General features: G+C 39.0%; 4 protein-coding genes across 5 annotated transcripts; all 4 read right to left on the bottom strand.

Annotated features, from left to right (window-relative positions):
- Window positions 1-21,263: 21,263 nt before the first annotated feature.
- Window positions 21,264-29,844, bottom strand: LOC126693137 (NADH--cytochrome b5 reductase 1). The gene is made up of 9 exons (XM_050389012.1): window positions 29,523-29,844; window positions 26,248-26,389; window positions 25,999-26,089; window positions 25,804-25,881; window positions 25,596-25,676; window positions 25,388-25,477; window positions 22,524-22,589; window positions 21,773-21,859; window positions 21,264-21,627 (listed from the first exon to the last, which is right to left on the bottom strand). Exons 1-9 carry the CDS (start codon window positions 29,629-29,631, stop codon window positions 21,535-21,537), a joined length of 837 nt encoding a protein of 278 aa, XP_050244969.1. The 5' UTR covers window positions 29,632-29,844; the 3' UTR covers window positions 21,264-21,534.
- Window positions 29,845-45,629: 15,785 nt separating this feature from the next.
- LOC126691277 (secreted RxLR effector protein 78-like) lies at window positions 45,630-46,112 on the bottom strand. The gene has a single exon (XM_050386333.1). The coding sequence runs from the start codon at window positions 46,110-46,112 to the stop codon at window positions 45,630-45,632; it is 483 nt and encodes a 160-aa protein (XP_050242290.1).
- Window positions 46,113-49,725: 3,613 nt separating this feature from the next.
- LOC126693136 (probable lysophospholipase BODYGUARD 4) lies at window positions 49,726-52,807 on the bottom strand. Of its 2 annotated transcripts, none has more exons than XM_050389010.1 (4): window positions 52,182-52,807; window positions 50,878-51,242; window positions 50,376-50,569; window positions 49,726-50,255 (listed from the first exon to the last, which is right to left on the bottom strand). In XM_050389010.1, the coding sequence occupies exons 1-4, from the start codon at window positions 52,588-52,590 to the stop codon at window positions 49,949-49,951; spliced, it is 1,275 nt and encodes a 424-aa protein (XP_050244967.1). In that variant the 5' UTR covers window positions 52,591-52,807; the 3' UTR covers window positions 49,726-49,948. The 2 variants fall into 2 exon arrangements, with proteins under 2 accessions (XP_050244967.1, XP_050244968.1); XM_050389011.1 differs by having other exon boundaries at window positions 50,878-51,227; window positions 52,182-52,802.
- A 1,103-nt stretch (window positions 52,808-53,910) lies between these two features.
- Window positions 53,911-59,486, bottom strand: LOC126693135 (zinc finger protein VAR3, chloroplastic). Its single transcript, XM_050389009.1, has 5 exons — window positions 58,920-59,486; window positions 58,736-58,841; window positions 56,105-56,388; window positions 55,833-55,931; window positions 53,911-55,745 (listed from the first exon to the last, which is right to left on the bottom strand). The coding sequence occupies exons 1-5, from the start codon at window positions 59,324-59,326 to the stop codon at window positions 54,047-54,049; spliced, it is 2,595 nt and encodes an 864-aa protein (XP_050244966.1). The 5' UTR covers window positions 59,327-59,486; the 3' UTR covers window positions 53,911-54,046.
- Window positions 59,487-71,899: the final 12,413 nt, after the last annotated feature.

The following is a 71,899-nucleotide window of genomic DNA, read 5'->3' as shown; positions in this document are numbered from 1 at the left end:
TGCCCCTGCTCATTCAATAAGTTTGAATTATGCTTCCTACCCCGGGTGACGACCCCCTCCTTGGCGACACAACGGTCCTGAAGTGCCTTAGCACGCACCAAGGCCTGAAGAAAAGTATAATCGCCAGTATAAAAAAAAAAAAAACAAAAAACACAAAAACAAAAAAACAAAACAAAAAAAAAAAAAAAAAAAAAAAAAAACAAAACAAACAAACTAACAAAAGACATGATAAAATCAACCAAGGAAGAGGACTTACTCGGTTAAGGTCAAAAAGGGCTGACTCCCCCAGCTCCTCTATGCCTAGCTCAACACAAGAATCCACATTCGTCGACTTTATAAGCGTCTTCACTTCCTCGACGGCATAGTCCTTGTAAGTAAGAAGGCAATGAGGTCCCTCAATAACGAGACCAACTGAAGTCATCATCCCCTTACCCGCACCAGGACTTGACTTGGGAGGAGACTTCTTGGGGTACGCATCTCCAGGAGTGACAGCTACTTTTTTAAGCGGACGGTCATTATCCCCGTCAGTCTTCCTCTTGGCCGAACCCTTAAAGACGGCCTTGGGGACTGACGAGGATGTCCCCTCTTTTCCCTTAGCCTTTTTCTCTTCTTCTTTTTTACGAGCAACAGTGGCCCTCACCCTTTGCTTTGCTGCATCCATTTCTGCAAAAGATAAATGACCTACATTACGAAGGTAGACGGTAAGAACAATAACTGACGAGAATGATAGAAAATCTACTCACGACGGCAGCTGAGTTCGTCCAATCTGCGAGCCTCTAGCGTCGGCTCCGGGCCCCCACAGTACAAATAAAGAGTGTTAAGGGTGATTAAGTCCTTATACTTTCGCTGCGTAAAAGGAATATCAAGAACCCGATGAATGAATTCTTCCTACTCGTCAGTTATGTGAGGACGAGTACTAGCTGAAAACAATGGAATAGACGGTGTTAGAAGCATTAAAACAAAACAAAGGAAGAGGAGCAAACGGAATTAACCTAAATCCCTGATGAAAGCCCAAGTGTTATCAAAATAACCACGGGGCATCGTCTCCCATTCTTCCTGACAGCACGGCCAATCCGGCCTTTTGACAAAGAAATATCTACTTTTCCAATTCTTGTTAAAGTCTGGCATATCAGACACTAGTCTCAAGTCCCTTTCTTGGACGACAAAATGATACGTCTCCTTAGAAGACACGATGTGCTGAGATCTGTAGTAGTAAAAGAACTCGTCTAGGGAAAGCTGACAGTTCCCTCCGCTCAGACGACCCCATAAAACCTCAGAACTTATAAAGATCCTCCAAACATTCGGGGCAATTTGGCTGACGGATAAACCCAAAAATTCAGCCAGCTGATGGTGCAAAGCAGTCAGTGGTAATCTAAGCCCTGCAGCAAACATGGCATCATACATGCCGACGTCCGCGGTCCTCCCTGAATAGCACATTTCATTTTCCCTAGGGAGACGAATTGGGATATGGTCTAGGATCTAGTAACGAGGATGCAACTCCTTAAAAACCCTACTACTCATCATAGGTAGAAATTTGTTGACGACCCAATCCTCAGGGAGGATGAAGGGACGGTTATCTCCAGGACCCCCTAAGGTCCCTTCACAGAATTCCTCGTCACCTTCATCTTCATCCCCGTCACTTCCACTCTCTTTTTCTCCCCCTTCTACCTCATCCTCTCCTTCATCCACTACCTCCTCACTTTCCCCAGTATAACTCTCGACATCATCGTCAGGAGATTGGGTTGACGTTTCCCTCTCTGACGAACATGAGAAGCCCTCGGACTCATCACCTGAACCAAAGACTTCATCGTAGCCCACTCCATCGCAGACTGACAACTGTTCACTCTTCTCGTCACTCAACATCTAACTACCTATAAATGACAGATCAATTCTAAGAACCTAAGATGATGACCTCGCTAGGAAGTTAATCAGTTGGAATGAAATACAAAGTAGAAAGAGAACTTACAATTATGTCTTCTGAGCAGGAGATGATTCCGAAAGTGATGGCAACAGCACAGGCAACAGAGTCAGTAAATCAACGAGGTAAAAGTGATGGGCTCTCTTTCCAGAAATCAACAAGGATGAAAAAGGAGAAATGAGGGGAGGAGGAGAGTTATATATAAGGGGGAAACGCACGGAAGACGAAGCGACACCCTCATCCAGAAGCGGAGCCAACCGGGATGCAACACATGTTCAAGCATTTAATGATGGCTGCTCGAGGAATCGCCCATAAATGACTTCCGCCCCCCTAACCAAAAGACAATTAACAAATAAAAAACTGAACTCCATAATCCGTCAGTTAAAAGCGACGACGATATGGAGTAAAGGGCAGCTGATATGGACAAAAATAGTTCTTAAGGCGTGAGCAGGCAAAACCGCCAGCTTCCATTGCAAGTTGACAGCAAGAAGAGATCTGATAGGGGTAGTGAAGGGAGTCGGCAGACAGTACCAAATGGCTAACGACATCAATAAGCTGACACCTATAAAACTGAAGGGAGCGCGATAAGCTGACGGTTCTAATAGCGGTTTGCTTGCTGCCCACGATTGCATATATAATGAAAAGTCTTGCCCTCCACATTTGGTGCTACTCAAAGGGATTCTTATAAGGAAAGGATTTCGCCAAATACGCTCAAAGAGACTCCTATAAGAAAAAGACTTCTACAACAAGAAAAAGATGTCAACCCTCTACTACTATAAAAGCCCCAATACCCTCACTAGCCAAGGTATGCATAATTTACCCGCTCTAGCACTCTAGAGTACTGAGAAGTTCTAATTTAAGCTTCAGAGGGTATTTGGCCGGCACCACCCCGGTGCTCTCTATAAGGTTTTCTCTTTTTGTGTTGTGCAGATGCTGTTGCGAGCACATGAGGGTCGTGTAACTCACTGGTGGTTTTTTGGCATCATCAAATACATATGTGGTGAATGATATTGAGAGGAGAGACAGAAGAAGTGAGAAAGAGAGAAGCTGATCTCCAACCCCTGACTACCAAGTTTGAGTCTTGGGATTTGTATTCCTCCATTTTCGACAACACTAGAACTGGAGATTCAATGAAAAAATTTCTGGGAGTAGGGACCATTCCTCTTTTTCCCACTATCAAAATTATGTCTTGCTCCTAATAGATATTCAAGTGACAGTAAGTGCAGATTTTTTTATTTTGTAGTCGGGTTTTCAAAACTTGCTTGTAGGGTTTAGTTAAAATTTTAAAAATTATGTATAAAATTGTGAGAGCAACAAAGTGAATCAATATACTATGAAGTCAACAAAAAGTCAAAGACTTTGGTTTTATAGTATATATAGATGAATCATTTTCTTTTTTAAATTGATATCATTTTCATGAGAAATATAAAAATTTGTTAAAAATATTATTTGCCTTTTTCTATTGTCATAAAATATTTCTAAAAATATTTCCTAAATCAATACTATTTTTAGGATATCCATTAACCTTTCCCTTGATAAGAATACAGACTGCAAAGGAGAGAGAGAGAACCAAAAATAATAGAATGGAAATGCAAAAGTTAGAAAGTCAAGCACATATGAGTCGAGACAAGAGGATTAGTTTATAAAGCATCAGCGGGATCACCAACCGGTTCCTCAAAACAGTTTTTAATCAATTGATGATGATTTTTTTTTTTTTTTTTTTGGATGTATCATGTATATATTCGATGTTCTAGATAATTATTGAGAAATTGAAGAGTACTGTGATAAAAATAAATAAATAAATAAATAAATCACACAAAGAAAGAATAGCATCAAACTCTTTTCTTTAGTGCTGGTTTTCCAAAACGCTACACTGTTCAACAAGTCTGGAGATTATCATAATGTTTTGTAAAACCTTGTCCTCTATTTTTTTTTTAATTCAAACTTTCTCTCTATCGTTTCTCACTATAGTTTGAAAAAGAATTTATACTGAATACATATGGATGTATAAAAAAATGAAGAGTGGGATGCTGGATGTGTCTAAAAAGGGGTAGCTATAATAGAATATAATAACCTGTTTTACTTTAAAATTGGCTAAAGTTTGCAAAATCGGTTGTGAATGCTCATTAACATCCGGCTTTTCAAAACATTTTGCTTACCTCAATTGAAGAGCATTGTAACCAAGAATCACAAAAATAATTAACAATAAATAAATAATGAATAACCTCACATTTGACTCTCCAACTCTATTAAAATTTTTACAAAAATGTTACAATGCTCAACACGTTTGGAGAGATTGTAGCATTTTGTAAAACTTGTTTTCTTTTTGTTTTGTTGTGTCATGTATGTATAATGTATTTGATTATGATATGCTTGGTTTTTTTTTTTTTTTGTTGTAATTTCTTGAGTACTTATATTAGTTATATATATATATATATATATATAAATATTTCCAACTTATGGTTTTCTTTTCTTGTTTCTAGTATTTTGTTCAAGACAAAAAATATTATAGCATCCCATGGGTAGTACGCAGTTTATGCAACAATGACTCACAATGGTGTAGTTTAATGCATTCCAAATACATGAAAATATTAATCAAGGTCTCAACTTAGACCAATTTATCTATTCTCAAAAAAAAAAAAAAAAAAAAAAAAAAAACTTAGCCCAATTTATAAAATAAAATCCCATTCCCAATGTGCCCAATCCGGTCCCTGTCACTCACTCGAACCCATGTATGTCCTCTCGTTGCTATCAACTGAACTGAACTCTCTTCTCAAAAAAAAAAAAAAAAAACTGAACTGAACTCTCTCGCCCAAACGCTAAGTTCAATTTCTATTATTTCACATCCAAAAACCAAAGATATTGTAACTGCAATGCAATACATTAATAATTTACAAATAAATAAAATACAAGTAAACTGATCACATATACACAAAATTTGGTCACAGGATAAGCTAATAAATAAAACTTGTTATATTATATATGACTAGGTATGGTATAACTGGACAGGCCCTAACCCTCACGAAAATGGATAAGCACAATGTTAGTTAGCTTTATACCATTTCTTTATTGACTTCTTGTTTGCTACCCTTCAAAAACAATATTAGATTTGGTTTTGATTTCCGTGAGCCCGCAATCCCACATATCATCACATATGCCATTGCATATTGCATCTATTATCTACGCTCTACAATGCCGTATAGTTGCAATACCCTAAAATTGCTTGAATAAATTTCTGTAAGATTATAATGCATAATAATGAATGACAGGAAACTATATATTGCTAGTTTAACAGTTGATACGATTCGGAGATGCAGATGTGTACTTGGCACTAAACTTTAATCATTAGGCCAAACTGACTAGAGAACCCAAACCCATTGAATATCGGATATTAATTTGATCTGTTTTTAATGCAATGCAATGCAATACAATTGAATAGTCTAGGCAGCATTATTGAGAAGTTAAAAGAGTCTAGGTCTACACTACATACATGGGTTGGACTTGGATCATTGATTCCCGAATAAGAGGGGAAGGCACCTGAAAACTTATTAGACCGATAATATGATAGAATAAACCTAAAACCTTCAAATTTATGTCATGTTTCATACCAATAAACTCATCGCTTATGTACATCTTTGGGGTCATAATTGTTAGGATAGAAACATCTAAGCCATGCCTAGTAAAGTTACACTTTTTTACTGTTTATTGGCATGGCCTGAGAACGTGATATTTTGTGTGCAATATCTCACTCCTTTAGTCCTAGTGGGGGGTTGCTTTAAGCCTGACACCTAAGATCAAGCTATGCAATCATCTTGTTCGGCTCAACCACAGATCTGCGAATTCCTTTCCCCAATTGGTCAACAATAACAGTCGTCCTTGAAAGTAGTGTTCTCGAGCTCCTTTCATAACAGTATTTGTTGTGCCCCACAATTGACCATAACAATTTTAATGTCGTTGTGTAACGTCCCCTTTGTTTGTTTGTAAATTTGACACACGTCCCCTCAGCCAACCTGAGGGGACAATTACCTAACAAGTCTTAATCGACTCCTCACTCACCTATAAAGACTCCTCTATTCAATATAGTAAGGTATGCAATCCTTAGCACTGTTACTATTCCATTTTCATTTCTCTCACTCTCCCATTGGTTTTACTGACATTACCGTCAAAGCCTCCTTGGTCAACATCTAGGTTGGTGAGGCCCAAACTTAGTTTTCTCTTTCTTAGCAGTGTCTTCCAAGTCGTAAGGATATTCGTCAATGTTTGGTCACCGTCGAAAATCTTGTTGCCGTTCCACCCTTTTTTTTTTTTTCATTTCTAAAGAGTATATTAAGTCATATATATATATATATATATAGAGAGAGAGAGAGAGAGAGAAGAGTGTTGTAATTGTATAAATATGTTACATAAGACTTTTTTTTTTAAATAAGAGGGGATAAGTACTGTTAGGTAAAACCTCTCCTGGAAAGGGAGGATCAAACCTCATGCTACTATTTTATGTTTATGTGAAATTATAATTTACAACCATGAGTTTTATTATTATTATTATTATTATGATTATTATTATTATTATCAAAACAAATGAGTCTTATTAATTAATTTATGTTTTTATTTAATTTTTTTTTAAATCAAAAGTCGTAGTTTAACTGATATTTTTTAGTGTTTTTAATGAAAGTATCGAGAGTTTAAATCATTCATCCCATAAAAGAGAAACAAATAACTTTTTTAATAAACTTTTGTAGTAGATTTTTTTTGTTTTGTTTTTTGTTTTTGTTTTTGTTTTTTTTTTTTTTTTTTTTTTTTTTTGCTTCAAATAAATTTATATAGATGTTGTTTACACGTCTAATGTAACAAATGTCACTCAACAAGTGGCAAGAAGCATCCGGTGAAGATTGTTTGGCCAGCATGGTTTCTTTTTTTTTTTTATACAAGATAAAATTTTTACTCTAACCTAATCTAAGTGTATGTGTGTGTGAAGTTTCCTCTTGAAAACTTGAACACCGGCCCTTACCCCCCACACCCCACAAGCATTTATACTTATGGAGTGATCACCGCACCAACAATGCGTGATTGTAGCCGGCATGGTTTCTAATAGATCTTGAACGTTGAAAGCTCTTCCTATCCATTTCCATTTCCATTTTCTGATTTAATGTTACTAATAATGACCAGAATCTACCACACGTTGCACTTGCTAAAGGATTTCATTACTAGGATTGTGTTGTGCCCTGACGGAGTCCTTATTTCCCTTATTTTTGCGCCTTTTAAAAATCTAATCGTTGAATTATATGTTATTTATGCTTTTAATACACATGTCAAATTTTGTGTCAATTGAATATTATTTACTGTATGATTAATAAACTTATATTTTATGCATAATTTTAAATTATGACAAAATTTAGTTACAAAATTGGTTGTAGCTTTAGGCTATAACCTTACTCAATAAAATAAATATTATTACATATTTTGAAAACCTAACCGTTGAATTGCATGTTCTTTATACTCTTAATACACATGTCAAATTTTGTGTCAATCAGATATTATTTCCTATATGATCTATAAGTTTATATTTTATGTATAATTTTAAACTACAAAAACTTGCAATTTAAACAATTTATTGATGACATAGCTATTGATATTTGAATTTCTATAAATTTTGTAAACATAAAGGATATAAGAAGAAGATGTAATCCAATTGTGGATTTGTCAAAATTCACCTTTAGTAAAAAAATATTAAATAAGGTTGTAACTTTATGCTACAACCAATTTTGTAACTAAATTTTGTCCTTTAAACTACAAAAACTTGCAATTTAAACAATTTGTTGGTGATATAGTTATTGATCTTTAATTTTCTAAAAATTTTGCAAGCACGAAGGATATAAGAAAAAGATGTAATCCAATGGTGAATTTGTCAAAATTCACTTCCAATAAAAAAATATTAAATAAAGTTATAACCTACAACCAATTTTGTAGCTAAACTTTGTCCATAAAAAAATGTCACTCAATGCTTTTTATTAGGGTATATTACTTTATTGATCACATCCTAAATTGTGGATTGGCAGCATACGTTCTTTTCTTTTCTTTCTTTCTTTATATATATATATATATATATGATAGAATTGTAACTTATAGCATCCAGTCCATTATAATTGATTTATCTGATTATTGTCATCAAGTTAAGATACCAATCGGTTTTTTTGTATAGACAAGATTTGAACCTTAGATTTTTTATTTAATGACAAGAAATTTTATCAGTTGAATTAAGTGAAATCCACCATCTCACAAACTTTCGAGCAAACATCAGCATGACTGCATGACCATGGATGGGAAGTTCTATAACATTCCTCAAAAGAACTTCAGTGGAAAACAAAAATCAACTTTCAAACAAAATGTCATACGTTTCAGTTTCAGTTTTCCTGTTTCTTTTTCCTTTTTCCTTTTGTGGGTAAAAAACGAATAGGCTAATCCCAACTATTTGGTAATAGCGAACAAAAGTGACTCAAAGAAACCCCAATATGAAATGGATGAATACTGACAAAATTGGGAGGGAAAGCAAGAAAAAAAAAAAAAATCAGGCCCGCGGTTTCAAAATGTGATTTAATGTGTTTAATAAATTTACAAATCAATTTTTTTTTTTTTGGTTCAATAACGTGACTTTTTTTTTTTGTTTGCATCTTTGCATTGAAACAGGTGAGTAACAAAAACAAATAGTTGAACCAAACTCATACATGTGATAACATGCCAAGAAGTTGTTTAATAGTCTCAATAATTTCTCTATTTGAGTTTTGATTGGACAAGGTGTCCGCCAAGTTTACCAATCACCGTTTCTGAATTAGTTCTTAAGTTCTAACAACACCACCCAGTATCCACCTTCCTATAAGTAATCTTTTTGAAAGTTCAAAAACGTGTACAAAACACCTTTAAACGTTTAGACCCCTAAAATACAACTTAACCAACTCAAGCAATATGTCAAACAACTAGTGTGCGGAAACTTAACACATGCTATAATATGAAATTGGTTATAAACTATCTAAGCCATAACAAAATAAAACCACAGCAGATAATGTAAAGGCAAAGATAGAGAGGAAGGAAGATGCAAACACAAAGACAACACGCGATGTGTTATCGAAGAGGAAACCGAAGTCCTCGACGAAAAACCTCCACCGCCCTCCAAGCGGTAATCAATCCACTAGAAAATACAGTTGGGATACAAGGACAGCAATAGACCCTCCAAGCCTAATCTACCCAGTGCACCTAAGCCCTCCAAGCTTCTTGCTCCAACGAGGTTGCGCCGAACCTTTTTCTTTTCTAGTTTCCCGGATTCCGCTACTAGACCGTAGCATCAACCAATGAAGATTGGCTCCTTCCTAACTGCTTCCCAGAACTCCAAACAACTGACTCACAGAGATGATAATGGTGAGAACCAGGTTTGGTATAATGCCTCTCAAGGATTTGACAATGGAGAGGAAGAGAGTAAGGGAATTTGAAGAGACTCTAAAGTATAGATTATGGGTGAAACAATCTGGTTTTTCTTTAGGGTTTCTCTCTCAAAATTCTCTCTGGAAGCTCTCTTTCAATCGTGGGTTAAAGGGGTATTTATACTGGAGTGGGAGAGGAATGTGAAACGTCAGGTTTTTACAAAACAGGGGTGGCTCGCGGCTTGACCAAGTCGCGAGATCCAGTCGCGAGTTAACCGTATGGCCAGTTGTCCTGTTTTGTCCTGTAGTGCTCCAGCTAGCATGACTGTTCATCTTCTAGCATGCTTGGCACGTGTGCAGCTTCTGGAGGCTTGCAGCCGCGAGTCCACCCGCGAGTCCCAGCCGCGAGTCTCTGTTTTCTTGCACACTCTTAAGCAAACTTCACTCTATCTCACTCACTACCCTTACAACAAACCCACCTAAATACAGGGTAACTAAATGCTGAATTACAAGCAAATTTGGCACGGAATAAAGCCAATTAGATGGTTGAATAAATTCAACCTTACAATCTCCCCCTTTGGCTATTCCGTGACAAAACCCTAAAACAGACTCTAGACTTAACATGTGAGTTGGGAACAGTTGAACAAAACTCACTCACACCTAACTCTAGAAGCTGTGAAACACTTGAATCATATGAACATAATACTCCTGAAACACAACAATACACCATGATCATTGTAAGCAGAAAATTATAAATGCATATGAAACAGGCAATATGTGATCAAGCAAAGATGAAGTTAATAAACAAACCATGGCTTGATCAACCAAGTGAACACCACAAGGTAGTGATCACAGTGCTCATTCACACTTAGAATGAACACAAGGACATACAAGTGAACAAAACTCACTCACACCTAACTCTAGAAGCTGTGAAGCACTTGAATCATATGAACATAATACTCCTGAAACACAACAATACACCATGATCATTGTAAGCAGAAAATTATAAATGCATATGAAACAGGCAATATTTGATCAAGCAAAGATGAAGTTAATAAACAAACCATGGCTTGATCAACCAAGTGAACACCACAAGGTAGTGATCACAGTGCTCATTCACACTTGGAATGAACACAAGGACATACAAGTTAACAAGCACAAGGCAAGACACTTGTATGCTCAACACTCAACCAATGCACAGCACACAAGGCATACGCATCTAGGAACAATCCTACAAGGGCACAAGAGTGACAGTACATAAACCAAAATGCAGAACATTTAGATTAAAGTATTGATTTCAACAAAGCATAAAGGCTGCACTAAGCAAGGTACATACCATAAAGCCTACAAACTATGCATAAAACAATAACCCTAAAAGCTTACAAAAGCACATGGATACAAAACAAAAACATCCTGAAAAACATCATCAACATATATTAAAGTTTAAACCAAGAGTATAAGTTAAGAGTTAGGAACATCTATACACCAAAACACAGTGTATCAAAACCATAAAAACACTAAAAGTACCCAACAAACATAAACCTAAAACCATAAGTTTAGAAGATAAGACTAAAAACAAAAGTATGACAAAAGTATGTGTGTACTCCCCCTATCACTATGCACACTTCCCTTTGAACTTTTCTCCCCCTTACTGAATGCTCTCCCCCTTTTTGTCACGAATAGCTAAAGACTCTCGTCCAACTTTCGTTGAATCTCATCTAGCTGATTCTCCATAGTCTCGAGGCGCATTTGGACATGGTTGTTTGTGGAGTAGAGAAGTGCCACAAGCTCATCAACGCATCTCTGAATATGCTCAAGTACACTGCCGACTCTGTCAGTATGAGGAGCAGTTTGTGCTTGCGGAATACCAACCGGTGAAGCTTCAGGAACAGCACGTGATGCAGATGTGGTATATGCAGGTGTCTCTGAGTCAGGGGCAGATGGAGTAACCGGAGAGATGTGAGCACTTCTTGGTGATTTAGAGGAGTGACTTCTGCTCGCTTGAAGAGTGAACAAGGAAATGGGACGTTGACGAGTCAACATTTTACCATCTGCAGGAGGAATAATGCCTGCACGAAGAATGAGCTTCATGACGAGACTGCAAAATGGAATAATTCCTCGAGCTGCAGATCGACACGCGGTCTTCCTCAAGGTGTAGTAGATGTAAGCACATATATCAATGGGGGCTCCTGTAATGAGGTCACACAGAAATAGAGCTCTCCCAAGATTGATGAATGTAGTGTTGGACAGTGGGTAGAGATTGGTGAACATGATCAACTTCAGTGTGGTCAGCTCAGGTGCAAACTTTGCGGTGCTGATGGATGTTCCTGCACTGGATACTTCATGATCGTGTCCTAGGATTTGTAAGATTTCTCCAACCTCTGGATTTCGTTCATCATAAGGAGTTAAATTCACATTCTGAGGTCTGGTGATGCTGAGAAGATCTGCGATGGAGTCTGGGGTAACACTAAACTCTGTTCCTCTGACCCAGAAAATGAGTTGAGGTCCAAGATCAGTTGCATTGGAGAAGCATTCTTTGACCAGCTCATCCATTGGATCATCAAAGTTCCCGAACAAGTTTGCCTAATCTCGATTCTCAAAGATTCGAGGGATGAAAGTGGTCCCTAAAGTGTTGAACTCTACCACCCGTTCCACTATAGTGGTTGACTTGTCAAACACATTTGAGTAGGCGTGTGAGTTAAGCGGAAGTCTGAACCTATCCTCATTGGGATCTTGAGATGCCTGAGATGATAGACGAGTCCTTTTAGCAACTGGTGTTGCTGGTTCGTCAGCAACAATGTCTTTACCCCTGGAAGATCGACTAGACATCTGCAAGAGAACAGGCCAACAGAAAAGAACCAAACAACAATACCCCACAAGATGATTGTCAACAAGATTCAGTGTAAACAATATTTCAATATATAAACACAAACTGAAGAAAGTGCAGACCCAACCAAAACTTCCAACAAAACACAGAAGCACAAACTAACACGTGCATCAAAATTGGTGATAGTGCACCAAGACATAGATTGACAGCACAACTGACAAAACTGTCATTGAGACAGGTTAACATGACCATGATATGCAATTAGATACAGCGTTTGAACATTTAGAGCAGATAACATAATTCACTCCATCAGAGACATGAACAAGGGGAAAATATTTCAACATGAAGAAACCAAACATCCACACTAGAGCACGTGGTTGAGAGACATACATTATGTTATCATAACAACTCAGTAACCAAAACCAAACACCAACATCAAAACTCAAGCAAGTGTAATGAGTAAGTCAAATAGACACCAAACCCATTTCAGAAAAGATTCTCAGATTCAATAATAGGCAAAAATCATAACAATGAAAAACACATTGTGACTGCTCAGCATGAAAACAGGTGAGAACAATATCAAACAAGACACTCCATACCCATTACACAAAGAGATAAGTATAACGAATACAATACCAGTCCAAACAGTAACAGAAATATGCAGGAAAAAGGAAATGAGATTGAGAAAGCAAAACCCATACCTTTTCTTGATGATTTGGATAAGAAATGAAGCACCAATGAGGTTCGAAAAATGGATTCACGAAGTGTTTGGAAGGGAAAACAGTTTAAAGAGAAGATGAACAGTTACAAAAGTTCGAGGGAAAACTGAAAGAGGTTTAAAAACTACTCCTGTATCTGCCAAACACGCGATTTTCGCGACTTGATTAAGTCGCCACACAGTCGCCAGCTTAAGCCACCAAAGCACTCAAGAACAAAATTTTGAAAAAATTTTCTAAGTGTTTTTCGCGACTGGAAGGTCTACCCGCGAGTGAGTCGCGAGCTGAGCCGCGAAAATCTCTGAGTGAACCTCGCGACTGGACCTTCCACTCGCGAACAAGTCGCCAAAAATGACCAGCGAAGATGCGACTGAGGCTCGCGACTTGACATACCCGCGACTGAGCCGCCAAAACAGGGCAAAACAGTATTTTTGAAATTTTCAGATTTTTCAAGCAAAATACTTTCCAAAAACACCTAAAACACTCAAAAATCTTTTTGTGCTTGAATTAACAAAGATTGAGCATGCGAAAACACATTTCATCAAGTACAATCACACAAATGAATATGGCATTTATTGAACATAAACTTGTGTGTTGTGTGTGGATATCAACAATGAGATAGTCCTTTGTCTAATGTCAAGCTTTAATGATCAATTCAACCAAGGCATACACAATTAGCACTAGATCATGTGACCTATCTCAATTATAGAAATATGTATATATGACCTCCCACACAACTTGATAACATAACTTGGAGCTTTACATTTTACTCCACTTGTAGTCATAACATTTGATCTTTTTGATCTTTTTGAGGCAATCATCTCTCATTGTGAGAGTGATATATAACATTTCTCTTTGAAGAACAGGCCTTTGGCCTTTTTGAATGAACATTCACTTTTAATATAAGGTCGCTTACCCTTTTTCCTAGTCAAATACTAGAATGTGCGACAGGCTTTTGCAGCTCAATATCTCTTTTCATTTGGAGATTTACATTTGGTGAGCTCTTTTTAGCAAAACAAAAATAAAAAGTGGGAAGATATATAGACACAAGTCTATGCATGTCTCAAGATCAACATAACCATTCACCAATCATTCATGACAAGTTTGAAGATCTATTTACAACAATCACATAGATTTCAAGATTTTTCCCACAGTGATATGAGTGCACGTAAACAAGCAATGCCCGAAAATGCACAAAGCCATTAGCACAAAGGTACAAGGCAAAACAAGTTTTGAAACAAAACTCAACAAAGTCAATCAAGCTTTTTGATTTTCTAATTTTTATGTGATTTTTGGATTTTTGACACAAGAAACAAAAAGATTGATAAAACAAAATTAAAAATATTCACAAGTAAACAAGCAAACAACCAAAATAAAAAACAGCAAGCTTTCCAAACAAACATAGTCACAAAGCATAGGAAGTATTAATGCATGGACATGTTGTAATGCTTATGCATGAGTACCCTTTTTCACCCACACGTCACTTGCGTTTGGGGTGATTTCCTTATAGGATTGGGTACGAGAGTTAGGGCTTTCAAACTTTCGTGAGAAGCTTTCCAAGCAGTTGGTGAATGCACCAATCATCTTCATCACGTTCATCATTCCTGGATCTCCATTTTGATCTCTAGATTGATCACCTGCCCAAATTCTCATATCATTTCTGGGTCCTCCTGACCTTTGAGGAGTTGCACTGTTCTTTGCTCTCAGCTTTTGGCAATTTGGTCGAGTATGCCCTTGAAGTCCGCAATAATGGCACACATAAGTTCCTCTAGGACCTCTTTGTGGTCGTGGACGTGACTTGGCACGAGTTTCCGACCTGCCCACAGACTGATTATGGGGATTCAGCATCCGTTAGTTCACCACGTTCTTCTTCTCCTCCACCTCGAGCTTCACACCAGTAAGGTCAGCTACAACTGGATCTTTGGCCTTTACAAACTTCACTTCTTTAGTGACATTACCAGATGAACTACTTCCTCCGGTATATCCCAGTCCAGATTTGTCTGAAAAGCTCTTTTGAGATGATATAACATCATCTAGCTTCTTGGTGGTGACTCTCTCTATTTTAGCATTTGCTTGCACAACCTCATTCTCAAGAAATCTCACTTTTGTGTAAGCTTCGGACAACTCACCATTCAGTGTTTCTATCTCACATTTGGCCTCCCTATATCGAATTAGGAGACTTTTGTAGTCCTCCTCAGCCTTCTTCATTTTTCTTACAGCAGCCTTGGCCACCCTTGTGTACTCACCCGATTTCTCCAAGAGTGAGTTATAATTCTCTTGAAGATTTGCTGTGCTTTCTTCTTCTTCAGTTTCTGATTCTTCAACAATTCCTAGTGATTCATCATCACTATGTTCTCCAAGGTCTCGTACAAGCAGATTCAACTCATCCGAAGACTCAACATGAGCAATAGTCATGAAAGCTGAATAGTTCCCCTCTCCATCACAGCTCTCTTCAGATTCTGAGTCAGACGAGTCTGAGTCACTCAAGGTCGTGGCATACACTTTGCCTTTCGATTTCAAATAATTCGGACATTCCTTCTTAAAGTGTCCATGCCCGTTACATTCAAAACAAGTGACACCTTGTGTGGGTTGGGATTCTTTTCCATCTTTCTTTTTGAAATCCCTTTTCTCCCTTCCAGAACTTTGGAATTTTCTTTTATCATCAAATTTGCCATTATTTTTTAATTTCAAAAACTTTCTGAAATTTTTGACAAGATAGGCTACATCTTTGTCAACCACATCTTCTCCCGATGAGTCTTGATCTTCCACCTTCTCATTAATGGTCTTTAGAGCAAGGGATTTACTCTTCCATTGATTGGGCAGCGACATCTCATAAGTCTGCAGAGACCCAACCAGCTCCTGTACTTTGATGTCGTCAAGATCCTTGCTCTCTTCAATGGCTGTCACTTTAGCACGAAAACTTTCCGGCAATGATCGAAGGATCTTCCTCACAATTTTTGAGTCCTCCGTTTTCTCCTCCAAGTTGAACTTACTGACAACCACCTCATTTAGCTTCCCATAGAAAGAGTCAAAAGACTCATTCTCACTCATTTTAAGCTCCTCAAACCGAGTGGTCAGCATTTGTAACTTGGTGTCTTTCACTTTCTTCGTGCCTTCATAAGTTGTTTCCAGAATCTCCCATGCATCTTTGGCAATGGTAATGTGAGAAATCCTGTGAAATTCATCTGGAGACACACCACAGAAAATAGCATTGAGTGCTTTACTGTTAGCATTAGATGCAGCAAGTGCTGCCTTATCCCATATGGATTTGGCTGCCTCAGATTTGGTCCAACCAATCTCAACAGCATCCCAAACGGATTCATCAATAGAACAGAGAAAAGCTCTCATACGAACCTTCCAAAAAGCATAATTACTACCATCAAAATATGGAGGTGCATTTAGGGATTGAGACCTATCCATCTCAAACGGGAGTCAAGGATCACACAATGGTAATGAAACCAACAGCAGTGTACCCGCTCTAATACCAATTGAAAGTTCAAAAACGTGTACAAAACACCTTTGAACGTTTAGACCCCCAAAATACAACTTAACCAACTCAAGCAATATGTCAAACAACTAGTGTGCGGAAACTTAACACATGCTATAATATGAAATTGGTTATAAACTATCTAAGCCATAACAAAATAAAACCACAGCAGATAATGTAAAGGCAAAGATAGAGAGGAAGGAAGATGCAAACACAAAGACAACACGCGATGTGTTATCGAAGAGGAAACCGAAGTCCTCGGCGAAAAACCTCTCCGCCGCCCTCCAAGCGGTAATCAATCCACTAGAAAATACAGTTGGGATACAAGGACAGCAATAGACCCTCCAAGCCTAATCTACCCAGTGCACCTAAGCCCTCCAAGCTTCTTGCTCCAACGAGGTTGCGCCGAACCTTTTTCTTTTCTAGCTTCCCGGATTCCGCTACTAGACCGTAGCATCAACCAATGAAGATTGGCTCCTTCCTAACTGCTTCCCAGAACTCCAAACAACTGACTCACAGAGATGATAATGGTGAGAACCAGGTTTGGTATAATGCCTCTCAAGGATTTGACAATGGAGAGGAAGAGAGTAAGGGAATTTGAAGAGACTCTAAGGTATAGATTGTGGGTGAAACAATCTGGTTTTTCTTTAAGGTTTCTCTCTCAAAATTCTCTCTGGAAGCTCTCTTTCAATCGTGGGTTAAAGGGGTATTTATACTGGAGTGGGAGAGGAATGTGAAACGTCAGGTTTTTACAAAACAGGGGTGGCTCGCGGCTTGACCTCGCGGCTTGACCAAGTTGCGAGATCCAGTCGCGAGTTAACCGTATGGCCAGTTGTCCTGTTTTGTCCTGTAGTGCTCTAGCTAGCATGACTGTTCATCTTCCAGCATGCTTGGCACGTGTGCAGCTTCTGGCGGCTTGCAACCGCGAGTCCACCCGCGAGTCCCAGCCGTGAGTCTCTGTTTTCTTGCACACTCTTGAGCAAACTTCACTCTATCTCACTCACTACCCTTACAACAAACCCACCTAAATACAGGGTAACTAAATGCTGAATTACAAGCAAATTTGGCACGGAATAAAGCCAATTAGATGGTTGAATAAATTCAACCTTACACTTTTAACCCCTGGTATGTGCTCCTCCATAATTCGGCCACAAAGAGCTTTAGAGATACCAATCCAATCTGAAATATAGAGCTCATAACCAACGTCCTTAATCATTCTCTAGACGTAAGTGAGGACCTCTAGACAATAGATATAAACTATCAATCCTTCACCTAACCAGACATTTTAATTAGGCTAAAATCCTTAAAACACTATTATACCCTCTTCATATGTTTGGATGGCAAGATTTTTTAGGTACATGAATTTAGATTTGGGTGATTAAAATTCGAATTCAAACCCAAATCCAAATTCAAGTATCCAAACGCAACATCTAAGATATAGAATCTAGATTGCTTCTAAGTAGGAACAAAGCCAGAGCTTTGAGTTAAGGGGGCAGTTTTACTGTTGGTTGTGTGCAGTGGTTTCAACCTTTGACTTTGTTACTACTTAGCTGCTAAGATTTTTTATTTTTCTATTTATTTAATTTTTTTGTGTCAATAAGAACAAAATTATTTTTGTTTAGAATTTTTTAAATGACATGGTTGTTTATTATAAATATAATTGGTTAATTGAGCTTAATTTTTTTTAAAGTTTTACTATTGGTAATTTTTGTTGTTTAGCTATTTTTTGGGGCCTTGTATACTTTGTTTTAGATTTTAGATCTATAATTTTTTTTATAGTTACTAAAATGAGGAAAATACTAGCGCTACAAACTTTTTTTATAAATTATTGATGTAATAAGTAGTTACTAGTAAGTAAGAAAATGATGTAAGTGGTGGGTCCATGTGCAAACCAATACGAATTTGCTATCAAAACAGTTTGTAAAAATGTTGTAAAAAAGTTTGTGAATATAATATTATTATTAAAAGAATTAATGATATTGTTTAAGGGAAAAAAAAATGTAATTTTACAGAACAAAATTGCTAAAATTAGTGCACACATACGTGTGTGCGTTTGTGTATACAAAGCTAGCTACGTCCCTGCTTCTAAATCAATTCCTTAAATATGAAAACTTGTAGTTTACATCCTCAAATATTACAAAAATATCAATGCGCCCCTTCCACAATGTCGGGTAGAATATTACCATTAACCTTCACAAAAACATTGTTTTAAATAATTAAAAAAAAAAAAGAAAAAAAGAAAACGGTATTATTGTTAGATGGTTCAAAGGCAAAAATATAACATACCACAACGAAAAAGACATTGACATTATTGCAATTGTAATAGTTGAAGGTATAAATTGAAGGACCAATTTAAAACCCCAAACTTAAGAGTACGTAACATACATTTTAGCCTTTTCAATCATTGAGAAAGATTTTAACCGGTTGGGGTGCAATTGGCTAGAGGCTTGAGATGACCTGCAAACCTAGACATCCTGAGTTCAATCAGCACTAGGAGTTCCTCTTAATTACCTGATACTTAGTTATGGCAGGTGGGATCATGTATCCGTGGTTTACTCCACATGAGTCAGTGCAAAGCGCCTTGCCTTGATGAGGTTCCATGCCACGAAAAAATATATATTTGAAAGAGATTCCCTTGGTTGAAGCACTAGAAATCTATGTCCAATCCCATTATGAAGCCGTAATTACATATAGAAAATGAAATAAGATTTTCCAGAAACTCCTACACAAGCAAAGTAGTGCAACAACAAATGAACTCCAACTAATTTTTTCAATATCGCCGGTCATGGGTGTCCTGTCCCCACCCCCACCCCCATCTCCTCTTTAAAATGAGAACAAGACAAATCAGATTTGGGATGGATTAGAGATGTTTTACTATTTTAATAAGAGTGATGAGGTAAAGATGAAACAAAAAGGAAAATGGCGATTATGAGAGCTAATAAGAGATAGTGAGATACAAGTATTTTGGAAACCATAATAGAATATGTATTAAAAAAAAATTATAACTAAAATATGCATAGAAATGATTAAATTCTATGAATAAATAATTCAAATAATATATTTATATATACATTTGGGAAAAGGCAAGTCAAGATGAGCGACCTGAGAGTGCTAAGAGAGAATGAGATACAAGCAATTTGGAAATAGTAGTAGAATATGTATAAATAATTTTTTTTTAAAACACAAGATAACATAAAAAAGATTAAATTATATGTATACATATGTAAACACAAATTTTTCCAATTGTAGAAAATTAAACAATTGAAAAGAAATATGGTTTGCAAATAATAATTTGTGTTGATGAATAATGAGTACAATCTCTATTCCAATTCTTTTACAAAAGAATACCCTCTGATTCTATCTTCATTAAACTTGACTCGAACAAGGAATCTCCTTGACTTTAGTTGGAAGATGGATTGAATGGTCTCCACAACAAATCTCTAGCTTTGAACTTATTAGAGATTTATTGTTCTTCAAGTCTTTGAATGTGAAGGTTTTTAGGTTGAAGTTTTTCGAGGCTTTAGAGGCTTGATCCATTGAGCTTCAAGGATTTGAGGTTTGTTGAAGTTTATGGAGGCTTTTTCAGCTTAATTCCAATAGAACTTCAGGTTTGTTGAAGTTTATAGAGGCTTTTTCAGCTTAATTCCAATAGAACTTCAAAGAACTTATTTGAATGTTCTTTGTGTGTTCTTGAGGTAAAATTTCTCCAGAACTTCGACCTCTTCAAAAATTCTCTTTGAGGTAGAATTTCAACAGAGCTTCAACGTCTTCGAAAAATCCTCTAAATGAGAGGAGGTATGCCCTCTATTTATACTTTATAGTGGTTTCAAAGGATAAGTCCCACTTGGGATTGACTTCCTTGTAGATAATTATCTCTATTTTTATTTATTTATTTATTTTAATAGAGATAATGACTAACTATTATCATTCCAATTTAATTGAGATATTTATCTCTATTTAATTAGAATAATTATCATCAAGATATTTATCTCTATTTAATTAGAATAAATATCATCTTAAGTGACATATGTCAACACTTGATTTATCTAATTTAATGACATATTAATTTAAATTTTGTCACTAAATTTTGATTTGGCAATTTATGATTGGCTTAAAATTTTGCCTCCTACAACATAATTTAAATATTTTTTAAATAATATATATACACACACATACGTACATTTAGAACCAGTGAGTGCCCCATCACCTCTTCGAGATGGGATGGGAAAAATCGGCTTGAGGAGGCAAAACGGACCGGGCAAGTTAAGTGGTGTGGAACATTTTTACCATCCCTAGTATAAAACGGACAGTTTGCGGTATAGTTGACCTAAGAATTAGCCTACCATCAAATGAAAATTGTCTTTTCTTATAAAAAATAAAATAAAATAGGTATGTGTGACAATGTTTGCATGACTCACAAACACATCACAATTTTTGCTAGTGTTTGGTGTAAATAAATTCGTGTCAAAGTGAAACGACATGCTTTAACATGATTAATAAATGAGTCGGTTCCATGTTTAACCCGCAACAACCTTAAATGACCTGATACATATAGATAAAGGTATTTTTTATCTAATATAAATTTGAATTCTAAATATAACTAAGTAATTAAAAGAATTTTAATAGTTATACTAATAAATTATACATTGAAACCCTAAAACCATAACCCTTTGCTTATGTAATAAATGGGTTGAAATGTGTTGTGTCATGTCACCAACTTAATAAAAGAAGTTGTCTTAGAGTTGAGAGATTTTGACAAGTTTATTAAATGAGTTGGGTTAGGATTGAATACCCTTGGCCTTGACACAAAATGAACATAACCCACTAACACAAATCAAAGGCCCCTATAAACAAAGTATCCTGAGGTAACTAGTAAGTAGAACCCATGTATGCACTTTTCCACTTCAAAAATTATCATTGAATATCTCTCTTAAGTTAAAAGCAAGAAAGTTACAAGTCCCTCTAATTATGCTTAACAATACCATTTAGACTTTAGAACAAGACATTAAATTCCTAGGATATAATGTCTGTTCTTCAATACTTGAAAGTAATAAAAGCCAGTCCAAATCAAGGTTAAACTTTAAAGACCTTGCAAAAGAGATTCAGAAGTGGAATTGCATATCAGATGTATATTCAAAGGCAATCATCAAGGCTAAAGACCTTGCAAAAGAAATTCAGAATTGGAACTGCATCTCAGATGTATACTCAAGGGCCTCGAGGTGTGCAGCCATGGCCTTGTTCATGGGAGGTGGACCACACCTCAGAATCTGCATATTAAAGTATAAAAATAACTTATTATCCACAGTTACATAATCTGGTACCTTCTTTTCCATCACAAATGTAACTGTCCAGATATATAATATGCTAAATAGATTACAGATAGAAACAAATGTAAATAGTCAAGTTTTTTACCCGAATATCAGGGGCCGGTGCAGGGCAGTGAGTTTGAATCATCTCCTTTGATACAAAGCCAAGACCACCACGCCACTCTTCAGGAGGCTGAGGAAGTAACATTATCCACGCAGTTAGATCCAATGGAGAAAAATATAAGTCATTAAGTCATGACATACAATATCAAGATAGACAGCAGCTGGCCTGCTTGAGTTATGAGAGTGCACATGCATTACAGCAGAATTGTACAGGACTTGGACCTACCAAACATGTTGTGCTGTTTCCACTCTAACGCATGAGCAAGCTTACCCACACGTTAGGATTACTTTTTTTGCAGAACATGAAAAATCAAAAGCAAAATTTATAAATTATGACATTAGTCCATCAGGCAGACCATTGTGAATAAAGAAAATGTCAATTGGACAATCTCAAGCAGTATAAGTGACACGTGAGATACAGCATTGAGCACGCAAAATAAAAGAAAGTAAAAAGGATTTTGGAAGATATGCTGGACAAGGAGCCTTTTTATGTCAAGACACCATCTCTGTTTTAAAGACCAATTGTGATAGCGGGAGGGAAGAGCATAAAGTATTATGCATCACAAGTTCATTGTATGGCAAAGTTTATGTATTAGTGGCTATCACACAAGATTAAAAAAAAATACTTAAAAGATTAATTTAAAGCTTTTCAAAACCACTCTTGTAAATTCAATTTTAACCAAGAGGGGAAAGATAAATAATTTAGAGACAAGCTGTATAATGAAAAATCTAACCTGATTCAAGACATAGTAGACTTTGAAGCGATCAGGATAGTTACTAGCAAGACCATCCAGTTCTTCCTGCATGTATTTAAGATGGGATTAATTGGATTTGCATATATGGCAAATTAGATAAACAGAGATCTTGCATTTCTTAGATCTATCTAGTCTAATTGTCAACATAAACTTCAACCTCAGAAATTCAGACCCGTAATTGTATGCAAAATCAGATATACATTAAAGAGAAAACGACAAAGTTTAGCTACAAAATTGATTATAGCTTTAGATTACAACATTACTCAATATATTTTTATTTGTGGTGAATTTTAACAAATCCACCATTGGATTACATCTTCTTCTTATATCCTTCATGCTTACAAAATTTCTAGAAAATTAAAAATCAATAGCTATGTCATCAATAAATTGTTTAAATTGCAAGTTTTTGTAGTTTAAAATTATGCATAAAATATATGCTTATAGATTATATAGTAAATAATATCCGATTAACACAAAATTTGACGTGTATTAAGTGCATAAAGAACATGCAATTCAACAATTAGACTTCAAAATATATAGTAATGTTTATTTTATTGAGTAAAGTTGTAACCTTAGGTTACAATCAATTTTGTAGCTAAACTTTGATCAAGAGAAAATATATCACTACTATAGCATATAACAAGAAAACTGACACTAATTCTCTCCTCAAGGAGAAAGAAAAGTCATATCTATAATAAAAAACCAATGAAATTATTGAAAGAGAAGAGTTAACGTAGATATGTCAAATAGACCATTTTTTTTTTTTTTTTTTTTCTGATAAGTAACTTAGATAAATGTCAACTGAACCACCAGCCTGCAATTGTTCAGGAGCATTCATAAAGCTCAGCTAAAACAAAATCAAAACTTGATCCCATGAACTGACAGAAGGCACTCTTTGGGAGATGAAAAAGACAACATTTACTCCCTCCATCTATATTGTTGATCCTCTATTCTATTTTAAGATGTTCAAAAATATGATCCTCTTTGAAAAGTCAATAAAAAATAAATCACCTTTTACAATAGTTTAGTTCATATTAAAGAGGGTAGTTTTGGAGACATATGCATAAATACATATATATATATATATATATATATGAGAAAGACAGTGCATTAAAGGATGGTTACTTAAAATATGAAAAGAGGGAGTGCTTAGGATGCAACTTAAAGGACTCCCGAGAATGGTGAAACTTTAGAGTAATTATATGGCAGACATAAAACACACTATATTGTGTGAGATGAGTATGTGTGCATGTTCATAATGTTCATTCCACCATCTAGACACCTGAATCTTAAGAGTTTACCAGGAGGTATCCATATTATTTTAAAGGGAAAGCTTTTCTTTACTCTGAGAAAAGATTTTTTTTGTTCCTTTTTCTTTTTTATTGGCCACCGGTGCCCCCGGGGGGTGGGGTGGGGGGGGGGGGGGGTACATTTTGGTACAGTTTTTTAATATTTATTTTGATTGATAAGTTACACATGCACCCAATAGGTTTGGAACCCACACAAAATTACAAGGGGAGAAGGTGCTAGTTGAGATAGAGAATATTTGGGGAGGGGAGCATGACACAAATTTACAATTCTTTAATATCAGTGTCCACAAACTAAAATGGCATAGCACTATTAAAATGATAAATTGAACATCTAGAAAGCATGAACACTTCATTTGGGGTGCAGTACCCATGTCAAACACTTGATATGCCTAGGACACTTTTGCATGCATGTCCCAACCGTGTCCTTTTTAGAAAGAAAAAAAATGCAAGACACAAGAACAAGAGGAATCAAATACCCTTTCACAAAACAAAGAGCATTCATGATTTGAAAAGTAATAGTGCATTTGAAAATTAATAAATATCTTTATTCTTGGGTTGAATTCTAATTTCTAAACATCCTTTAATAGTCATGGATTTGCTTTATTATCCATTATTACTCTTAATTTGAAATACATTTAACATCATATGAAAAAAAAAATGCTTAATAATATATAGAAAATATAAATAAAAATATGTTTAATAATTTGTTTTTGATAGGTAAAATATATTTTATAATTATTTAATAAACAGTCCCGCCATACCCGTACCCGTATCCTATTTTTTTCAAAAATTGCCGTGTCGCCATGTTGTACCAGTACCCATGTCTGTGCTTCTTAGTAGAACATTGCCATAATGGTGTTTATTTACTCTACTGTCATAATAAAACAGGCAGCAAAATAGAAAAGATCTGAATGATGATATTCCTACCCTAACACTCATAGATAACAAAAAGTAAATCATGAAACTACTAAAACAAAATAGAAAAAAGGACTCAAATCATAAAAGAAGACTTACGGGCCTCTGATAAAAGCCAATTCTAGAAAACCTAGAAATTATTATTACCCCGAATTTAATAAAACTTAATTAATACTGAACTAGCAATTTTCTATCCTAAAGAAACTTAATACCAACACCTAGAACTCACCTCCTTGCCATTTCCACATGCATAATTGATGTCAATTTTTTGTCATCCTCAAATTCATAATGCTTATGTGTGTGTGCGTGTGGGTAGATACACATATATTTAGTCTTTCCTACTCCCAGTCCCAAAATGAATAGTCTATGTCATCTACATGATTTAGGAAAGATTAATTCACTAAACTTTGCATTCCTCTATAAAATAAGCATTATGTGCTAATTCACCAGCATCCATTAATTGGAAAATCCACTGATGGACCAAGCATGCCTACCATAACAAACATATATTATGGGACATCATTATTTGGCCCAAGTGGAATTTATTTAAGTGTTAAAAGCTCAAATGCTTCATTATAAAGTAAAAGACACAAGGATCCACAGAGTAACAAAAATTACCTTCAAAAGAATGTCCTCATATGTAACATTGGCATAAATAAGGTGCACCTTTGTCTTGTCTTTGGGGTTTTCTAATATGGCTCGAGCAACCTGAAGCATGGGCAAGAACAAAGCAACATATGTTATTAACAACAAAACCTTCAGAAAAACAATAGTACGATACCATAAAATTACCAAATATGCAACAAAAATTTATTTCTATACATACTTGGAACATGGGAGTAATTCCAGAGCCTCCAGCAATCATGCCAAATGCTCTAACTTGGCCAGGTTGGTACTTGAAACGGCCCTGGTAGCAGTATCATTTTGCAAACCAATTTTCAGATTTAGAAACAAGAAACCCACCTCCCCGAGAGGATGAACGAAAAGATTCAGCCAAAGGCATTTTGTTCATTAACACCACAAGGAAAGCGTACCTTGGGTCCCTTTACGGCAAGATAATCTCCAACCTGCATCTCACGAAAATGGTGTGACATCCTTCCTTGTGGATACATCTAATTCCAGTAAAAATCAAAGCGGAAGACCAGTTCAAAAGGGTCAAAATTAATAACTATTTAGCATAATTTAACTGAATAAAGTCAAATCCACCAATAAAAAATTTGAAATATAACCTTTATAACTAGTTCAAAATGTCCAACATCAGAATCCAATGTCGTTGGAGTATATGGTTTGATCACTTCTTCACCTTGGCTATCCTTGCCCCTGTTCTAGAAAGCAGCTAGTAAAAATAGCCAAAAACATTGATAGAGGATGGTAAAAATGAAGAAAATTTCCATCCTATTGATCGATATCATCGACAACTATTTGCTAAAACAAGTAACCCTTTAATTTATTATGTCTACAGGGCTACAAAACCAAACCTGCAACTTATATGTTGTCCGATTGGAAGACCCAAAACTGAAGTTGGTGTACGAAGTTCAAATCTGAACTTAGCCACATTATGGCTCAATTGTGTGCGCTTTACAAGTTTAAACTGCTTGAAATTCTCAGGATCTAAGCAGCCTGTAAGTGCATACCATGACATTAGACAGTTGGCAAAGAACACAAATAAATATAATTACCGCACAACAAAATGATTCACCTCACATAGAAGCAGGGCCAAATTAGTATTTCCAAAAGAGAAGAAAGAAAGAAGGGTACAACAAAGATTGTATATGAATAAAAAGATCCATGCATACATCAGTAGCACCCAAGTGATCCAAGTATCATATAGCTTGCAAAATATGGTTTTTAAAGAATGTGAGGAATGTTGGCTATGCTTAGCGTTTACAGCATGGAGAATGCTTTATACATTTATGAAGGTAATTAACCAGATATAGATCATCAAATGGTTAACTGCCCTATTAGTGATTTTAGAAAGACAAGATAATAAAAACATAAGATCAATGAAAGGTAGAGGATACAGGAAACTAGGGATATAACAAAGTCAGCCAAGCCAATCATTTTCTGTTCTCTTCTTTTTTCCTTTCTTATTAAGATAAATAGCCTGCCAAGGCAAGGATTGAGCAGATCTAGCTGGATTGACTGAAACTGGGCTGAGATTAAGACTTAACTCAAGCTTGAGCTTGAGCAGATCTCAACATCAAACACATATCTCTCTGCCATCACATATAGGTGATTGCTACAAAGTTCATTCCTTTCTTTTTTATAAATCACTTTTAAGTATTTCAACAAGGGTAAAAGTTACATCAAGCGTGGCATTTTTTTTTTTTTTTTTTTTTTGTTTGGACAGAAGCAATGGATAATATCCTTACAACATACAATTTATTTAGAAGGGGTATAATGATAATGGATTGGTGTAGTACGTGTAAAGTGGATGGGTGAATCATTTACTTCTACACTATAACTTTGCTCATGATTTATGGAACTTGGTGTTCTGCTTGTTTGGGGTTTGTCTGGGTGATGCTGCAAAGGGTAATTGGTCTCTTAGAGTGATAGAAAGGAAGATTCGGTAAACAAAAAAGATTTGATTTGGAAGGACATTCCCCTACACATAATGTGGTGGATTTGGATAGAAAGGAATGAGTAAACATTGGAGGGATGGGAGACTTCAGTAGGGAGACTGAAGAATACATTCTTAAGCACTCTTCACAAATGGAACAAGGCAATGAATCTTTCTTTCCCCTTTAGTTTTCTTGATTTTTTAGAGATGCTAAATTTTAGAATTTAACTCTTTCGTTTTTGTAATATTGAGTTTACTCTAGTATACATCATGTGTACTAGGGCATATAAAAATTTACTTGCAGGTTTTGTGATATCTCATTAGCTTCCTGTTACCATAACCCTGTTCACATTATTGTTATTTAAGAAAAATAAAATTAAAGTTAAAAAAAATAAAAATTAAAAAAAAACTAAGGTGCTACTCCTTGTTCATTTTCTTCATTAATGAAACTGCTTATTACGTACCAAAAAAAAAAGGTATTTCCACTAGGTGTGTATGTATGTATGTGTGTAATTGTGTGCGAGTGTGTGAGTGTATTGCACTCTATCAAGACATATATTTCTGCAGAACACCACCATGAACAATCAAAAGCATAACCTAAAGAAATTTAAAAGCGCTCAAGGTAGAATTGGGCAACAATCAAGCCTTAAGCTTAATCCCAGCTTGTATTATTGACAAAAGGACCAGTAGGACAGTAGGAGCCTCTTAACAAGCCAAAACCAGGTTGCTCACATGCAGCTTACTTGTTTAGTCATCTCTCAAGATTTCTTTTGTTTTTGATAAGTTAGTCATCTTTCAAGACATCCATGACAATATCATGTATGAGTCAGTCCACAATTCAGTTTCTTTTGGAAACTGAGGCTTTAATAGGGTAGAAGTTATTTCTCTCCAAGTAATTAGATATTCATAGGATTTCAAATATAAAAGATCACTATATATAATTAAGTTTTGGCTCCAAAGGGAGAGTGAACAGGAGATTCGAAATAGTGTCATCCACTTCATGAGGCATGGGCACCAACCGATTGGGGTTAGCATCACCATAATGGTTCATTTATATAGAAGTATGTGAAAAGAAGGATTTGGATCTTAGCTTTTAATTTAAATGACATGAATAAAATATGAAAGACAAATTTATTGATGGACGGATATAAGCTTTATTGATATGTGGATTTGAAATGATTAAGTGAAAATATTATTTCAGATATATAATAACATCACAACTGCTTTTGTTGGGGCAAAATTCTCAAAACTCAAATCCATCATGTGCTATTAAAATTCAAATCAAACAATTTATGGTAGTAATTATTCTTCAGACTCCTGCATTTTAAATTGCTAAATCCAAGTGAAATTTCCAAATCACCAAAATAAGAATACAATTTACTTTTAATGGAAAGCACTAGAGTTAAATTTCTTAAAATCATATATTTTTCAATCTTTCAAGAATCAAGATCCAAATGATTAACTTCTTAGAAGGCAAGAATTAAGCATTGCAAAGACATAAAGATGTAGCTAGCGGATAGAGTAGAAAAAAATGCTAATTAAAAATTCAAATGAACAGAAAATTAAAAATAATTTAAATGGAAAGAAGAATGCAATCAATTTGTTGATCCAAATACCAAATATATCAAATACAAACAAGACTGTTGTTGTAATACATTCAAACGTTTTTTATACTATAATACATATGCTGCATACCATTGTCTAGACATAAAAAAAAAAGGTTTATATAAGCACACTCTAGGAACAAACAGCCATTTGACAATATATATAGATATATATATCCTTTTTTCAAAAGCGTAATTTCATCTTGTTAGCCTTTTCTACAACTGGACATTGGCAACCTGATTAGAATGTCAATATGTCGGAAAAATGAATGATTCTTAGTTCCTCCAAACAAGAAACATAAAACAAAAGATACGGTCTTTACTTAAAAAGTTAGCAAGTCAAAACGTGCAAGATATTCATTTTGACTTCACAATCTTTGTAAGGTACAAAACAAGCAAAATTTAACATCCAGGATATATTTCATCTCAAAGTCCTTATTGACCCAATAGAAATAACTACCTTAAACTGCATAGAATAAAAGGATTTAAAAGACCCAGAAGTCAAAAATTGAAGATTCTGTGAAACAATGAATCAGGTAGGCTAAGAAGAATTAAAAGTAATGTAAAAGCAAGCAGAAGCAGGTCAAACCTTTGGGTTTGTTGGAGGAAAAGATATAGAAAGCAGCAGCAACAATGGCTACAAGAGCCACTGCTGCACCCACAAGAATCTGAGTATCTACTGTCTCTAAGAAATCCATGATATGAATATGATGATCCTCGAGAGAAAGAGCAAAGAGATATATGTCACAGACACAGACACTGTGTTTGTTTTCTTTTATAAAAACAGACTTATTTGGTGGTGAAAACGACACGACAGTGAAGAAAACAACAGAGATATTTGGTAGCGGTAGCGGTAGGTGAGAAAATGTGTTTGGATTGTAGAAAAGGGGATCTTCTGGTGCACCTACCCCTACCCCTACCACTACCCACACCACCCTCTCTCTAATCTCTATTGGTTTTTTTTATGTTTTTTTTTTTTTCATGTCATAAGTCATAACAAACATTGTTTTGTTCTGGAGCTTTTTTTTTTTTTTTTTTTAATAATAATAATATTATTAAGAGCTTTGTTTGTAACTAAATGTCATGAATATTTATTTAGAATATTAAAAGTGTAAACTTAGTTTCTAATCTTTTCAATATATTTTTATTTAGTTCTTAACCTTTCAATTGTGTTAATTTGGTCCCTAACTTTTTAGTATCATGTCAATTTAGTCTCTTCCATTATATATTGGATGAAAATTGCTTACATAGCAAACGACTAAAATAAAATTTTAGTTTATTTTCACATCAACAAAAGCTAATTTTTTGTTTTGCCTATTAGATACGTTATCAATTTCCATCCAAAAGATAACTGTAGAGACTAAATTGACACGGTACTAAAAGGTTAGAAACCAAATTGACACAATTAAAAAATTAGGGATCATATTGAAAAATGGTTTACCTATATTAAAATCATGAAGTCATCGCAAAGGCTGCAAAATTAAAAACAAAAAGGACTAGAACCCTATAAAAAAAGTGAAGGAAAAAAAAAAAAAACCTTTTAATTTTTGTTAGTGATTATCTTATAATTTCTTGTTAAGAGCATTGTGTTGTTGCTTGGTTGTATATTTTATCGTCTTCTTTATGAGAAAAAAAATTAATATTTGAATTCCCTTTCCTAGTTGTATCAATTGAATTATAATGTATATTCTCAAAAAAAAAAAAATTGAATTATAATGTTTTAGAAAATTAAACAAATTATGACAATTAATTTTAGCTGTTCACATTTTTTTCCCTTAAAGCTAACTTTATAAAGCTAAATATAGAAAATAAATTGTCCATTTTTCATCAAAATAAGATGATAGCCATTGTCCAAGGGCATTTTTTTCATTAATAATGGTCAAATTTATTAATTCTTTACTTCTAACTGAGTTTACATAATGTCTTAAAAAATTATTTTTTACATTTATTGTTGTCTTATATAATTATAAATATAAAAATTAAGTATCTACATAAATACAACTTTCCAAAATTTATTTATTTTTTCTTATTTTAAACACTCAAGAATCTATAACTTTCAAGATTTAAAATTCTCATCAATTGAAAATTCATGTTAATTCAAAAAAAATATTGAAATTCTTAGTAAGATTATTTGAATTTTATGATCACAATTAATGCAATAAAATTTAAACATAAAAAAATAGCTGCAATTGGAACTCATTTGATAGATTTTTCAAAATTAATTCTGTTATTCTACTTTTTAATTTTATTTTCAATGTTCATTTTACAACTACAATATGTTCCCTAGTAATTAATAGCATGGCTTGCAGTTAGGAGGATCGAAAAATATTATTTTTCTCAATGGGTGTAAGATTACAAAAAGAATTGTTGCCGAAGGACAGTTGAGTAATTTCAAATAATTTGACCCAACTGCCCAGGTTCATAAAACAGTGTAGCCAACAGTTTTGTATCAAGTGCACTTGGTTTGTATAAAACAGGGGATTGAGATAAGGTTAACTAGGTTTATTCCACCGTCCAATAGCAAATTAAAGGCTAAGGGTCTGTTTAAATACCGTTTATTTTATTGAAAACTAAAAACACTGTAGTAAAATAATTTTTAAATGTGTAAATAGTGTTATGGGACCTATTTTTAATAAAAAAGTTGCTGAATAAAGAGATTTGTAGATCTCTTGAACAGTATACAGAACCCACTGACATACCACTTTCCAGTTGAAACGCACTTCTCAATGCTCAAAAAAAAAAAAAAAAAAAAAACACAAACACAAACGCATCTTATTTCATCAGTACCCAAACGCCACCTAAGATTAAAACTTTCAAAAGTTACTTTTATCTTGGTTCTTGAATAAAAATATTTTATAATTTTCAATTTTATACTATTTTACTTTTGCACTTTATTTTTTAATTTCTCTTCCACATCTAATAGTTTTTTTTATTATTTTATTTTATAGTATAACACACCCAATAGTTAGCTACAAGTTGCAATAGTATATTGCTATTACACCGGATCTCAATCCTAAAACAAGCACTCCTTCAATAAAAATAGGACAAAGTTTAGTTATAAAATTGGTTGTAATTTAAGATTACAACCTTACTCAATATTTTTTTATTAGATGTGAATTTTGACAAATTTGCCATTAGATTACATCTTTTTCTTATATCCTTCATACTTGCAAAATTTCTAGAAAAATAAAGATCAATAGTTATGTCATCAATAAATTGTTTAAATTGCAAGTTTTTGTAGTTTAAAATTATGCATAAATTATAATCTTATAGATCATATAGTAAATATGTCACAAAATTTTACATATGTATTAAGAGCGTAAAGAACATGCAATTCAACGGTTAGATTTTCAAAATATGTAGTAATGTTAATGATATTGAGTAAGATTATAACCTTAGATTACAACTAATTTTGTAGTTAAACTTTGTTCATAAAAACAAATGCATTAAAAACATTTCTGTAGACATTGTTAATTTGGTTTTGAAAAATAAAGACTTTGGTGAATTATATTTAATTCAATTGGTAAATTTTTCGGTTGTCAAACAAAAAATCTGAAGTTCAAACTCATGTCTACACCAAAAACTAATTAATGTCTTGGTCTGATAATAAAGAGTATTTATTATGGAGCATATGTCATAAGTTGAAATTATAGCATATCTATTATAATAATAATAAAGAGTAATTATACTCATCTCCCTTGATGTTTGGAGGAATGACACTCTTTTCCAAACCTAAGGGTGTGTTTGTTTGGAGGTGAAATAAAGTGGATTGAAAACTTTGGAAAAAAAAAAAAAAAAAAAAAAAAAAAAAAAAAAAAACCTTTTTTAGAGTGTGTTGATTAGATGGGGATAAAGGAAAATAAATGGTGAGTCCTAGGTGTTTTCTCCCTAAACCCGCCAAAAAGTTTATTCCAAAGAAGAAAGAAAACTAAAGGGAGAAAATGAGGCTGCTTAATGGATAAAAATGATTTTGTGCACTTGCACATAGGCTTTGTCTGTACATGGCTCTTCTTCACCCTTTTATATATATATATATATATATATATATATTTTTTTTTTCCTCTTGGACATTGCTTCCTTTTTTTTTCCCTTCCTCCTAAACGTTGCCTCCTCTTCTCCTTTTTATTTTTTATTTTTTATTTTTTTATTCTTCCCTCGTTGCCTCTTCCTTCCTTTTTTTTTTTCTTTTTTCTTTTGATTTAAGTGTGCATTGCTTATATTATTATTATTTTTCTTTTCTTTTGCTTTCTTTTGTGTTTTTTTTTTGTCACTTTTTTTTTTTTTATCTTAATTGGACATCATTTTTAACAAGGGTACATGAGTAAATTTATACAAACTCACTATTTTCATCCCTCCATTGTTTCACTCCCACTCAAACAAAAATGAGGGAAATTAAAATCTTTTTTATCCTCTCACTTTTCCATCCTCCCATCATTTTCTACTCTCCCACTTTTCCACTCCTCCAACCAAACAGACCTTAAAGGAAAAAACACCCCTTCCCTTGAGGTTTGAAGAAATTAAGGTTACGTTTGGTAATAGTTTTTATTTTCTATTTTAAAAAACTTGTTTTTGGGAATATATTGAAAAAAAAAAAAATTTCTTGTATTTTTGAAATCAAAAATATGTTTGGTTAGTTGAAATTAAAAATATAGTTTTTTGAAAAAAAATAGAAAATACTAAAATATGTCGTTACTAGGATTTGAACTCTAATACTAACTCATTAAGTGAGACAGATTTACTAAATTAAATGCGTATTTTCATTAAATGTGTGTTTTCAGTTTCTTTCACAAATTGAATTTTGAGAACAATTTTTGTTTTCTATCCATTTTGAGTTGCCAAACAAGTTTTTTAATCTCAAATATAGAAAATTGTTTTTGGAAACAGAAAAAAAAAAAAAAAAAGGGAAAAATAGTTACCAAACATACCCTAACACTCTCTGCCTTTTGTTTATATTAGTAATTAAATATTCTAATTTTTTATAAAAATCTCTTTACAAAAGTTTAACCATAGTTAGTAAAAAAAAAAAAAAAAACTGATAAGTTTAGCATAAAATGCAAAATCTATCAAGAACCAAAATGCTTGTAATGACAAATTTCTTTGTAATCCATTGAAAAAAGAAAAAAGAAAAAAATGTGTAAAATTCACACTTAATATTTTAACTTAAGTAAATTTTTAAAATAATGAATTTTAACTATGAAATAAGATAGTTTTAAAAATCTGCCCTTAAGTAAAGGACATGTTAGTACACAACATTTTTAATATTAATTTAACAAAATTTGGTCAATCAGATGTCAAGGGGGAAAGTGTTTTGTCCCTTCAAGTTTGAGATGGAGTGTCATTTCCAATCTCATGGGAGAGAAGTATAATTAGCCCTAATAATAATAATAATAATAATAATAATAATAATTGTAAGAACCAAGTGCAAGACTTCTGGACCTTAGGTCACTTGGGCTCACAATTTATTTGTAGTGGGCTTAAGTATTTCCTACAATGGGTCGTTCTCGGCAGAGAGACTCAAAGTGACACCCAGTTAGTACCCTCTCCTTGACTGTTTTCTCTCAATTTTTCTGAACCCCTTCTTCTCTAACTTTCTTCTATTTATAGCCAAGGTTAGTGGGAAGATCATGATTACAGTCACCGTTAGTGCTATTGAAGGTCCAGTATTATCTGGTTAAAGTGGTTGTTCAGGTGAAAGGGCGGTGCAGCATTTATGATCTTGGAACTTGGTTCCATTTTCACCTATTATGTTCGGCAACTCATGTTCCCGTGCATATCATGACCTTCCCGGATATGACTCATGCGCTCTACCGGGAAAGATTAACCGGTCAACTCTGGGAACTTAATACCCAAAACTTGTTTTTACTCTAAGGCAGTTTCAAGAAGAGCATAAGGTAACTGGAACTTTCTGCTGGGCCTGCGCCCAAGGCCAGTATGGGCTTGGGCCCGGGGCCTAGATGGGTCTGGGCCCAAGGCCAATATGGGCTTTGGAAGCTCGGTGCCGTACAATAGCCCCCCCTTGATTCATACTCGGTCGCCGAGGAGGATCAAGGAGCTGCCTGGGCCTTTTGACCTCGGGGATCTTCTAGCCTGGGACTTCTGGCTGTCACTTCTCATTAATATTCATCTCAAAAGACGCGCCGTTTCGCGGCACCAAGCGCAGTCGTCATTATTGCCTGACGGTTCGTGAACCGAAGCGGCGCGCAAATCGGTTACGCCTGGCGTTCGTTGGGTCGCTCGTGGGCTGTGCCCATTTATTGCTTGATTAAGCGTTTCTTCTTCCCCCATTTCTTTTGGCTCTATAAATAGTCCTTCTCCAAACACCATTCCATTTTTCCTTCGCCTCTGATCTTTAGTGCCTACTCTCTGCCGACCACATTTCTGTGCGCTTGCTTGCTCAGCGTTCTTTTCCTCCTTAGAACCCAAAGTAAGTCTTTCTTCCCCTTCCTGTTCCTTCAGCTTTGTTTCTTTGAGTTCATACTTGTAGTTTTAGGCTTTATAGATGGGTTATTCTTACCTTCTAGATACCCCGGCTGCTTTGGCCACCTTTAGGAGTAAATTTAGTATTCCCAATGACGTGGACGTGGCTTACTGCCATGAGAGTGATATGGAACTCCACCGAGGGCAGGGTACAGCCTTCTTTCCTTTGATGTCCATTTTAGAAGGTGGGGTTAGGTTCCCGGTAGATCCCCTCCTGATAAGCACACTCACCTACTATGGGCTGTGCCCCGACCAGCTTCCCCCCAATTTTTACCGGGTAGTTAGTTGTGTCAGCCAGTTGAATCATACCTTTAGTTTACAATTAGACCACCATGATATTAACCAAATGTACAGCCTCTGTGGGAGCAAATCCACCAATTATTACTTAAAGACGAGGGATACTCGGGTACGGCTGATATCGTGCCTACCCGATTCGAACAGGAACTCCGCCGGGGAGTTCGTCAGGGTGCGCGGCAATTGGTTTGCCGGGGAGATCCCTTGCCCCCTCACACGGCGTGAAGTGGGTTCGTACCATCCCCTTCTTATAATTGTTTGAGTAAAAAAAATTTTTTATTGTTAAAAACTAATGCGTCACCTGTTCTTTTGCAGACGGCAAAGTGTTTGTTTAGGACCTCAGAGCCGTCCACACCAGGGACTTAAACTTCGTCCTTCGTTCCGAGATCTACGTGCATTGGGACGGGTAGCTCCGGGCCTCACACCTGATCCTCGGCGTGGAACTGGTTTACTCTACTTGGCAGCCTTTCAAGCAGGCACTGATAGTTGACAGCCCCCTGCTATCGTACATAGACGTCCGGTACGTGAATTTCTTGCCGCCGAAGCTTACAACCGGGGAAGCGAGGGAATTTGGTCGGCGGTTCACTGCCGCGGACGAACTAGTTCCCCTGCGAGACGATTTCGCGAAACGGGTATCTCAGCGCCTTAGAGAGAGAGCTCACGAAGCCATACAACAAGGGGACCAAGCCCAAGAGCAGCCCCATCCCGAGGATCCACCCGCCGAGCCTCAACAGCAAGTGACAGAAGCGGCTAACTTGCTAGCTGAAGCAATCCAGCCCGGTGCAAGAATGGTGGCAAGGAGAGTCATGACCCTTGATCGGTTCGTGCCTGGTGCCCGGCCGACCAACCAGCCCCCGCCTACTCAGGGTCGGGGTCTAGTGTCTCAGCCTCCTCCCCCTCCGCAGTCCGGACGGGCCCGTAAGAAGCAGAAAGTAACTGAGCAACCTTCAACGGGCCCGGGGGATGCCGCTGTCCAGACTCCTCCCCGACCAACAGGGGGAATTGTTATCCGCGAGCCGCCAACCGAAGCTGGCACGGGGGGCGCATCCTCCTCCCAAGTGGCTCCAGCGTGGGAGCCAAAGTTTCTTCTGGACGGCAAGCCATTGCCCTCAACCGCCTCTGTTCGGATGTGGGATAAGGGCGAGGGCGGCCGTATTGCCCAAACCTTGGCCGGAGCTATCCAACTTCCCGAGGACGTGCACGCCTTTGATGATGGGTCCGAGGAGTCCGTGGGGCGCCGGTTAGAGTGGCACGCCATTGCGGTAATTCTTTTGTCTATTTACTCCATGTAGATTTCCTTTTGTCTCTTTGCTAACCTTCGTGCTTGCTAGGCCGCTCAACTGGCTCACATTGTGGCTGCCCGGGTAAGGGAGCTTGATGAGGAAAATGAGCGCGAGAAGGGAGCGCGGGAGTCAGCAGTAAAAACGGCTAAGGAAAAGGTGAAGATTGCTGAGGCTGCTGAGAAGAAGGCTGCTGCCGCAGAGAAGTTCCGGGCATTGGCCGAAAAAAGGAATGCAGAGCTCCTGGCCAAGCAAAATGAGACGGAACTCAAACTAGCCGAAGCCCTCAGCCTCAACACTTCCCATGTCGACGAGATAGCCGATCTCAGGGCAGGCTTGGCGGCCGCGGAGCAAAAGTGGTATGACGTAGGCTTTGCCGACGCCGAGAACTCCGCAGAGCCGGTGGTGGCTCGGGCTCGGCATATGGGTTTCGAGGCCGGGTGGTTTGCCGCTCTTCAGGCAATAAGAGTTCCTGAAGATTCGCTGTTGAGAGACCTCGGCCAGATTCCATTTCCGAACCCTGTACCTGCCGTCTAGAACGCCCCGGCTGCTTTTGACGAGGAGGAGACGGCCAGTATGAGGGAGTTGGTTGAGCAAATCGATTCTCATGCCGAGCCCGAGGACATGGAGGCCACGAGCATACCTACCGTGCAGGAGCTTCTTGATGAGGGCCAGCCTTTTCCCCTGACCGTCCAGCAGGAAGTGCCACCACCGACTCAACCTCCCAGCTGATTTTATTTTTACCTGTTAGCTTATTTTTATTTTACTTTTATTTGCCCATGTCACCGGGATGTGGTGATTAAACAATTGCTTTAACTTGTCGGTTTTATTAGCCCATGTCACCGGGATGTGGTGATTGAACAATTGCTTTTATCTGTTTAATTAGTAGTCCGTTTTCTTTTTCCGTTTCAATTTGTTGAATGAAATTATCTCTGTTTGTGTTTTGCTTGAATTATACCAGTGCTATGGCCGCTTAATAGAATGGTACCCCCGAAACCCTGTTGTACGGCGCTGTGGGTAATTTGAGAGTGCTATTGGACTTAGTTTTTGCAAAAGGGTTAGGTTTTTATCAGGTTTTGGTTTAACCGAGAATTGTGTTTTCGTTCTTATAGATTTGATTGTAAGGTTCTCACCTGCTCGGCGATATTGATCGAGCCGAGGGTCAGGTTTCTGTCCTTAGGATTTATTCGTAAGGTTTTCACCTGCTCGGCGATATTGACCGAGCCGAGGGTCAGGTTTCTGTCCTTAAGATTTATTTGTAAGGTTTTCACCTGCTCGGCGATATTGATCGAGCCGAGGGTCAGGTTTCTGTCCTTAAGATTTACTCGTAAGGTTTTCACCTGCTCGGCGATATTGATCGAGCCGAGGGTTAGGTTTCTGTCCTTAGGATTTATTTGTAAGGTTTTCACCTGCTCGGCGATATTGATCGAGCCGAGGGTCAGGTTTCTGTCCTTAAGATTTATTTGTAAGGTTTTCACCTGCTCGGCGATATTGATCGAGCCGAGGGTCAGGTCTCTGTCCTTAAGATTTACTAGTAAGGTTTTCACCTGCTCGGCGATATTGATCGAGCCGAGGGTCAGGTTTCTGTCCTTAGGATTTATTCGTAAGGTTTTCACCTGCTCGGCGATATTGATCGAGCCGAGGGTCAGGTTTCTGTCCTTAGGATTTATTCGTAAGGTTTTCACCTGCTCGGCGATATTGATCGAGCCGAGGGTCAGGTTTCTGTCCTTAAGATTTACTCGTAAGGTTTTCACCTGCTCGGCGATATTGATCGAGCCGAGGGTCAGGTTTCTGTCCTTAAGATTTATTTGTAAGGTTTTCACCTGCTCGGCGATATTGATCGAGCCGAGGGTCAGGTTTCTGTCCGTAGGATTTATTCGTAAAGTTTTCACCTGCTCGGCGATATTGATCGAGCCGAGGGTCAGGTTTCTGTCCTTAAGATTTACTCGTAAGGTTTTCACCTGCTCGGCGATATTGATCGAGCCGAGGGTCAGGTTTCTGTCCTTAGGATTTATTCGTAAGGTTTTCACCTGCTCGGCGATATTGATCGAGCCGAGGGTCAGGTTTCTGTCCTTAAGATTTATTTGTAAGGTTTTCACCTGCTCGGCGATATTGATCGAGCCAAGGGTCAGGTTTCTGTCCTTAGGATTTATTGACGATTCTCTTGGTGTGTGGTTACAGGGTCAAAAACAGCACAGACAAAAACGTTCATCATGCTCTTAATCTTAATAGAATACAAGTTTTGGCTTACATCGATGGTTACGCGTAGAATTTCTTCAGGTTGTTGGCGTTCCATGGTCGGGGGAGCGGCCTCTCGTCCAGGTCCTCCAAGTAGTAGGCCCCTGCACCTGCGACGGCTGTGACTTTGTATGGTCCCTCCCAACTCTGAGCAAGCTTCCCTGCAGCCATGTCCCGCATGTTCCCCACTACCCTTCTTAACACTAATTCCCCGGCACTGAATTCCCTGGTCTTTACATTTCGGTTGTACCTTTGCGCCAGCTTCTGCTGATACTCGGCAAGACGTACGGTCGCGGCTTCCCTGCATTCTTCTAGCCAATCCAAATGCTCCATCATAAGGTCGGCGTTCTGTACGGGGTCAAACCCAGCGACCCGTGCACTGCATAAGCTCACCTCGGTTGGTATCACTGCTTCTGCTCCGTATGCCAGAGAAAATGGGGTTTCCCCCGTGGATCTCCTGGGGGTCGTGCGGTAGGCCCATAAAACACTGGGTAGTTCTTCTGCCCATCTTCCTTTCGCTCCATCCAACCTTCTCTTGAGCCCGTTCAAAATAGTCTTGTTTACTGCTTCAGCTTGGCCGTTGCTCTGGGGGTATGCCGAGGTTGAATACTTGTTCTTGATGCCGAGCTCGCTGCAAAAGGTCCGAAAAGCGTTGCTATCGAACTGTAACCCGTTGTCTGTTACTAGTGAATTCGGCACCCCAAACCTTGTAACTATGTTTTCCACACAAATTTTTTCACGTCAGTATCCCGGATATTGGCCAAGGCTTCAGCTTCAGCCCACTTTGTGAAGTAATCCACAGCCACCAGTACAAAACGGCGGTTCCCCGTTGCTCGGGGGAATGGCCCGAGGATGTCAAGCCCCCATTGTGCAAATGGCCACGGGCTGCTGACAGGATTTAGATGTCCTGCCGGCTGATGGATCATTGGGGCGTGCTTTTGACATTGTTCGCAACTCCGAACGTATTCGACGGCGTCCTTCTGCATCTGTGGCCACCAAAACCCCTGCGTCATTGCTCTGTGTGCTAAAGATCATCCCCCAGCATGCCCGCCACACACTCCTTCATGCAGCTCGGTTAGAAGCTCCTGGACTCTTTCAAGATGCAGGCACAAGAGGTAGGGGCCCGCGAAGGACCTTCTGTACAACTTTCGGTCCGAAGACAACCAGTACCTGGGAGCCATTCGTCGAATCTTGTTGGCCTCGGCCTCATCCTCTGGAACTTTATCTTCGGCAAGAAAGTCTATGATCGGGCTCATCCAGCATGGTTCGGCCACCGCCACCTGCGCAACCTCTACTCCGGCCTGGTCGAGAGCAGTCTTCACACAGATGCTTGGCTCCCTTATAAGTTCTATCGTGATAAGCCTCGGCGTGTCCTCGGTAGCCGATGAGGCTAACGTGGCAAGAGAGTCAGCACGCTTGTTTTGTGACCGGGCTACCTGGGATATCTTTACCGTTCCAAACTGACCGATAATTTGCTTTGCCGTACTTAGATAAGCTTTCATTCGGGGATCCCGAGCCTCGAAGTCCCCAGTGATCTGATAAACAACCAGCCAAGAGTCCGAGTAGATTTCCACGTCCTTTGCGCCCAGATGCAATACTGCCCTCAATCCAGCCAACAGGGCTTTATATTCGGCTTTGTTGTTCGAGGCTTTGAACCCCAATCTGAAGGAGTGTTCCAGTCGCATACCTTCAGGGGTGATGATGACAATACCAGCCCCGGCCCCCATAGCATTTGATGCGCCGTCCACAAATAACCTCCACGGGCGAATCTCCGCACTACAGATTACCTTGCCTTCATTCTTAGGTGTAAATTCCGCGATGAAATCAGCGAGAACCTGCCCCTTCACCGAGCTTCTAGGTCGGTATCTAATGTCAAACGATCCCAACCGAGTCCCCCATTTAGCAATCCGTCCTGTGAAGTCGGATCTCTTCAATAGTGATTGCAATGGATATTCGGTCAGGACAAACACTATGTGTGCCTGGAAGTAGTGTGGTAACTTCCTCGTGGCGTGCACCAAGGCCAAAACCAACTTTTCAAGAGGCAGGTACCTTGTCTCGGCATCGACCAAGGTCTTGCTCACGTAATACACCGGCATTTGCACTCCCCGGTCCCTTAGTAACACAGCACTTACAGCATGATCGGTGACTGCAAGGTACATAAACAGATCCTCCCTGGGCTCCGGGGCCGTCAGCCTCGGCGCCTTTGCCAAATATTCCTTTAGTTCTCGAAAAGCTTCATCGCAGCTCTCGTCCCACTGAAACCCCTTCCACTTCTTCAGAAGTTGATAGAATGGCCGGCAGCGATCGGCAAACTTGGAGATGAATCGGTTCAGGGCGGCCAACATCCCAGTGAGCACTTGCACCTCCTTAGGATTGCTCGGTGGTTTAAGGCGATTGACGGCCTCTATTTGGTCGGGGTTAGCCTCTATTCCCCGAGTGGAGATCAGATAACCCAGAAACTTGCCAGCCCCCACTCCGAAAGTGCACTTTTCGGCATTGAGGCGCAGCCTGTGTCGTCGTAGTATCTCGAATACTCCCCGAAGGTCTTCAGTATGCAGCGACTCTTTTCTGCTTTTTACCACCATGTCGTCGATATAAACTTCAACCGTGCACCCAATTTTTTCTCGGAACATCCTTGTCATCATACGCTGGTAGGTGGCCCCGGCATTCTTCAATCCAAACGGCATGACCTCGTAGTGATAGTTTGCGTTCGGGGATATAAATGTTATCTTCTCTCGGTCCTCGGGCGCCAAGGCAATCTGGTGGTAGCCTTGGAAGGCGTCCAGGAAGCTCATTCTCGGGTGCCCGTACGTGGCATCCACTAGCTGATCAATCTTGGGCATCGGGAATGGATCCTTGGGACACGCTCTGTTCAAATCGGTGAAGTCCACACAAACTCTCCATTTACCGCTCTTCTTCTTCACTACGACAGTGTTTGCTAGCCATTTCGGGAAGAATATTTCTTTTATGACCTCGGCTTCCTTCAGTCGTTGGACCTCCAAATTTACTGCATCGACGTGTTCCTTTGATGCTCTCCTCGGCTTCTGTTTTTTCGGGGGAAATGATGGGTCCACATTGAGTTTGTGAACAATGAACTCGGGGTCTACGCCGGGCACTTCATACGGGTTCCACGCGAAGACATCTATGTTCTGCAACAGGAACAACAACATCTCTACCCTTTCCCGGTCATTCATGCCTGTACCTATCTGAAAGTATTTGTCACTATCTGGGAGAATTCTTACCTTTAGCACCTCCTTGGCAACGTCCGCCCCAGTTTCTCGGGGTATCTGTAATTGCTATGCAGTTTCTTTCTCGGCGTGCTCAGCTTGGCCGAGCTGTTCCTTTTCCCACCGGACCGCGGCTACGAGGCATTGCTTCGCCACCTGTTGATTCCCCCTTACCTCTACAACTCCGTACTCAGTAGGGAATTTTACTTTCACGTGAAGGGTGGACGGAACAGCCCCCATAGCGTGAATCCACGGCCTCCCCAGGATTGCGGTGTAGGGTGCGAATGATCGGACTACTATGAACGTAACTATAACTTCCTTGCCCTTCATGTCCACTGGGAGAGAGATTTGCCCCTCGGGAATCACAATTCTCCCGTCAAACGAGACCAATGGCGTGTCATACTTCGCCAAATCCTGGGTTTTTAACCCGAGCCCTTCGAAGAGGTCCGGGTACATAACGTCAGCCCCGCTACCCTGATCAATCATCACCCTTTTCACCAAGAATCCGCCTATCCGGGCTGTCACCACCAAAGCGTCGTCGTGAGGTTGGATGGTTCCTTCAAAATCATCTTCTCCGAACGAGATGTCCAGCCGTCCAACTTTCTTTTGCTTCTTGGATGATTCTCCCTCTACGCAAGCCACTGTCATTACCCTTCTTGCCGCTGCTGCTCTTCTCGGTGCGGCATGAATGACGTTGATTACCCCCAGGGGTGGTGGAAGGGGATTCCTTTTCTGTTGGGCGCCCTGCCCGGTCTCCCGGTCAGTTGAATCTGCTACAAACTCTTTCAGGTGCCCTGCCTTCACCAACTGCCCGAGATGGTCTTTCAATACCCTACACTGCTCGGTAGTGTGCCCCTTGTCTCTGTGATAGGTGCAGTATAGGCTTTGGTTCCTCCGAGATGGGTCCCCCCCCATTTTGTTCGGCCATCTGAAGAATGGCTCGTTCCTTATCCGTTCCAGTATCTTGTGCACGGGCTCTTTAAACAACACATTAACCCCTTCGATCTGCACCTCTGGTTCCTGCATTCTGAAGTCCCGTTTCGGCTTTGGCGGCAAGATGCTTTGCCGAGATCTATCCGTAAAAGGAGCTTTCCCCCTGCTTTGCAGCCGGTCATCCTCCAGGCGTTTGTACTCCTCTATACGTCTCATCAGTTGCCTCATATCCTCCGGTGGTCTTCTTGTCAGTGACTCCCGCAGTTCAGAATCCTCGGGGAGCCCCATCCTGAAGGTGCTAGCCGCAATTTTCTCGTTTCCCCCACCAATCTCATTGTAGAGTTCCCAATATCGGCTGGCATAACTCCGAAGGGTTTCCCCGACCCTCATTTTCATGGAAAGCAACGCTTCGACCGGTTGTTGCACTCGGCTGCATGTTACGAACCTGCTGCCGAACTCCTGAATCAGCTCGGCGAAGCTGTGTATAGAACCTTTCCGCAACCCATTGAACCATCTCAGTGCGGTAGAGCCGAGACTAGAGGGGAATACTTTACACATCAATGCATCGTTGTGCGCATGCAAAGACATCATGTGGATGTAATGACTGACATGCTCCACGGGGTCTGTCCTCCCCTCATAGGAATTGAATGGTGGACGCGTGAATCTGCTCGGCATGGGCGCCCGTTCAATCTCATAAGAGAATGGAGACCGGGCTGCCATCCGCAAGGCCCTGCTCATGGCGTCCATCGCGGCGTTGTGGTGCCGCCGCTCCTCTGGCGACTCTGACCCTTGGTTATCATATCCATGCGACCGGGAACGGTCTCGTCTACGACGCGTCTCCCGGGAGTGTCGATGTGACTCTTGAGAACGTGATCGGTCTCGGTGTTGTTGTGTAACAGATCGGCTGGAACCTTCCTCGCCACGGTTTCTCCTGGGCTGGGGGTTATGGTTCCTTTCGTGGCGCCGACCCCTTGCTTCCAGCTCCAAGTCCATTACTAATCTGCGTAACCGCTCCAGCTCCCGGTCTCTATCACCGTGTTGCCGATGTGCTGAGACGCTTGAAATCGTCCGGTGTGTCTGGGCCGATCCTTCTCCCAATCCGGACCTTTCCTCTCCTCTTGGATGCTCCCTATCCTCCAGCCGTTTCTGCCTTCTCTCCCTCCACGTCGATCCCCGAGAAGATCCTGCGGAATTGCTCGGAACGTGCCCTCCTGAACGCTCCTCAGACATCTCCCTTGCTTGAGTCTCACTCAAACCACAGCTTCGTAGGAGAGCCCCACGGTGGGCGCCAATTGTAAGAACCAAGTGCAAGACTTCTGGACCTTAGGTCACTTGGGCTCACAATTTATTTGTAGTGGGCTTAAGTATTTCCTACAATGGGTCGTTCTCGGCAGAGAGACTCAAAGTGACACCCAGTTAGCACCCTCTCCTTGACTGTTTTCTCTCAATTTTTCTGAACCCCTTCTTCTCCAACTTTCTTCTATTTATAGCCAAGGTTAGTGGGAAGATCATGATTACAGTCACCGTTAGTGCTATTGAAGGTCCAGTATTATCTGGTTAAAGTGGTTGTTCAGGTGAAAGGGCGGTGCAGCATTTATGATCTTGGAACTTGGTTCCATTTTCACCGATTATGTTCGGCAACTCATGTTCCCGTGCATATCATGACCTTCCCGGATATGACTCATGCGCTCTACCGGGAAAGATTAACCGGTCAACTCTGGGAACTTAATACCCAAAACTTGTTTTTACTCTAAGGCAGTTTCAAGAAGGGCATAAGGTAACTGGAACTTTCTGCTGGGCCTGCGCCCAAGGCCGGTATGGGCTTGGGCCTGCGCCCAAGGCCGATATGGGCTTGGGCCCGGGGCCTAGATGGGTCTGGGCCCAAGGCCAATATGGGCTTTGGAAGCTCGGTGCCGTACAATAATAATAATAATAATAATAATAATAATAATAAGGAGCAGTATCCTTCTCAATGAATTTTTTAAAAGGGCCCTTAAATTACTTTAGTCCCATTGAGAAAAAGGCTATGTCAAGCATTGATCAAGGAATAGAAAAGATTTTTTTTTCCTTCATGTGTGTTTGTTTGGATATAAACTTCTCCTTCCACCCCATCACCCTCTTAGTTATTTTTCCTTGGAGCTCTTTAAAGGTATTTTACCTTAGATTTTCCACTTGCAATCGGTAGACCCAAGTATTTCTCTGTGTTTGACATAATTCTTGCCCCTAACAATTGTTGAATTGCTCTTCTCACCTCTGGCTTGGTATTTGTGCTAAAAAACAATGAAGTTTTTGTCTATTGATTGCTTGTCCCGATGCCGCCTCACAAATCTCCAAAAAGTCCAGTAACCGCTGGCATTCCTCCACGGTGGCTCGACAAAATAGAAGGCTATCATCTGCAAACAATAGGTGGGAGATGCAAACCCCTTGTTGGCTAGATTTTATGCCTCTTAACTGGTGGCTTTCTTCGGCTTTTCTTAGCATAGCTGATAAGCCTTCAGCACAGAGCAGGAACAAGTATGGTGAGAGTGGGTCTCCTTGCTTTATACCTCTTGATGGGGTGATGAAGCCTCGTGGTTCCCCATTTATTAGAACGGAGTATGAGGCAGTGGTGAGTGTCTCCATGGCCAAGTGCACCCATCTTGGGGCAAGACCCAATTTTAGCATTATCTGTCGCAAGAATCCCCACTCCACCCTATCATAGGCCTTGCTGATATCCAGCTTGACTGCCATTTGTCCCATCCTCCCTCTTCTTCGATTCCGCATCCTGTGTAACAACTCATAGGCTACAGTAGTGTTATTAGTAATAAGGCGATTAGGAACAAACGCACTTTAAGCATCAAAGATAACCATAGGGAGTATAAGTTTCAAGTGGTTAGCTAGGACCTTTGAAACAATTCTAGAAATGACATTGCCCAAACTTATTGGCCTATAATCAGATATGTATTTGAGATCATTATTTTTTGGGATCAATACAATATGGGTATAATTCATCTTTTGCAACATATGACCAGAATTTAAAACTGAAAGGATCGCAGTTATTACATCATGATCCACAATATGCCAAAACTTATGAAAGAAAAAAGGGGACATACCATCGAGTCCAGGTGCTTTTGATGGGTGCATCTGGAACAAGGCTTGCTTGACCTCCTCCGAATTATACCTTTGGAGTAAAGTACTAATCATTTCTGGAGTAACCAAGTGATCCACTACGTTCAAAACCCCCCTCAAAATTTGTTGGGTTCGATGATGTAAATAAGTCCTGGAAATAATGGATGGCTGTTTCAGCAATTTGGTCCTCAGAAGTGCACCATTCCCCACTCTGAGATGTGATCCCAGAAATGTGATTTTTTCTACGCCATTGGCTGGCTCTTTGATGGAAAATTTTTGTATTTTTATCACTTGCTGGTAGCCAAATGGATCTTGATCTCTGGCGCCAGAAAATCTCATCTTGATGGAGAAGTGTGTTGATGTCATTTTTTAGAGTTCTGATTAATGACTGGTTTTCCAGGTCATTTTGTAAGGCTAACTCCTCTAAGGTCATCTGCTTTTCCTGGATTTGAGTTTTAAAATTCCCAAAATTGGTGCTGCTCCAAGTGACTAGTGCTTGCCTACATTTTTTGATCTGCTCAAACAAGCGATACATAGGGCTACCTCCTCCAATCTCAGATTCCCATGATGCACGAATCACCTCCTCACAACCCGGTTGGCGCACCCATTTTTCTTCAAACCTCCTTGGAATTTTCTTCTTCCTACATTGCTGATTTGGCTTGGACAGATTTATTAGGATAGGAATATGATCCGAGTAAGTAGATTGGAGATGAGTTACCTTAGCGTGAGGAAACATAGTTCTCCATTCCAATGTTGCACATGCTCTATCCAAGCGCTCTTGTACAAAATCTTCCTTGGGGCGACCATTTTTCCATGTGAATATATTTCCTTGAAAACCCATATCCACCAACCCACAATGGAGTAGTGTAGAGCGAAACTCCATCATTGGTTGTTGCTGTTTCGGTAATCTGCCTTGCTTCTCATTGGAATTTAAGATCTCATTAAAATCACCACAACATAGCCATGGGACTGATAATCTAGTGTGGAGATGTTTTAGGAGCTGCCATGATTTCTTTTTCCTACTCTCCTCCGGCCAATCATAGAATCCCGTGAACCTCCACGGGTGTTGTTCGTCATTGAGTATGAGAGCATCTATGTGATGGGGTGAGTAGGTTTGGATGTGTAGCTTAATCTCCTCCTTCCAAAGAATTGCCAAACCACCCCTACGTTGTGTACAAGGCACTGCTAGCATGCATCGGTAAGGTAAGTCTTCTTGTATCCATCACATCTCTTCCACAGTTCATTTTGTTTCCATCAAAAACAAAACCTTGGGAGCTTTTTCCCTCACAAGGTGAGAGAGGACATCGATTGCACGTTGGTTCCCAAGCCCCCGACAGTTCCAACTTAGGACGATCATTGCTCTCGGCGGGGCTGAGAGGTAGCCACCGCCGTTGGTATTTGCATGTTGTCACTCTCTTCATGATACTAGTGTTATTTTAAATTAAAATGTGATATAATTTGTTACAAGTACATTCTCTAATCAGAAAACATAAATTTATTTTCCCTAATTTCAACTCCTACTAAAAAAGATTGCATAAGAGGGACTAAAAGTTTTTATTTATTTTCTCCTTGAATGTTGTTGGTGGTTGCCATTGAGCGAGTAAGCACCATGCAATTCTTTGTCTGGGAAGCGGTAGTATGGCTACAAGTCTTTGTCATTCATTCCCACAGAGGTGCTAACTGATGATGCCTAAAATCGTCAGTAAGTTGCACAGTCCTTATGTGCTTAAGACAACACCTGCACAACACAGAACAAGAAGACCCAAGGAGAGTACCAGTGTGGTACCGACCAAAGACCCTCCGAAGGTTAAGTTAGAAAACTTTTCACAACTCTAAAGTATCAGAGTTAGGTCAATTATGCGTACCTTAATTTATGAATGCTTTGGGGTTTTATAGTAGTGTAGAACTGACTTTTCCCTTTCTTGGAGAAAAGGAACTTTTTCTTGTAGGGAAGATCCTCATAAAATCAATTATTTTACGGGATTCTTTCCATATAACGATTTTGTTGATTAGGGTTAATCGTGAGGCGCAAGAAATTTCCTTTTGATGTTTCTTGAGGACTACTTAAACCATGTGGATGTCATGTGACCTTGTCGCCGTCCACATTGTATCCGTCCACTTTCTCGTCCGTCTTCTAGGGAGAATCCGTCCTCTTCTATGCACGCTCCTCGTCTTCTTCCATAATCTTGATCTCAAGCAAAAGGTATCGTCGCTCGTGACTGATTCAGTAGAATGAGACAGTCTACATCCATTTCACCCTCTTCACTGTGATTGATGCAAAATAATATCACTCGTGGATTCACGTGAAAATGATGTTATACCAATCATAATATACCATTTCAGTAAATTGTAAAAAAAATTGAGAAAAAGTGGTCTTAGCATTGCTCTTGTGGGGGAGCAAACCGGTTCATGGGCCCAAAGGAGCAAGGCCGATCCGAATATAAGGAAACCATATCAAGAACAACAAAGCCCAAGCCCAATAGGATGTTCCTGATAAAGAAGGACCAACCTAGAGCTCGGATATAATGAGGAAGGTCGATAGTTAGACTTTAACAACAGACATCTCCTGAGGATCCACACATCCTCATGAACTAGTTGAATAGCCTACTACCATAGCAAAGTGTTAGGACACAACTAACACCTTTGCATTAATTGCTTCAACCAACCTAGCATAGCCTAGCACTAAATATTGAATGACTCGCTTGAAATAATGGAAGTCTCACAAGTCACAACAATACACACAGTCCCAGGAAAAGAGAAGGAAGAGACCTACAATGAGACAAAAAGCCCTTTTTGTCCAGTCGGTTCCCCCATAACGAGGAGAAGAGTTAGTATAAATACTCCTCCCCCTTCTACAAGAGAGGGAGAGAGTTATCCGTAATAGCGAGCTCCGTCAGACTTGACTTGTTGATTATAAAGAAATTTGTAGTTTGTTTATTATACATACTCTGGAGTGGAGTGATTTTTCCTTTTAGTACCAGAAAAAATCGCGTCCACACTCACCGCTTCAACACAATAGAAGTAATATTTTCCTAAATACAACGAAAATAGGTTGAGATCTTGTCTGATATTTTATTTTGGCTGGATGGTCAATCGAAATTTGGTCTAGTTGGAATTTGGAAGAGTTATTAAGCAATGGAACTCGCAACTTGAGCTAAGTGCGAAAAACTAGGACATTCTTCTTTCATTTTTGTGAACTCGAAAATCCTGAATAACTTGTACATAATGCCAAGTGTAAATTAAAGAACATTATTATGTAAGTAGGACTTCGTCATGAAGTAAGGTCACACGTAACAAATACTACATGTGTTATTTTAAATTAAAATGTGATATTATTTGTTACAAGTACTTTCTCCAATCAGAAAACATAAATTTATTTTCCCTAATTTCAACTCCTACGAACAAAAAATCCTTCGGAAAATAAAGATTGCATAAGAGGGACTAAAAGCTTTCATATATTACCATATATGCTCTAGATATCGAGCAAATTCCTTCTCTCTACCAAAGATTACAGAGCTATGGTCAGCATTTTTAAGGATATTAACCTCTGAATGAGGAGCTTTCATCTTGATGTTGTTGGTGCATTCTATTGGGACAACCTGGTCCCTATCACCATGAATAATACAAATTTTCGTGCCGGCCTTGACCAAAACTGTGAGGTAGCTATCCAAGACTGTTGCTCCACCACATATCACATTATGCATGGTATGCCAACCTGAATGATGGGTGTGTCTGGTCAAATCCATCGCAGAGAAATGGAGATCCCTGGGGGAGGAAAAGAAAGACAAGTTCAAAATAATTGGTCCTAACAAATGCAAGTAACTAAAACAATGCTGATCGATTGTGGCTAAATCCCTTTCTAATCATGATAAATGCGGTAGTTACCTTTTCCCAGTAATTAGCTTCAACATTTTCTCCCATGTCCTGTGGTTTCGGCAAATCAGAAAACAAACACATCGACCCAAGTGCTCATACCATGTCATAACCGATGAACCAAACAACAATGGCGGCCACAAACTCTTTTCGGCAAGTTTATTAAGCGCAATTGAACTTCCTCCATCTTTAGTAGGAAAGAAAGGCTAACAATAAAAAACCACAGAAAGATCTAAGCAAGATATAAAATTGTTTCTCTTTTCACCTAGTAAGATATATTGACAAATATGAGACACAGAACAAAGAATATATCCAAATATGTTTAGAAAGCTAGACTAGATTTTCACACTCAATGCATATTTGACGTTTGCTGACTGAACACTAGAGCAGACAAAACTTAGTTAATGATGTTGGACATCACAATGTTGCAGAAGAAACTGTTAAGTGATTCCAGAAAATTATAGAAGTTTAATTTAGTAGCACACATATCTACCATGTAATATTATGCACTTACAGGTGCTACAAGGGTGATCGATTTTACTGAGTTTGAGTGCTTTGCAGCTAAGGCTAGCGCAATTATACATCCCATGGAATGGCCAACTAAATGAAATGAATCCAATGCAAATGGATAGATCACAGATTTTTCAATCATTTCAATATGATCTTTCAAAGTGTATGAACAATCCCTTGGCTTTGGGCTTCTTCCAAATCCCAGAAGGTCAACAGCAAACAGCCTATAATTGCGGTTTTTGGGTTCAGAAATATATGGAAACACTGTTTCTGTCCAAAATGAGGAGGAGCAAAGGAATCCATGCAAGAATATCACATTCTCAGTTGGTTTTACCTTGCAATCGTCAATGGTCGCTGTCAAACATAAAGCTATAAACACATTAGTAAAATCTTATGTTACATTTGACAGAAACATATACCATTCATACTCAACAATCAACCCAAAATTCTGTAAAGGTGTGGACTCCTTTGCCCCTTCCTAATTCAACCATCTACAGATATCGGAGAAGGAATAAGTGATAAATTATCGATTACCCTAAAAGTTTTACTGTTTAAGGCTTTAAGCTGTTAATAAATAGTAAATTTAATTGTTTATCCAATAATTTAATAGCCGGAATCAGGGCAACCCAATTGCTTTGTAGTGTTACGTTTAGGTTCTTCAATAATCTGGTAAAAACCATAACGATGCTCCATTTGGTTCTCAGTGAAGGTAAAAAAAAAAAAAAAAAAAAAAGAAGGTCCACACACCCTATTATACAGTCTTAGGTACACACTCAATTAATTGCACATAAATCGTGACTTCAGTTTGAATGTGTGATAGTGTGTAATAAACACCACCCATTTCAACTATTAGTCTATGTACACAAATAATATCACACCTGCTTAGTTGGCAAGTTTGTAATGGTATGTAAAAAATGATATCAGTATTAGGTTCAAATGAAAATCAATAAAAATTTCCCAACAAAACTATTGTGAAAATTATTGTGTTTGTAGCATTGGTCTATCAAATACCTGGTGAGAAATTCAAGGACAACGACTTTATTTCAATTACTCTGATGTGATAAGCATTAAGTGATAACAAAAAAAGAGAAGTGATAGACAACTCCACATAATCTACCGCATTGCGGTCCTAAAACAAATGGTATTGTTCTGAACTAGTCATTCTTCTTACAGTGCAACGAAACCAAACGTGAACTTAGTAATAAAAGTTCTTCCTCGTCAACCAACAAAATTACCACAAATTTGAATTCAACAAATATTTTAATTAATTAAAGGGAAATTGACAAATGGGGGGAATTCTCAAATTACCTTTTGAAGGCTCCCTCACAACAACATGAAGCTTTTGATGATCACCATCCTTCATCCAAGAAACACAGGATTCACACCCACAATCAGACCATCTATTGACCACCACTTCTCCACCAACAACACCTCCTCTTTTCTTGGAATTCTCCCATATTCTTGCGAACCCAAGAAACCCCATTTCCCTGAAAACGTTTTTCCTCCCATACAAAGTTTCTGACACATCACCAACCAGTTCTCCTTTCTTTTCACAGTAACATGGAGAGGCCTTCCCTTCAAAGCACTCATCAAGAATCCTAAATATTATGCAAAAAAAATTGTCAAGAAAATCAAGGATGAGGAAAACGATGACTGTGATGAGTTTTCCAGAAGATTTTATTAGCCATTTCGCTGAGAAAACTGGTGGAGTAGTCATAATGGGGATGGGAATGGGAAAGAGAAAGTGGAAGCCCCGAGAGACAGCAGAGATGAGCTGGTTATATATATATATAGAGAGAGAGAGAGAGAAGAAGAAGAAGAAAGCATGGTATGGTTATTTTGTAATGGGTGAAAAGGAAAGCTGTGACAAATGTTGAGCCACGTCGAGTAGAATGAGAATCCGAGGTGAGGTCGGCAAGGAAATTGTCATGTTCGGTATGGAAACACCCTTGTCTGTCTTCTCGAATAAATCCATATTTCGATCGGCTCAACTCGCTACGCTAAGACTTCATAGCCATACGTTTGATATTAATTTTGTGATTATTATTATTTTTTTTTTTGAGAAGAATTTTGTGATTATTTGGATATGTCTTGCGCGCGAATCGTCGGAATTTAATAAATAAATGGGTAAATTACAAAAGAAGCTTATGAGTTTGACAATTTGATAATTGCTCTTTATTGATTATCATCCAGCCTAAGATACCAATTGGGACAATACCAATGGAGCTAAGTGAAGTGTGTGTAGTAGTGTTAGAATAGTATAGGGTAAGAGAGAATTCTTGTGGTTACCAAGAGTGCTCTTTTGCTAGTTTTATGGAAGTTGTTACCAAAAGTTTTTACTATGGTTAGGGCTTGGTCAATAGAGTTTTTTAAAATTTGTAATTTTCTATTAGTGTTATTAATAGATAGGCTAAATCTTAATTTTCCTGTTTCATTAAAAAAAAAAAAAATAGTGTTGACTGTGGATTTTCTCCAATACTCAAGAAATGGAAAGTATCATTTCTCTTATGTTTTTAAGAATGAGTATCATTTTCCTAAACCCCAAGAGAGATTTTTGTAATTTAATCTAAATAAATTTAGAGTATTAAACCTCGTTAGTGACTTATTTGATTATATTAGAGGCGTCACCCTCTTTGGTCCCATATGAATTATAGCTTCAAATCAAAGTTCTATTTGAAGAATTCAGGGCTAAATGACCAACTTATGAATTTTATTTGAATTCTCCATTCTCCAAGGAGAATACATAGAGAGTTAACAGGAGACATTTATTTATTTATTATTATTTTTTTTTTAATTTCTGGCTTTTTTAATTTAAAAGATAATTCCCATAAAAAAAAAAAAAAAATTTTGAAAGATATTATTTCTGGCTCTTGGATACCATCTTTAAAGCCAATTTCCGAAGACCCTTTTAGTGCTCTCACTATGATAATTTGTGGGTTTTAGTAAAGAGAAGGATGAGAAATTATTTATGGTACATGGAGTTAGCCCACAACTATACAATAGTCTAAGTTTACCTAGACACTTGATCAAAAGTAGATATCGCAAACATCAAAATTATTATTCACATTGTAATAAAATGTTTAGAAGGTTTTCCAATATAATTTTGGGGAACAAAATTTGGAAGGTAATTATCTCACTTTCAAGAACAAAACCATACAAAATTTCCATGCGTTTCAGCTACCATCAGTTTCCTTCTTCACGGGATCAGAGCTCACTGTTGGTAGATTTCTTCTGTACTGAGGAGATGTCAACCTCCTCTCCAATGGCGTTTTCCTCTTACTGACGACAAACCTGTTCACACCCTTCCGCATCGGCATTATTGATGGAAAATCCTCATCAGGTATCTGACTCAGCTCTGAGATATCCTTAATCTGAGCAACACGCCTAAACCACCTTTCTGCCTTGGCCTCCTCTGACAGGTCGAGAGGGTTTGGTTCCTTCACCAATGACCCCTCCAAGCTCTTTCCAGTCCAGCTCTCTCTAGCATTCTGATTTTCAGATGGTTGAGGTGAACTTGTCAAAATTGGTGTATCACCAGTATTCTCCTTCTCAGGATACCAACTGTTCACATTGTCCTTGCTATTAGACTTTGCATTGACATAAGTCTCTGTTGAATTTCCAGTGGTTGGGTCCTTGTAAACAGCACTTGTTTTACTCTCATTCAAGTTCTCTCCAGAAGTTTTTGCATTCCAGTTCTCCAAACTGATCTGAGGATTTCCTGTCTGTTGAACGCTATCATTCTCTGCCATGGCAGAAACTGAAGAAGTTTCCTCAGCAGCTTTATTGGCCAAATCTGCCCCATCCGACTCTGGTTTGTCCTTTTTAACAAAGTAGTCCGGTGGGAAGGGTACAAAGGGGACAAAATCAGTACTGTTACCCTGCTCCATGGCCATACGTCTCTTGTAAGCTGGAGAAGTTAAAGAACGGTCTTTCTTTTTGCTGACTACAAATCGGTTCTCTCCTTTACGCATTGGCATGATCTCAGGGAAGTCCTCATCTGAAATTGCACTAGCTAGATCTGTAACATTATGCAGCTCTGCTACCTTCTTGAACCACCTTTCAGATTTTTCAGCTTGTTCTTTCTCCGTATCATTTCTCTCATTCTGACTCACTAGGTTCTCAGAGTGCCGTGAACTGCCTCCCGATTTATCAGGCACACTGCTCCCAGAAGCATTGCCTGTCCACTCAATAGCGTTTGAAGCAACAGATTTCTGCTTGTCTCTGGCTGCCTGATCAATCCCCTCTGTTTTCGAATTTTCAGGCTTCTTGGCAAACATATCTGAAGGCAATGGTACAAATGGAACAAAATTGGAATTGCTTCCCCTGGGGAGTCCATACTGTCTAGAAGCTGAACCAGAGATAGGCTGGGGACTATCTGATCCAGTATATTCTCCAGCAGGTGTACTCTTATTATTAGATTCAGAAACAGCAGATGTACGGCCAAGAATTGCATCTAAACTGCGATTGATTGTCATGTTCGCACCTGCACCTTGGGAATCATTACCCTCAGGAGTGCCATCATTACCCAAGTTTCTTCGGTACTGAGCATTGGCCAGCCGCCTTTCCAAAGGTGTCTTCCTTGTGCTCACAACAAATCTGTTAACCCCTTTTCTCAATGGCATTATTTCAGGAAAATCTTCATCTGTTATGGCACTGCTCATGTCAGAAGTACTATCCAGCTGGGAAACCTTGCTGAACCACCGCTGTGCCTTCTCTTCATTAGCAGCCAACCTGCTATCAATGTCAACCTTATTCCCATTTCTAAGTCCTACTCCTGAAGTGGTGTTGGTGTTACCAAGAGAGACTTCTCCAGGCCGCTTACAGTCGCACCTTAAGCATACCATGTTCCTCCCGTAATTAAAGAAATCACATCTGAAAAGGGATAAGTAAAAATTAAAGTTCATCATTTGCCATCACAACAGAGGCAGAGGAGAAACAAAGTAAAGGGATGATACTCACTGAGGACACTCCCACTCTCCACCAGTCAACTCTCTCTTTGGTCGTGTCTCCTCACATTCAAGGCATTTCATGTTTCTTGCGAAGTTCATGAAACTACACCTGCTTGATAGAGATAATAGAATAAGTGTCACTTATCAAAGAAGATGGCATATGATAATTAAAACTACTCAGAATATACACATTTTCCCATCAATTAACAAAAATTCCAGTAAATTAGCTAGAAAACAACCTTCCTTAAATCAAAAAACTTTAGGCCATTAAAAGGACTCTACCTCTGGCAAATCCAATCACCTCTTTTCATTTCAATCTTTTGCCCTACAGGCCTTGATGTTTGTCCAAATCTGTCAGGAGACTGATTTTGTAAGGATGCAAAAGAGTTTGATTCTGAATTGCTATAGCTAAACTTAGCGAATTCACTCAATAGAGTCCGGACAGACGATTCAACAAGTTCACCATTGTCAAAATTGTTTCTCTCGGAAGTAACAGATGGATTGCTGGCATAACTCAATATAAATTTCATCAAATCAACAGTATGCGCTATATCTGTATCCAATACCTATAAATTGACAGACAATTGAAGAGCAAGGAAAAAAATTACTTTAGTGACTGCAACTTTCAAATACTTAAGAGAACTGAACTTTTAAGTATTAGTGTCCAAAACCAAAAATTAGAAGATAATTAAAAGAGTGGAAAATCTTATAATTTGTGATTTTTTAAACATGAGATGTAAGAATAATCACAATGCATGTATAACACATAATATCCACATATTTTCCATATAATCTAGAGTCAACATCATAAATGCACCAAAGTATAGGTTTGAAGAGGGATAATTGTAGAACACCCACATTTTTATTATATTTTTATCCCCACAATTTATTTTATTTGATTACTTTATATATATTCAGGTTCAAGTTACAACTGGTGTAACACCCCAAGTTTTACACCTTTTTTTTTTTTGCATTGTTGATTTCATTGCATCCAATTGCAATAAAGTCATTGCTTTGTGTCATTTAACCCTGTGAAAGTTCTATGCTGCTATTGGTTCTCATAATTAGAAGAAAAGAGAGAGAGAGAGAGAGAGAGAAATTAAAGGAAAAGAAAAGCTCAATGACTGTTCTCACTAAACTGGAAAAGCATTTGCCATTTACAAGGATATGAGAGAGAGAGAGAGAGAGAGAGAGAGAGCGAGCACAGAGGAAAGTAGGGAATTTTGGGCTTTACCACCATTGGATGCAATGGAAATCAAAGGTGCAAAAAAGGTGTAAAACTTGGGGTGTAACACCAGGTGTTATTTGAGCCAAACCATACATTGATTGGCAAGTTACACACACTGTGGGGCTTGAACCCATGACGTCCTCGTCCATCCTACTATTACAAGGGAAGGAGGAGTCATTTGAGTTAGAGCTCATTGGTTACTTTGGATTATTATTCAAATTTGTCAATGAGTTCTTGCTGCACATTCTTTTTCATTAGTGATAAATCGTATTATCCAAAAATAAGTGGTAAATTATTTATTGACACTGTATTTAGAGGCAAAGACAGAAGAACTAGGAGGCATATTTGGCTGTTGAGAACTGACCATTTAAGAATCAGAAGAGGCGGCAAGAATAAAATGTAAAATAAGGAAGAAAATAGTAGTCCAAGTTTTTCTTGTGCCCCAGTTTACGGTTATCAGCAAAATTATATTGCTAAGTTATTACCTAACACAGTTAAATAATGTGCTACTTAGCTTGCGTTATATTAACTTTCAGATTCAAAAGATGCAGCAATCCATTTCTCTTTTAGTTAATTGGTCTCCATTTTGGAAAAGTTAAGGTTCACTTAGTGTTTGATGAAGCAGAACCAGCTGCTCTTCGAAGAAATAGCAAGCAGGAAAATTTATAAAGTTTTCATGGGCAATGGAATCTGTAGTGATAACAGAGCTCCTGGAACAGTAGATTGAATCCAAAACAAGCACATAAAATGGGGAAGTATGTTTCATATGTGGGGTCGAGAGGTTGTTAGACAGCTCTGATTCACCTCTGACAGGCTGACATATTTTAATAAGTAAAAAAATGATAGTTGACATGATATTCAAAAAAGATTTCCCAGGTTTCCCAAGCAAAATGAAGGCCATTTGTATTTTGTTAAATGGTCATCAATAGGCTTATGTTCCCAAATTTGAGGAAATGAACAGTAGCTTATTTAAAAATATAGTTCAATCCTACTAAAAATACCCTCAATGAAAGCATTATCTTTCAAAATCATCAAACTAGACAAAACTGGTGGTGCTTTTCCTAATTCAGGTAAAACTAGTGTTTATGGCCTATAAGAGAGAATCAAATCTTTTTTTTTTCTTTTCCTAGTGATGTTCTTTAGACGCACAAAGTGTTGATATGCATTGAATCTATAGCTCGCTTGCATTATATAGGATCGTAATCTGACGCTACAGCACTAGTCTTTGATTTCCTAAGGCATAACAACTTTTGCAGTTACATTATTAGTAAGTATTAAAGCACAACAAATTTCACAAATGTTGAGGTGGCAGGTTGTGATTGATGTGCAATAAAAGTCATGTCAACAGTGGTCTCACTTAAAAGTGACGTTGCACTGATCACAATTTTATTTTATTTTTAATAATTCATTAGTTACAACAATAGGGCAGGGCAGGCAAAATTTGAACAATGGTAGGTGCGAGTTGAGCTACAAGCTCTTGGCTAATCACAAATTTGTTTTGTCGGTAGTATTGTTGAAACTTTACTAAAGCCTATCAGTATGTACACAGCCAATGTCAGAATTGGACAATCAATATTCAAGAACCGCACAGAAAATAAATTTATTTTAATAAACAACAAGAGATTTTACCAACTGAGCTCAAAACACTACCCAAAGTTTAAACAAATGAAATTTCCAATACTCACATTGCCCAAAAACGATCTCATCCTCCTCACTGACTCCTCACCATTCTTGAACAGAAATGGCGACCCATTTTGAACCACCACCGCAATATCTCTTCTGGAAAGCAAACTGAACAAGCCAAAGCAAAGCAAAATATAAATCAACAATTAAAGAAAACGAGGATGAGAATAAATTAGAAGAACAGACCCCAAGATGTTTGGATTTTGACGAGCAAAAGCCAAGCAAGCAGTGGCGGCGCGCACAAAGTCATCGGGCAAACCACCGGGCGCCACGAATTCATCTTCGGCGGAAAACCCATATCCAGTAGAGTGAGAGAGTGAGAGATGATGGAGAAGGGTGGACCATTCGGGCCAAGGGTGAGAGTTAGGAGGAGAGTGATCGGTTCTGAGGGCGGCGGAGCGGGTGTGGAGTTGTTGTTGTTGTTTGATTGGGGAAGAGGGAGAGAGGGTGAGTGGGTGGTAGTGGAAGTGAGAGAGGAGTTTGTGTTGGTGGCGGAGGAGGAGAAGGCGGTGGTGGTGGTGGTGGTGGAGGAGTAGAGGAAAGGAATTTGTAGTGTTGAGAAGAGTGAGAAACCGGGTGGCGCCGCCACTCATTTTTACTGCAACTACCGTATGTGTTTTGTTTTTAAGGCCGGAAATGTATGCGTGAGCGCTGCAGCGGAGCCAGAGGGTGGGATTATTTTGGCTTGGGGGGCAGGGTTTTGTTTTCGTGGTGTGTGTGTGTGTCAGTATTTACAAGAGTGGTGGATATCTGCCCAAGTCACTTCTAACTTCTATTTCAGCCAAAAACAGGGCTCCTTCCTTGCCAAGTGGGAAAATTACACTACGCCCTAAAGTTAAATTTGAAAGGATCATATATTTTTCACAACCATTCAGTAAATTTCAATTAACTCAATTAAAAAATTTATTACACCAAAAATTAATTAGAGTTTTAAGCATGACAAGAGCATTCGCCATATAGTGGATGATATAGATTTAAATTCTACCATATTTTTAAAAAAAATACTTGTTAAATTGATGTTTAAAATATTGTGTATGAGTAAGGGTGGTTTTCTAAGATTACACTCCTGGTTAAAGTCAAAATGTCTAAAACCAGTACACACATGCTCTTCTATTTCACTTGAAATACCTAAAATACTAAGAATTAATGGTACTGATGATGCAGAAATTGTCAGTCAAGTAGACTCGTCCAGATGAGTCAGCAACCTCGTCAGCTGTGCCTGCAATCATTGTTAAGGTGGTCACCGATGTGGTGCCTGCCACAGAGTCTTCGATGATAAAGTCAGGGTGTGAAGGCTTTTTTCAGAAAATATTAGAGCAATAGCGTATTGGAATATCAGAATGTGTACCTTTTTTGGTCTTGGGGGGTGCTTATATATGGCTACATTGCTCTTAGCCGTTGTGGCCTTTATTGTGGCTTTAGTGCCTCTTTGTAACGCCTCCAGGCTCAATGATGTAGGTTTTGATGAGCTTCCAACGGTATGATAACTTGTCTTGTAACTGCCCGAGACATTAAATTCTTCATTGAATGGCTTGTCTTACTTCGTCATGACGTGGCAAGACGGACAAAGGCGACTTACATTATCGTCTGGGCAAGAAGGTTTGTTGGTCCCATCAGTTGCCCCCCCCCCCCAGGTTCTGTGGTCGACCTTACGTGTCATGACGATCACCAGAAGGTGAAAGGTTTCTTGCTCAGGTGTGGCTCTTAGGGTTTCGTTCCACATTTAATGCGTAGTGGTGGCGCTGCACAAGTTGTGGCCACATGGTGTGTTCTGAGTGGTGGATTTTAGTGCTCCACTTCTGGTGCCTCTTAGGTTTCTTGCTGTTTTTTCAATTTTCTGTGCTTAGTTTTTAAACTCCCTTCCTTTTCTCTTTCTTCTTCACTTTTCATCTTTCTTACGCTGTTGCTGCTCTGCGATTTCTTTCTTCTCCGAGCTACTTTCCTTGCAATTGTCTGCATTTGGTCCTTTTTTTGGGGTTGTGTTTCTAAGGTACGGTTTCTTCTTTCTCTTTTTGTTCTTCCTACCGCAGTTATTTCGCAAAGGTTTCTGATCCTCCCCCTTTCTTTTTTTTTGTGTTTTGGGTTTTCTTAGGATCTTGCCCCTCTTCTTTTGCCTTTTGAGTTCCATGCTTAGTAGTTCTGAGGTTAGGGCACTCTGTCCCTCTGTTTCTTTCCTTTTTGCGCATTTAGGGGCTTCTCTGAGAATTTCTCACAATTTCTGCCCTTTAGTTGAGGATTTTGTGTGTGGGGGAAATAGCTTAAGTTTAGTGTTAACCAATCTGTTCCCTTTACTCCGTCAATCTGTTGGTTGGTTTGAGGACCTAGTGGGTGATCAGAGAGCTATGTTGGAGGTAAGGTCTAGTGAGTTAGAGACGGGATTGTCATCTAGTGACAACCCTGTGGAGGAAGATACTACGGTCTCTACTTCGAGAGTGGTTAGGGCTTTTTCTGCTCTAGAGGAGAAGTGTGGCCTGGACGTGAATCCCTTTCCAGATTTAGGGATCGATTTCAATTTCCTAAAAGGGTTAGGATTCGTCTTCCTCGCAAAGAGGAACGAGCTTGCCACTTTTCGCCCGAAGAGGTGTGTTTCTATGAGGCCGCTTTCCATAGCGGGCTTAGATTTCTCGTCCACTCCTTTATCATGGAGCTCCTGAATCACTTCAATATTGCTTTCGGGCAACTTATGCCCAATTCGTGGAGGATCGTAGTTAGTTGTATGGAGATTTGGTTGGCGTCCATAGAGGGGGATATGATTAAGTGGACGAATTTGCCTATTTGTACCATCTGAAGGAGTTCAAGGAATACGGGTATTGCGAGCTTGTGCCCTGGGACAGGAAGGCTAAGATTGTCATTGACCTACCCTCGTCCTTCAGATACTAAAAGTCACGGTTTTTCTTTGTGTCTGGGGATAATTGGGAGACCCTTCCTGATTAAGTTTGAGGCGATGTCCCTAGGTTACTTCGTCAGTGGAGAGCCTCGAGTCTAGGTGCATCATTTCTCTGCGAGCCCCTTCGTTGTCTTTTATATGCTCCCTCTTCTGTGTTTTTCTTTCTTTTTTCTTTTTCATCGTCACTAACTTTCCTATTCGTTGTGTGCAGTTACGAAGCATCTAAGGCTCAAAAGCAGGTATAAGGGTCGCATGGAGGTAGTTGTGAAGTATGCGAAAACTATAGACGACTTTGATGATGTGGTTGACCCGTGAACTTTGGCTCGTCACTGTCTTGGTCTAGAACCTTCCACCTTTGTTCTTCGGGCCATAGCAACTGAAGAGAAGAGTAAGTGCTATGATACTTCGTGGTCCTTCCCTTCTTCTTTTTTATTTTATTTCTAACGTGCTTTTCTTCTTTTCTGCAGAGATGATGACCAAATTTAACCAAGACATGTACGCCAAAATGAGGGCAAAGAAGAACAAGCCTCTTTTTGCCCTTGGGAAAAGGGTGGTTCGTGTTATGGATCACGGGAGTCCAGCTATTCCTGCCACCATCATCACTGGACCAATGAGGGTAGCTTTTCCGGCTACTTTGGTGGAAGAAATCACGCCACGCATGAAGAAGGCTCGCGTGGCGAACAAAGGGAAAGAGAAGACCTCTTCATGATCGTCCAGCGTTTAGGATGACGCTGATCTTGCATAAACGAGGATACAGGAAGTTTTTACGAATGATGAGCTCAAGGCCTTTTCTGGGGTGCCACCTAACGAGATAGTGGTTCGTCATGTCCACAAACTCGTTCAGGTAACATGCTCGTCCAACTTGCCCTCTGTTTTCTTTTCCTTTTTTTTTTTTTTTTTTTTGAAAGTTGGATCTTCCTTCCAGGTTCTAGGGGAAACTATTCACATAACTTTGGAGTACTTGAGCTAGGAGGCTAGGGCTTCGCCTATAGAGTCCAAGGCTAAGGGTCTGGAGGTGGAGCTTTCGAAGCTAAGGAAGGACCTTATCGTGGCCATGGACGATGCCAATTCTGCTAAAGAAAAGGCAAAGGTTTTTTCCTGATGACTTAAGGGTAGAGAGGCAGCTAACCCTGGAGAAGGACGAGCAGCTCCAGGTTGCGAAGGAAAGGGTGAAGACGATCGCTGTCAAGTCTGTCGAGGCCTTCCAATAGACTGATGAGTACAATACCGTGCTCTTCAACAGGTACTACAAAGGCTTGGAACTCTTGCGGTGCTGCCTCGTCAAGCACCTTGCCGGCATGGACTTGGAGGACTTGGACTTGGAGGACTTGGACTTCGAAGCTGTGGATAAAGAGATGGCTATAGACGAGGCTACCCAGGCGTCTCAAGCTGCCCAAGCTACAGTTGTTGCTCCCGAGGAAAGTACTCCAGAGCCTGTTGAGATTAACGGTGGAAAGGCTGGTGTTTAGCCCTGCAAACACTTATGTTTTTCTTTCTCTTTTTTTTTTTTTGGGTGCCCATTGTGTTTTTGGGCATTTTATTTCATTGCTAGAACAATATCTTTGGTACAGTGTTCCTGGGTCTTTAATTCTAATGTTGGAACAATATCGGTTGCCCGATGTTTTAGGGCTTTTAATTCTATTGACTACTTTATGTTTTACCGGTTTTACTTTCCTGCGTTGTTGTGCTTGATATTTTTTGTCTGTATATGATTTCTGTTTGCCTCATTGCTTGTTTACCCTTAGCTTGGGGCCTTGGCTGACTAGGAAATGACTTGCATTCGTCAGTAGTTTATATCTATCGTCAGTAATTTATATCCGTCTAGGTTACTTAGCCAATATTTGGTGACATACACCCATTTAAGGGATCTTGTCATTTAGATTCATTAGTAACTTACATCCGTCTAGGCAGAATCTTGTTACTTAGCCAATTTTCGGTTGACTTACACCTATTTAAGGGATATTGTCATTTGGATTCGTCAGTAACTTACATCTGTCTAGGCGAAAACTTGTTACTTAGCCAATTTTTGGTTGACTTACACCCATTTAAGGGATCTTGTCATTTTGGCTTTGTTAGTGACTTACATCCGTCTAGGTAGAATTTTGTTACTTAGCCAATTTTTGGTTGACTTACACCCATTTAAGGGATCTTGTCATTTTAGCTTCATTAGTAACTTACATCCGTTTAGGCAGAATCTTGTTACTTAGCCAATTTTTGCTTGACTTACACCTATATAAGGGATCTTGTCATTTTGGCTTCATCAATAACTTACATTCATCTAGGCAAAATCTTGTTACTTAGCCAATTTTTGGGTTTTAGGCTTCTAGATTTGTTTGCATTATATTGGACCATTGGCTGAATAGTTCTTTTATTACTTTCTGTGAGAGTGCTTTTTTCTTTAGCACACAGGCCCAAGAATCCTGGGCCAAATAGTTGTGTTTTGGTGGACTGGGCTTGGTTCACCGCAGCTAAATGGGGGCTGATTACGAACCAAGTTGTGCGCAAGTCACATAAATCTCCTCAAGGCAAAAATGCGATTCCTCCCCGGGCGTACTGTCGTGGGATCCCGGGGCGTATTAGGCCTGTAAGAACCCAGAATCTCTGGTTCTGTGCACTATACAATCTTTCTCCATGCTTGTTATGCAATGAAGTTTTGTCCTTTCCTTTTACCTCTATAGGTCCTACACAAGAACAACTATACAATGCACATATCTTCAAATAATTGTTAGTTTCTTAGATTAGGATATATATATATATATATATATATAATGGGGGTAAGCTACTAATTACAGAGGGGAGCGTGCCAATCTGGGCAGACTCGGTGCGGAAGGGGGATAAGGTTACAAATGTAGTTCTGGTACATTGGTAAACTAAAGGGGAAGAGAAGAGAGCCATTCTGATTACAGAGTAGTTTAGAGTACAAAGTAAAAAGCTCTTGAGGTATTCCTAAAGAATTAAGCCTGCTGAAGACTGAGTCCAAAGGTCCCTTTTATAGCTGAGGAGAGCTTCGGATAAGATCAGGAGACTGCTGGAATCACGGAGGGTAAATTGCTTTTACTGAGGGTAGATTCTTTTCCACCGAAAGCAAATAGTAACTCAATGATTCTGTCTGGGGTACTGTGGAGTGAACAGTAACTGGTCACTGTTTATGAACAGTATCTTGTCCCCTTGCTTTTCCGGAATAGTGACTCTGCATAGTGTTCTGGACTGTGCAGTTTTGTCTGTAGTTCTGCATGCGGGTACTGTTCTGAATAGTAACCGGTTCTTTTGCAGGGTTGGTTTCAGGAAGCTGTTCATGAGCGTCCGGAGTCATTAATCACTGTCCAAATTATAACCATCATAAGGATCTTGTGAATCCTGGAATGGGTCAATTGGGACTCGGTTGCACGAGGCTTCAGAAGAGGCAGGAGAATTCTTTTCTACTGACTCTAGCTGTGCAGATTGAAGGAGTAGCTTTTGGGCAAGATCTTTGAGTTCTCTGCTTGATTTTCCGGAGAGTACTGAATCAAGGCTGGACTGCGATCTTGTGCAATGAGCTATTGGTTTTTGAACTGGAAGAGGAAAGTCTTTATACATTTTGGTGATGGCATCAGTTGGTCTGAACTTATCCCACCATTTTGTATAGAATTCCCTATCGAGTAGATTCTGATTTATAGCATAATTCCACAAACAAATCCAGTGGATCTTGTATCTGGCTGTCATATGCAAGATGGCTGGAAACTGTGAAGAATGCTTATCAACCTGGAATCTGGAACTGAAGTATCTTAGTGCATCCTGTAGGGGTTCTGGCCAGTTCTGTGGAGTTGAACCGAACATTTCTAAACTACTCTGTAATCAGAATGGCTCTCTTCTCTTCCCCTTTAGTTTACCAATGTACCAGAACTACATTTGTAACCTTATCCCCCTTCCGCACCGAGTCTGCCCAGATTGGCACGCTCCCCTCTGTAATTAGTAGCTTACCCCCATTTGGTATCAGAGCCATTTGAGCTCGATCGTAAGTGTTTGTAAGTTACATTGTATTATTTTGATTTTCAATCAAGTTGGCCGGTGATACCGCCATAGTTATCCATTATTTTGTGGTTATTACTTTGAAGTATGTTATCTCTAACAAACATTATTTTGTTTTACATCTATTTTCTGATAGCACTTCCACTCCCATATGTTGCATTTTTCATCTACTACTTCATATCAGTTTGTTCATACTGTTCTTTCTTTTGGTGGTAGGCTGAGCCTCCCGTTCATTCAAACTGTTCATTATCTTGTGATTATTTGTTTAAGCTAATCTTTTGCTTCCCAGTTATCTTCTTCTTCTTGTCTTTGTTTCTTTCCCGACAATTTGTTACAGATGTGTACTAAACCAGGTTCTATGAAGTCAAGTTGCCCGATAAGTCTAGGTAGAAGTCCGGTTCTGTGTTGGTTTTGCTGCCCGGTAAATCTAATATTCTAGTTTGGTGTGAACCAGAGACGTATCCGTAATGCCCGTTGAGCCGTTAGCCAGGAGAGCGTTAGGCGTTAGGGTTGGAGAAGAGAAGGTTCGTATACACCAATAAGCTAGATACAGCGGTGGTCAGTGACAGCAAAAGGCACAGAAGGCATCCAGCCATTAGTGGTGACCCATCATAGGAAGGTAGTCATACACTCCCTGTTTCAGATCTAAGGTTAGATCCAGAAATTGGAAGATAAAGGTAGTCTAGGTTGTAATTGATTTCTTAGGCTTATAATCCAGAATGATGAATAGGATGTTTAGAAGGAGTGACTCTTCCACTTCCATTAGATCTAGCAGTACGAATCCTCCTGATATTCCACAAGAAGATGGAACAATCAATTCGGAGTCATACCAGCTTTCAGATCTAGATCAGAAGTTAGGAGATTGGAACATACCCAAAGTTCCCACAACCCAGGTCTATAAGTCATCATCGTGGTCCCTGAAAAAGACTTTCAGTACAGACTACCATGTTAGAACTATAGAACAAGTTTACAGCATTAACAAGGAATATGAAACCTGTTATTTGTTGTCCCCTGCAGCCGTGAAAGCTCACAGGGAAAAAGATCATAAATTCCTCCATATAGGACTTGTCCAAGTTGGAGTAAAACCATTGATCAGAGAAGGTTTGAACAACTCGATCCTTATGGCACTACGAGACACTCGTCTTATCAGATTTAGAGACAGTCTCCTAGGAACCATAGAATCCAGTTTGAGTAATGGTCCAGTTCACTTCGACTGTTACCCGAACCTCACAGTAGCACTTGACGACCCTCACATCCTGAAGGTCCTCACACTCAATCTCAAGACCCATGGAAACCTTGTGTTACATGGAACCAAGCAGCTTGCTCTTATATACAGGGTGTATTATAAGTGCATGCGAACTAATATGTCCATACAAGCTTTCGATAAGAGAAAACCAGGTGAAACTACTCTTATCCAAACCTCGGATGTTAGATCCACTGTTCAGGTACCCAAAACCTTGCAATGGTCTGAAATAACATTCCCAGCACATTGGACTTTAGATAATGAGAACTATCCTTTACAGGTTCAGCACCCTGTTAGGAGTCCAGATCTAGATATCGTCCAGCAGCTAGCCAATGGAACGGTTAGACTAAGCTTTGACCAGTCTAGATTCAGATCACCCCTAGACTATGAAGAACCCAGTTCTCCCATAGATCTTCACCATAGGTCTAGATCCATAGATCTACGCCAACCCTTTAGGCAGCCAACTATTCTCCTTAGAGATAGACCTGCATCCCAGTGTAGTTCGTCTAGAACACGAGCTCCTACCTCTAGAAGAGACTTAGGTCCACTGTTTCAAGGTGTCAAAGACCACTCTCAGGTTAGTACCCCTTGTTACACAGCCAAACAAGACTCAGTTGTTGATCATGAGGATGATGACAACAGCCAAGATAGTCTTAAACCTCCCTCACCATCAGGATCTGATTTTAAAGGAAATCCTATTCAGCCAGAAACTGAATACGATCATCAGCTCCTAGTGTTGAACAAAGATGAGGAATTCGTTCCAGATATGGATTACCTCGAAAAGGAATTTAATTCTGAACAGAACAGAGTTAAAAGAGAAGCCTATCGAGCCAACCATACCAAGGAACAGAAAGTTGAAGTTTTGGAGAAATGGAAGTTATTCATGAGAACGGTGAAAGCAGATTATCCTTTCTTTGAATACTTTGAGAAACATTTCCAGTGGCATAAAAAGAATTATGTCACCACCAAACTTCCAGCAAAACCCATTCCACCAGCTAAGGCTAGACATTCAAAACCAAAAGTAGAGGAACCAGTCTCTCCTTTACCAGAAGTAAATGTCTTAGAAGCTCACATATCTTCTAGCAGTTCCAATGAACCCTCCTCAGACAGTGACGAGGAAAAAGAACGGTTAGACGACCAGCTTTATAATTCTTACTCACCTCCTCCTAGGATATGGAAATCCAAATACAGAGGAAACCCAGCCTTTAAAGACTTCCACAGAGAAAGGATCGTTTCCAAAGAATATAGAAGACAGAAGCTTTTAGCCAAAGGCCTCTATAAAATAGGAAACTCCAGACCCATACCTATTGGCACTCTCAAACCTAAAGCAAAAGGAAAATGCTTTCGGTGTGGAAAGAAAGGTCACTACAAAGTAGATTGCCCAGGCAAATCTCCTATCCATTCCTTAGTATCTGAAGATATTTCCAAAGTCTTAGAACTTGACCATCCAGTGTCTCCCAATAGTTCTATCGACCGAGAAATCAGTCAGATCTACCAAGATTCATCCTCTCCTAGAGTTTCAGATAACACCTCTAGTAGCTCAGATGAAGTCATACCCTGTCAAGATAGTTGTTGCAGGAACAGCACTATCAGCGTACTCTCTAAGCAAGATGAGTTCCACAAAACCCTAGTCAAGGAAGCCAGTACATCCGAATCTAGGTTACAGGAACCCAGAATTGGTATAGAGAAAACACACAAAAAGGAGAAGTTTATTAATGGCTTACCCACACTGTTTGGACAGAAGGTTAAAGAAACTCTTGCAGGAAGTTCGGGATTCATAGATTATGATGACCTAACTTATGGAGACATCTCTAGCACAATCCGAAGAGAAGGAATGAAAATGTGTAGAGATCTCAAAATCCAGAGTCAAGCCAACAAGAGCAAAGCCAAGCATGAAATAGGGAATTTCTGCATTCAATATGGCTTACCTTCTATCATGCCAAAAAGAAAGTCCAAACACAGAGGCGATGAACCCTCCAAAAGATCCCATAGGAAGAAATCTGCCCCCAAACATTATCGAAAGCAAAGGTTTATAACCAATGATTTCTATAAGAAAGGCAGATCCCAGCCTAGGTCCCAATCCACAGGCAAATTCACACCAAAGACATCAGGAACATGTCATAAGTGTGGAAAGCAAGGTCATTGGAAAAAAGATTGTCATGTTAAGGCAAAAACCCTTATCAACACACTCATTAGTGACCAAGCTAACAAGGATGAGATCTTTAAACTCTTAGAACTCGATCACCTTAGCAGTGAGTCTAGTGACCAAGAGAAACACCAATTATTTAGGACATCTTCTGAAACCTCTAAAGTATCTTCCAGCTCCTCTAGTGACACAGATGAAATCCTAGCCTGCCAGGATAGTTGCTGTAGAAACAAAACTGTCCAGGTTCTTTCCAGGCAAGAAGAAATGCTCCTCGATCTCATAGAACAGATCAAGGATCCCAATGAGAAAGCCCAGAGATTGACTGAGTTCCACAAAACTTTAGTCAAAGAGGCCAGCAAGACCAACAATAGGATTCAGGAACCCTTAGTCGATTTAGAGAAAATCTACAACAGGTTTACCAAATCCAAAAAAGAGATCACCATCCAAGATCTCCACAAAGAGATTAAGGATCACAAAGCAGAAATGAGAAACCTTAAGCAAGAATTAACCATCCTTAGGGTTGATCATGGTCTCATGGATCTGAGAGTAAAAAACCTAGAGTTTACTTCCCCACAAGGCAATGAGGACAGAATCTCATTACAGAACCCTTCTGATGAGGAAGTAGATGATACAGTTAATCCTACTGCAGACATAGAGCCCGAACCATCTACTGGATCGTTCTTGCAAACCATCAGTAGCATTAACTTTCAGAAATGGCATTCCAAAGTCAGGATTGTCATAGGAACAGATTTTGAATTAGAGGTAGTTGCCTTAATGGATTCAGGCGCTGATCTCAACTGCATCCAAGAAGGACTTGTTCCCTCCAAATACTTCCAGAAAACCCAAGAACGGTTAACTTCTGCAAGTGGTGGGAAGATGCAAATTGAATTCAAAATCCCTGAAGCACAGGTCTGCCAAGACAATGCGTGTTTTAAAACCACCTTTGTTCTTGTCAAAAATATAACAGATAGGGTCATCCTAGGAAACCCTTTCATATGTTTGTTATATCCTTTCACCACGGATAGTGAAGGAATCACTACCCACCCATTTGGCCAACCAGTCAAGTTTAAGTTTCTTAGAAACCCTGAACCCAGAGAGATCGAGAGTCTCCAGAAAGTTTCTGTTTCTAAAAATCTTAACCTCATCAATGCCAAAACCTCTTCATACGGTCCAAATCAAGCCCAGAACCTTGATCAAATTGTACCATCCACCATATTTGATAATTCTTTGAGTCCCAATAAAACCCATGAATTATCATCTCATTATATTACATATAAAAGTATTTGCTCCATGACATCTCATGATTTTAACAAAAATGTTTCCAAAAATAACCATTTTGTTGACACATGGCAGGACAAGCAAATAACTTTTTATACTAGCCCCACTAGTAAGTGGAAAATGGCTTCTTCGAGCAGGAACAAAGGGAAAGCCCCTATGCATGAAGGCGCTTCCTCTGGACCAGAACCCAGGGAAGTAACATCCCTTCCAGAATATGTTCCACTCCAAGTCACATTTTCAAATAGTAATAGGACTATCACTCTACATGAAGTTTTATCCAGAAATTTTCAGTTTTCAAATGGAGCATATACAGGACTTCAACCCTCCATTAAAATTATTCTCGATAACCTTCAAAGAGCCTATGCCCAAAGTAACAATCATCTTTTTCAAAGAACCCTCAAAGCATTAGAACTGCACCTAGTTAACCTTGAGGCAGAAACTGAGATTGGAAGAAATACCATTAGTCAACTCTTTGGCAAAGAGGATATCCATTCAAAGGATAAAACGACTATCATGGGCACGGATTATGCTCGGCTAAGTCTTAAGACTCAAACCCAGCTAAGAAGTGCTGTTGCCAACTTGCCTTCCGATATACAGCAACGTATATTCCGAAGCAAGGCTATGTCTGAATCATGTGACCTATGGTTCAAACATTTGCAGATTTTGGTCATTACTCATTTTCCAGTATACGATGAAACAGAAGATGCTGCATTCATCCTATCCACTTGGGAAAAGTACTTTGGAAGCAGCCAAAGGATCTATGAGAAGAAACATCCCTTCCCCGGTCTAATAATCAATTATGAAGATTGGTCCGTTGAAGAAGATCCAAGCTGGCTTTCAAAAATGTTTGAATATGGGTTCGTCCGACTCATCAGGCTCACTAGCCATGATCAGATCAACCAATTCCCACAAATCATCCGACAGGTTGTCTCAAAGATTAAAAGTCCATTTGTCTCTATCAGATGCTGGAGTACTCTCCCCCACTGGGACAGAAACAATTGGATGGAAATCCAACCTGCTCACCATCTTGTACTCATCAACGGGTACACCCACAATGGTCCTTGGTATGAAGGAGACTCTTATCTCCATAATGAAGACCCCAAAGCTCTTGCAAATTGCTGGAGTGGCTACTTCAACAACGAGATTATAGATGTCACCCATGAGTTATGGCAGAATTACCACTTTGTTGGAAATACTGGAAGAATTACAGTATTCACCACCAGGCCGTATTCTGAATCTCTCCATACTGAAAGGATCGACAACATTGAGCCCGGACAGATAGTAATGCGACAAGCAGACTATGAACCTATCCTGTTCTGTGGCATATGTGATAAGTTCGCCAGATACCATGACCATAATTATGACTATGATCCTCCATGGGATCCTTATGATGGTTATCCCTCTGGTCATGATACAGATTGAAGCTTTAGGACGCTCTAGAACGGCCTCCAGATGTCACCCTCTGCAAAAGAACCGGTTACTATTCAAAAACAGTACCCGCATGCAGACAAACTCCTATTCACTGCACAGTCCAGAACACTATGCAGAGTCACTATTCCTGAAAAGCAAGGGGACAAGATACTGTTCATAAACAGTGACCAGAT

This window comes from Quercus robur, chromosome 7 (assembly GCF_932294415.1).
Source record: "Quercus robur chromosome 7, dhQueRobu3.1, whole genome shotgun sequence".
NCBI lineage: Eukaryota > Viridiplantae > Streptophyta > Magnoliopsida > Fagales > Fagaceae > Quercus > Quercus robur.
This window is presented reverse-complemented; position numbering and strand designations above follow the sequence as displayed.

Coding starts and splice junctions, on each gene's coding strand:
- LOC126693137 (XM_050389012.1), bottom strand. CDS start 29,631: ATGGATTTCTTAGAGACAGTAGATACTCAGATTCTTGTGGGTGCAGCA. Junction 26,090..26,247: donor GGACAACATATAAGTTGCAG/GTTTGGTTTTGT, acceptor TTTCTAGAACAG/GGGCAAGGATAGCCAAGGTG. Junction 25,882..25,998: donor ATTTTGAACTAGTTATAAAG/GTTATATTTCAA, acceptor TACTGGAATTAG/ATGTATCCACAAGGAAGGAT.
- LOC126693136 (XM_050389010.1), bottom strand. CDS start 52,590: ATGACTACTCCACCAGTTTTCTCAGCGAAATGGCTAATAAAATCTTCT. Junction 51,243..52,181: donor TGTGAGGGAGCCTTCAAAAG/GTAATTTGAGAA, acceptor ATGTGTTTATAG/CTTTATGTTTGACAGCGACC. Junction 50,570..50,877: donor CGATCACCCTTGTAGCACCT/GTAAGTGCATAA, acceptor TTTTATTGTTAG/CCTTTCTTTCCTACTAAAGA.
- LOC126693135 (XM_050389009.1), bottom strand. CDS start 59,326: ATGAGTGGCGGCGCCACCCGGTTTCTCACTCTTCTCAACACTACAAAT. Junction 58,842..58,919: donor CAAAATCCAAACATCTTGGG/GTCTGTTCTTCT, acceptor TGGCTTGTTCAG/TTTGCTTTCCAGAAGAGATA. Junction 56,389..58,735: donor TGAGATCGTTTTTGGGCAAT/GTGAGTATTGGA, acceptor GTCAATTTATAG/GTATTGGATACAGATATAGC.
- LOC126691277 (XM_050386333.1), bottom strand. CDS start 46,112: ATGGCAGTCAAGCTGGATATCAGCAAGGCCTATGATAGGGTGGAGTGG.